We start from the raw sequence: 72089 nt of genomic DNA, 5'->3' as shown, positions 1-72089 counted from the left end.
CGGTAAACGATGCGTCTGTCCGGTAATGTAACTTTTGAGCATTGCGGCGGGGTATAGGTATGATGATTGACTTCAGGGTGCTTTGGCCTTTCTCGATCCACAATGATCATAAACTCTGAGTCACCAAGATCATGGATTTTGGGCCAGTCAGGTAAGTGTGTCCCGAAAGCTTTGGATGGATTGCTTCCGGCGCCTGTGCATTCATTATAGAATTCTGCTTCGGAGTAATGGGCCTCATTTTGACTGAAAGGTGACTGATTTCCTAGTATGCGGATTGGTCTTAAACCTACTCTTCCTTTTACACACTGGTGATATGTGGAGGCCATAAGCTTATGCTTGTTAAGCCAGGGTCTTATGAGCAAAACATGATATGCTACTTCTATATCCAGCACATGAAGCTTAGTCAAAGATCGGATAGGCCTGTTAAGCTCATAATTTCATACATATACATGCCCAATTTACTTACTTCTTTTGCTTAGTTTCTTAGATTTCTAAGTTATTTGCCTCCCTTTGTGTGTTTTGTAGGCCAATAGAGCAAGAGAGCATAATTCATGCAATTCAAGCATGTTAAGGCCTAATTTGGATGAATGGAAGAAGAACTTAAAAGACAAACTCATTTTGGCTACAGCCCCCTGCCAGTCCAGTTCCGTAGGTCATATTGCAAGCTTTGTTTCAGCAACCTACACAGCTCGGATGAGGCAGCATTCTTCATGAAAGTTGTTCCAATGGGTGTGTACTATAACATATCCAAAATTCAGCCCCATTGGATAAATATGGAGTCTGTTACCTAGCAAACACAGAGCCATGCTCAGGATGGATTTTATCAGCGCGCAAAATGAGTTAGCAATTTGTTTTGGCCTTAACTTCCTCCTCCGACCTTGGATTGGCCCAAATGATATATGGCTGGAAAGAAGACATTCTGAACTTCAATTTCGAGTGCTTAAAGTCCTAATTTGATTAAGAGAAGCCCAAGTTGTAAGCCCTTGAAGTTTCTGGTTATGCTGACCTCAGCATGTGCTGGTTGGATGCTTGGTCATGGTGAGCTAGGTATGAGCTATCATTTCTGGTTGGAAGCTTGGTCATGGTGACATGAAGATGAGCTAGGGCTGCTGGTGGCATCTATTGGTGAAGTGCATCAACCAATTCAGATTTTATAATGCAAGTGTTGTATGCATTAGTGAAGTGCATCAACCAATTCATCTTTTATAATGCAAGTGTTGTATGCATTAGCCATATTGAATTCAGATTTGTCACTCCCCTCTCCCTATAAATACCACATCCATTCCACATTCAAGACACAACAAATCCTGAGATTCACAACCCCCACAATTCACTCCAACCATCCTCAAACACTCTCAAAATCCCAAACACCCCAAGGGGGGGAGCTCTCAAACACTTCTCTAGAGCTCCCTTCCCTTCTCTCCCTCAAATTCTCTTAGTTTCTCTTTCTAGTTTTCAATTGTTATAATGAGATCTTTGTGCTGAAATTCTCCTTAAGTTTTTCCAAGTTCTACTTAATTTTCATTGTTATGTAAATTCTTTTCTTTAGTTTCAAGTTTGATTAGTTTCCAAGTTTCAACTATGATTTTTGTTCTTATTCATTATGCTTATAAGTTAATATGCTAGTTTGAATGATTGATCACCATTTAGGCTTGCATGTTAGCTATCTTGGTTTGAATTAAGAGTAGACACCATGCTTTAATTCGAATTGAACTATGAATAGGAAGAGTATGTATGGACATTCGACAACAGGGATTAGATACATGCTTGGTTGTTTAAATTGTTCTTCTATGCTTAATGGGTTCCTAATGCTTAATTTTAGGTTAGACAACAAATGATCAAATTAGGGAATTAGGAACACAAGGTTATGACCAAACACCATGGCTTAATCATACTTTAGCTAGAATCAATCCGTTAATCTAATTGAACTTGGGAACTTATCTGCTTGAGTTAGTTATTTCTTTCTTCCTTGTTTTATTTATTTCCTTTCTTTTTCATTTCTGTTTTGTGTAGGGAAACTAAATTGGATCATTCAATCACCAATCCTCGTGGGATCGACCTCGCACTTCCATACGCTAAACTACCAACGGCTCGTGCACTTGCGAGTATCACAAGTTGAGGATGCAGTTGAACCCATTTTGGTGCAGCTGTATCTACGCAACAAGGCCCCACTTTTAAATCTATCTGTACATATCCAAGTGACACCTCGCTTTGGTTTCCAAAGCCGCAAATGTTTATCTGGTTTTTGACTATCCTTGACAGAGGAATGTCAGCCGCCGTGAGCACGGATAAAGGCATGATATTGATGGAAGAATCGGTGTCCACCAAGGCTCCCCTAATGAACACATTATTGATTTGCCCTTCAAGATAAAGCGGCCTTTTGTGGTCGGGATACGGGACCTCCATATCTTCATCAGTGAAGATAATAGCATTGTCATTCTCCAAGAATCCTCTCTGTGGTTGAGTGGTAAGGCAATGAGATCCATATTCTTCAGAGACACGCATCAGAGCCTCAGCAGCTGCTTCCCTAGCCTGCGGCCCGTAACCGAGCTGATCAAAGAGTGACTTGAATTTTGGGTTCCTTTGAAGGGCTTGTGCTGCCGTTGGCCCCTACTTTAGACTTTGGTAGCGTTCCATTACGGTTATCTCAGCCTCCGTAAGGTTATGAAGTGTTACAGCAGTGGTTTCTTGATTTGTTTGTTGGCCAACCAAAGTTCGGTGGTGCTTCTCCAGTATGTCTAGCGTGAGTTCCTCATTACTAGGTCTGGCTTCCCATTCGTCAGAGAATGGCCATGGAGCATCATGACTTGGGGGCTTTGAGTACTTAGGCTTCCTCCATGTTCCCATGTGATTCCCATCATCATTCATCAAATCATCAGAACACATGATTACATCGGCTATCTCTTTCCCTCTTCGTTTGGGTAAGGGATCATCATCAATGGCTTGCTTCTTAGAAGGTAACTCAAGAGTTCCATCATGTACCTTGGCATGCAAGATCTTTCGTAGAGCCTGACAGGCAGTGGTTGGGTGTCCCACATATTGATGGTAGCGGCAGTATCTCGAATCGTTCTTTTCTTCTCTGGTAGGGACCTTTTGTGGTCTTGGCGGTTTGATGACTCCCTCTGCAAACATTGTATCCAAGATAGCATGGAGTTCCTCATCTCTGCACGGTAGCGGCGGGTACCTCTCCCTTTCTCTTCGTTTGCATGGGTTGAAATCGCATGAGGATTTTTCATCTACAAACAAAGTTTGTTAGGGTTCCTTCCTTTCATTCCTCCATGTTCTTTGCCCGGCGGCTGGTCTGACAGACATGCTTGTTTTCCTCACTGCTTCCAGAAGTCTAGAGAACTAGTTGATTCCAATGTTCTCAAGATATACCATGTATTCTGGTACAATGTTACTTATGCAAATCTCAACAAGCGCCATTTCATCTTGTTCATCATAACAATCAAGAGCTAAATCACAAAATCGACGAACAAAGTCCACAGGGTTTTCTCTAGGCTTTTGGCGAGTGTTATTGAGTTGGGTCGTAGTTACTCATTCCTCATGCTGTAAATATTTTCTACAGAAACTGCTTGCCAAGTCTTCCCATGAGCGAATAGAGCCCGATGCCAAAGTAGTATACCAAGTATAGGCGCGGTCTATGAGACTCTTCGAAAATTCTCGAACACGTAAGTTATAATCACCAGCATGAGATCCCAAAGCATCAACGAAGCGACTGATGTGCTTCTTTGGACTTCCTTTCCTCCCATCAAAGAGGATAAAGTTTGGAGTTTCATAGCCCTTAGGATAGGGCTGCTCGAGTAGGCTGGCTGGATATGGCGGTTGAGGGACGTATTTCCAATCTTCATGGCTTCGATTCAACTCTTTTTCCAGCATGGCAATCACATCTTCACGGGTGACAAAAGATGCTTCCTTTTGCTCAGATCCTCTTCCGGCATCAGCTGAGTTTTCTAACGGCGTCTTTTCGCGTTGCTCTTCATTTTTGTCATTCTGATTGGAAACAGATTTTTTCAACTCTTTGATCGTTTCAATGATTTCTCTCTGCGATTTACCCATAGCATGGATGGCTGCGATGAGCTCTGGGAGCGTGTACTCTTCTCCATTTGTTGGTCTCTCCTCTTCACAGGAGCTGTTCCCTCTTGACGTCGAGTCACCGTGGTTTAACTCTTCTTGGGAGGCCACAGTGTTGCTTCTGGTATTCTTTCTTGGAGGCATTGGTGAGAATGGCGGCCTGAGTCCCCAATGAAGTCACCAATTTATGTAGGGGTCTTTTTGGTTACGACAACTCAATGCGGACTTGGGCCGTCGTAAAGAGCTAATTGTGATGCCCCTTTGCCTGAGTTCAGAACCAGGCCCAAAACACTCCGAGAAAATGTAGATTTTCAGGGAATGCTCTATTTCTTCCCACCAAGAAGGTTATGACTGTGGTAAAAGAATTAGAAAGTTACGCTTGGCTTGAGAGGCTTGTGATGCGGGAGCTAAGTTTCCACAAGTTTAGCGAGAGAGAGAGAGAGAGATTGACAGATTGCAGCTTGGGTTGGTATCAAAGACCTTGCAGGAATATTGGGTGATGGGGTGATATCTGAGGCTTTGAAGGATATGATCGTAGGAGAAGGTTAAGTTTGGTATAGATTTCTGGGTTTCTTGGTGTTTTTCGTCGTGTTCCCCCCCGGGTTGTCTTTTCCTTTGCTTCCTTGCCCTTTTATACACCTTGCGAGCTCACTTCCCCATAGGCGTGCACTCTGGTATCAAGGCGGTCCGGCCTGCTCTCCGGCTTCGAGGTGGTCGTTTCCTTTTGCTGCCGGACCTTTGTTTTGCCGCTGGGCCTTTGTTTTGCTGCTGGACCTTTGTTTTGCTGCCGTATGGGTATTTAGGTGGGATATGGGTAGGTCGGAGGAAGCGACCGGTCGCAAGGGTGAGCGACCGGTCGTTTTGAAGCAGATTCGAAGAAGCTGGAAATCGCGGCCAGCGACCGGTCGCTAGTGACGGGCGACCGGTCGCTCCAGCTGTGCTGTTTTGGATTTTTGACTCTGTGCAAAAGCGACCGGTCGCCCAGAACGTGCTGGTGCTGGGCTTTTCTTTCTCTCTGCTTACCCATTTAATGACTCAAGAAAATGGGCTTGGCTTTGGTGCCCAGCCGAAAGCCTCCAGTTTTGAGCCACTAATAGGCCTTGTGTAACTTGTAACCATCCACACCACAAACCAATCAGCAAGCCCGATGCGTGTAATTAAGTGGCTTGGGCCCACTTAGGCTTGTTGCGAGATTTGACACAACAGGGAGTTGCTTGGCATTGCACGTTATCGTGTGCTTATGCTTGGGCTATGTCGTATTGCAGTGGCTCGGGCTTTGTGTTGGATAATGCTTGACAGTGCAGTGGGCTAAGTGGGCTTGGGCCTACAAAACCTTGTAATTCTTACAAGTTTGCATGTGAAAGTGGTAAACTCACACCACTACCTCCCCACGTGCCAAATTGTAGCTTTGCTTGGCATGGCATGTATGCATCGGCTAGGCTGTTTTTATAGCATGATAGCGACTGGGCTTTAAAATATGCATGGGCCTTTCCTATGATTTTTGGGGCCTTAACACCTGCTTATCACCATGGAATTCATGCTTCAAGATATCCCAAGCTCCTTTAGACCATTCTTCATGAGAAATCCTAGGGAAGATCTCATCAGAAAACTGCTCCCTGAATCAGACCCAGAGTTTTAGCATCCTTCATGCGTACCTCTGTGTGGGTCATCTTCCCAGCACCACTTGATTCGTCTTTTTCTTTCTTCTTTGTATCAGATTCATCAGCTCCCTTCGAATCTGAGCACTCTATTCCTTTCTCAACAAATTCCCATAATCCATGAGATTTGAAGATGGTTCTCATCCTTATACTCCAAAACTCATAGTTATCGCCATTGAAGATCAGCGCTCTCAGCTCACCACCTACAGATCCTGCCATGTTAGACACAGATCTCGCCAAAGAATTCCTTCAAATCTCAACTCATTTCCTTCACAGATTCAACGCCCATATTTAAACAATCAAACCAGGCTCTGATACCATGTTAGAATACTCAGACTATGATCTGATTAATTTGGATTTTTGGTAGATGGAGCTCAAGATCTTAAGGAAAATTAAAATACAGAGAAGAGGAAGTTTTAGAATTATCCAATAAGAACTTGGAGAGAAAGCTGGAGACACTACTACAAAAATTGAAATAGACGACGGGAAAAAACGGTCGTCTTTTTGTTTTGAAAACCATCGTTAAATCGATCGCCATCTTTTGAGTGTTAAACTACGACGGTTATTCACCGTTGTCTATTAATAGTAATGACGACGGTTTTACGCTAAATCGTCATCTATGTACAATAAAGACGACGGTTTTTTTAAAATAACCGTCATCTATTAACATTAAAGACGACGGTTCGAAAAACCGTCGTCTATTAACTCTAAAAACGACCGTTTGTAAAAAAAAAAATCATCGTCTATTAATGCTAAAGACGACGGTATTGTTTAAAAAATTGCCGTCTATCAATTGTAAAATTGGGCGTAGTGAATTAACATTTTGGCTTCTTTTTATTTATTTTTATTTGTTTCCAATGGTTCTCTACAAGGATTTTAACTGAAAAAAACCATAATGCTTTGTGAACAATAAATTCAGGTCCAAATATGATATTACCCACACCATACATATATATACTCAAAAATTGTTTCTTTCATAAAACTTAAAGATTCAATAGTAATTACATAATTTATCAATCTTGATTCCTACCATATCCATAAAAAATAACATATCCATAGCAATAAACTATAATTAGAAATAGAAGAGCTGCATGTGATTGCTCATAAATGCTGCCCATTCGATCCAAATTTCATCAATTTGTTCTTGTGTGTATGAGTTAGCGCTGTCTTCTTGCACTGTAAAACCAAGATTTTTTTTTTAAAAAAAAAAGTTTTAGTAAGAGATATATTTCTAATCTTTTATGCCCTTTCCATTTGCAAGAGGAAACAAGAAACAAAAGGACAGAAACTGCAAATGTTCAAACAACAAGAAACTGCAAATAGTTTTCTTACACAGTGCTTTCTTTTCTTCTTGAAAGCCACATCATTTGTTATATGAATTGAATACACACCACAACAAGAAACACACACAAATACATTTATTTGCACAAGTGTCAAATGCAGTCACATAGGCATATGATGAAGGATTCCATTGAAAAAAAAAACTTGTAATCCACATTATTGGCTCTCAATGTGATGGGCACATGAATCAATTTGACAAAGTAGAGGCAAAAGATTAACCGTTGAAGTACAATAGGAACAACAATAAAAGACAAAGAAGCTTTTTAACAAGCATGCATACCTTTGCTATTTTGACTAGCCGATCATAGTTATCATGTCCATAGAAAAATGGCTCCTTACAAAATATCTGTACAGCACAAGGCTAAGCATCACAAGAGAGCATCACATACTTTGACATGGTATCAAATTTTGACTCTCGCCATCTGCAACCCATGGATAAATAGGCAAGCAGATCAAGATCTATTGTTCATGCATCACTAAGAGAAGTTTTATCCATCACATTTGAAGTACTCATTTCGGGATAGAAAAACTATTGCATATATTCAAGCATCCCCTACTAAATGCATAAATTTAATTATATCAGGGGTTGATTTTGGGCTAGATGGGGAAGTGGATACACAATACTTGATATATTTAGGCCAAATACCAGCATAACCATAATGAGCTCAAGAGTATGTGATATATAAGGTGCCTTAATAGAACAAAATAGGTTGGGAAATGCTCACCATTCTAGCAAACATGCAACCAAGACTCCACAAGTCTAAAGAATAATCATAATCTTGTGAATCAACAAGAAGCTCAGGACCTTTGAATACCTGAAATCAAATGGGGGCCGGGGGAAGAGCATAAGACAAATCTGAACACAAAAAATTTATGTTACTAATAACCATCATTTCATAGTATAAACTAAAAGTCCTCAAAATAAAGAAAAAGAGGGTGGGCGTGGAGGGAGAAGGGGACTTGTTTCCTAAAACAATGTAGCTTTAATAAGGGCAGTTCTGTCCAGCAAGTGTCTTCCCACATTCCTACATTCAAATATAGAATTGTAATTTAAACTTTCCACACAATCAATTCTCTATATACAAGAAGGTTTTAGGCAAGAGCAACAGTTTCTACAACAGAAAATTTTAAAAAAGTTATCACAGTTTCAGATAAGAATGTATGAGATGTGAATAAATATTATTGTCTTTTGTGAAGTAAAAGATATGAAAACAACCTTGAAGCAACACGAACATTATACTCCTTCTCAGGGTGATAGAACTCGGCAAGGCCCCAAACAGAGCAAACCCAATATCTCATTCAATATCATAGTCACTTAATCAGAAACCAAGTTAAAGTTTTACCTGTCTTGCAAGGCCTCCCTTACTGCAGCTAGCTTCACCTCTATAGCCTACAGAACACAGCAGCCATATCCTTACAATTTAAGTAAAAAAAAACAACGCAAAAAGAATATTAGGCTGAAAGAATGACACTGCTACCTCACTAACCCAATCGAATCTGAAATCAAATATAAAAAATCCAACACCACATATAAATATAGAAATTAAAACAGCAAATCAAATCACAATAGCATAAACAAAATTGAAACAAAAAGGAAAAGAGGGAGATGATACCTTGATAAAATCTTGATCTCCAATCAAACGAATTTTAGGATAAAATTTTGAACATAGAAGAGTGATAGAGAGAGAGAGGGTTACCTTGAGAGTGTAGACATGAGAAGCTTTGGGGACGAGCTAGAGAGACAGATAACAAGACAGAGAGCGCTGACCAGAGAGAACCATCGAGAGATAGACGACGAGAGAGATCCGTTGAGAGGAAGATGGCGGCAGGTGATGACTGATGCGAAGAAGACGATGGCATCCACAGCGTCGCCGAGTCGATGGCGTCGCGGCATCGATGGAGATCGCAAAGGAGATCGTGGAGGCGAAGAAACCTGTGGGCTCGAGAGAGACCTCATGAAGGAGATCTCGATGATTGTGGAGGTGTCCTCGTGAAGATCGTGGGGGCGATGGAGTGTTTCAGCGATGTGAAAGGGGAGTTGAGAGAGATAGGGTTTCTAAAGGTCGCGAGAGAGTGCGGTGAAAGTTGCCTTTCAGCGAAAACTTAAGTGAATTTTTTGTCGAGCGCCTTTTAAAGCACGACGGTTTTTATAAGTAACCATCGTAATTTTTGCCAGCTTATTTTAAAACACGACAGTTTTAGATGGAACTGTCGTAGTTTTTCATAGTTTTTAAAAACACGACGCTTTTTAATTTTACCATCGTTAAAAAGGCGTCGTAGTTTTCCATTTTTGTAGTAGTGAGAAAAATTGAGTCTGTTTTCTCATGCTTACACACGCAGAAACTGTGCAGCCAAAATATATCCGTTGGGAATAGAATATTCCCACTTACATCATCCAAATCTAGCCCTTCAATTTAACTATCCTATGAAATAGCAACACATGGCAGAATTCGTTACTTAAACTAAGAATACATCTTAGTTGTTCATTGGACTATGATCCAATGGTTCACAATTAATTCAATACAATTAAAACCAAATAACACTAATACTCAGCTAACACACTTATACTTCAACAATCTACACATCCATCCATCCATCCATCCACATCATCATCAATTGCATGGTAGACCGTGCGATGCCCACGCACACCTCATCCAACACGAAGTAGGATCACCTGTGTTGACGCATATCCCCTTGGCTCGAAATGTCAGGCCGTAAGATTTGCACAATCAACAAAAACAAAGGGTGGATTCATTGGCCACCGAGGTTTGGGAAAAAAGGAGTTGTAAACATCCCCAAATTTTCTTGGAGGAGTCGAAGCCAACAGTGAGGGAAAGCACCGATTCAAAAAGAGTGCTGGTGAGGTAACTAATGACGAGTTGATCTTGTTGAAACCAGGTTTCTTGGTCAGGGTTGGGCTGAGGAGGAGTGACAACTTGGTCAAGAGATGGGGCAGTAGGAGGCAGAAAGGGTGAGGGTTGTGAGGAAGAGCCATCAACAAATTTCCAAAAGTTGTGGCCAATAAGGAAGGGTTTGAGTTCCCGGAGCCAGAGAAGATAGTTTCGGTAAGTTTGATGAAGTGGGAAGAGTTTGGGCCAGGAAGAGAGGAGAAGGAGGGTTGAGAAGCCATGAGAAAATAGGACGACAAGGGTTTGTGGTGGTAGGGAAGGAGGAGTTGTCACTACCATAGTATGAAATATCGATAATATCGATAATATTATAATTACCATAACATTTCCTTCTAATTTTTTTGTGATAAACTAATAGATAATTAACTAAATAAACATTCTCCAAAGTTTCAATAAAAATTTACAAGTTTTTCTTATAATTTCCGTGGTTTTTATTCAATTTTTATCGATATCGATAATATCCCGATATTTCCATCGAAATTTCCGTATTTTTAGACTACCGATATTTCCGATGTCATCGATATTTTAGACCTTGGTCACTACACAGAGAGAGAGAGAGAGAGAGAGAGAGAGAGAGAGAGAGAGAGAGAGAGAGAGATTGGGATCGATAAGGCTGATACCTTGTAGAAGTTTAACATGTTGTGTATTGATCTGTGTAAGAATTACAATATTTATATTTGTACAATTGAGATATAAACGATAATAGCCTTAAATGATAGTAATTACAAATATTTGGAGAGCAAGTCAACTATTGTGATTGAGAAGAATTTGATCCCCTTAAGAGTGCGTGTGGTTTAACAAAAGCAACATTCAACAAAACCCAAATAGCTATCAGTTTTCTCAGCACACCCAAGAATGCCCCCAAGAACACAGAAGGATACAACCGTCACATCATGAGCAACTATCCAACGGTAGTATTCCAGCTGGAGCCCTATGTATAGACAAAGGATAGTCACAAAGAATATGCCATGCATATGCTTTTGTGTTCTTTAGGGTTTTGCTAGGGTTTCTAGGTCTTGCCTTTACCAAAAGCAAGGTAAGCTGGACCATTTTTGTATCTCAATACTACAAAAAACGAAATAGACGACGGTAATCCACCGTCGTGTATCATGGTTTACAACCGACGAGAAATCGACCGCCGTCTTTTCACACATGAAATAACGACGGCAAATAACCGACGTGGTTAATTAGTACACGTCAGTAAAAAAACTAAAACCGACGTCGATTTGATACATAAAAGCATAAAAAGAGACCTTTCGACTATAATAGACGACGATTTTAGTAAAAAACAGACGTTTAAATAATGTTAAATGTCAAAAACAACTACAAAACCGACGTAAATATGTTATCAACGTCTCTAAATCAAACAAAACCGACGTGTAAAACTTAGAAACCGTCGTGGTTAATAAATACTACGTTCACTAAATAAAACAACTGAAGTCTAAAACATATAACATGGCATATATTTACTTGAACTAACGTAAAAACAATAATAACCATGACCCTTTAGGTCACCACAGACGTTGAAAATTATTTTGACGGCTTGAACACAAAAAAAACGACGTGGTTAATATATTACAGGTCATAAAAAAACTAAAACCGACGTCGATTTGATACATAAAAGCATAAAAAGAGACCTTTCGACTATAATAGATGACGGTTTTAGTAAAAAAACAGACGTTTAAATAATGTTAAATGTCAAAAACAACTACAAAACCGACGTAAATATGTTTATCAACGTCTCTAAATCAAACAAAACCGACATGTAAAACTTAGAAACCGTCGTGGTTAATAAATACTACGGTCACTGAACAAAAAAACGGACGTCTAAAACATATAACATGGCATATATTTACTTGAACTGACGTAAAAACAATAATAACCACGACCCTTTAGGTCACCACAGACGTTGAAAATTATTTTGACGGCTTGAACACAAAAAAAACGACGTGGTTAATATATTACACATCATAAAAAAACTAAAACCGACGTCGATTTGATACATAAAAGCATAAAAAGAGACCTTTCGACTATAATAGACGACGGTTTTAGTAAAAAACAGACGTTTAAATAATGTTAAATGTCAAAAACAACTACAAAACCGACGTAAATATGTTTATCAACGTCTCTAAATCAAACAAAACCGACGTGTAAAACTTAGAAACCGTCGTGGTTAATAAATACTACGGTCACTGAACAAAAAAACGGACGTCTAAAACATATAACATGACATATATTTACTTGAACTGACGTAAAAACAATAATAACCCCGACCCTTTAGGTCACCACAGACGTTGAAAATTATTTTGACGGCTTGAACACAAAAAAAACGACGTGGTTAATATATTACACGTCATAAAAAAAACTAAAACCGACGTCGATTTGATACATAAATGCATAAAAAGAGACCTTTCGACTATAATAGACGACGGTTTTAGTAAAACACAGACGTTTAAATAATTTTAAATGTCAAAAACAACTACAAAACCGACGTAAATAGTTTTATCAACGTCTCTAAATCAAACAAAACCGACGTGTCAAACTTAGAAACCGCCGTGGTTAATAAATACTACGTTCACTAAATAAAAAAACTGACGTCTAAAACATATAACATGGCCTATATTTACTTGAACTGACGTAAAAACAACAATATTAACCGTTTTGAAATGAATTATAATTAACCGACGTGTTTTCTTTTTCAAATGGCGGTTTTTATTTCATTTTTGCGTTGTCATTCCACGTCGGTTGTGAAAACCCGACGTTGGTTGTTTTTTAGACGTCTCTTTTTGCGATTTTTGCAACTTGACCGTCGTATTTTCAGCTTTAACCGATTATTTTTAATTTTTGATTTGTCGTGCCCAAAGCTTGCAGAATGAAAATGTGATCGGAATTAAAATGATATACAGAGCTATGAATTAATGTCATACAATTAACTGCATAACTAATGTCATACATTACAACAATCAATCAATCCATATATCTTCACACCCATCTCTAATATTCTCACTCCCAAACTCACCCACTAGGTCATCAAATGTGTCAACATTTGGTATCCCTCTAGAAAATGGCTCACACTCAATTCTAATATCACCTAGCACATCATCACCAATAACATCATTATATTCTTTATTAGGCATTGATAACACTACCGACCAACCACGATGCATTGGGTCGTCAACGTAAAATACTTGTTTGACTTGAGAAGCCATAACAAATTGGTCATTCCTATGTCCAATTTTACTCAGATCTACAAGGGTAAATCCAAGTTCGTCGACTACAAGGCCCGAAGTGTTATCTATCCAATCACACCTCAAGACTGGGATTCTAAACTTTTGGTAGTCTTGATCCCAAATTTCTTGAATAACCCCATAAAAACCCATATTGGAGACAATAGGGTTTTTATCCTTGGCACTAGCAACTTGCATAGTATGTGCAAGTAAATAAACTCCACTATTTTGGACAGTTCGCACATCATCTTGTGCCTTGGTGCTAAATTTGACACCACTCCTATATGATGGCACTACCATGCTTGGACCAGCTGCTAACCACCTCAAATTTTCTGATATGCCATTATAATCTTCCCCATTAAATTCACTTTGAACCTGCAAATTAAACATATATCTTAATTCAATCTAACATATATATAGAAAGAAAGAAAATTAAAATAAGTTCAATATGTCATTCAATAACATATATACCTTAAAACGTAGCCATTGAATGAAAGTGCTATTGTGCTTATCTTGTAGCCACTTTGTTCTGTTTCTAAATTTCGGATAAGTGGTCTTGATGTGGATCATATGTTCCCTACAATTGACACGAAAAAAACACGCATTACGATCCCTTATATATAAGATAAACATAAAGAGTAATAATATTTAAAATGGCTACATATATATGAAAAATTAAACTCATACGTACTCGATATAAGGTAGGACTTCCTCCGTATTCTCCAAGACATATAGATGTGCCTGGTTCAACAAGTCCATATCAACTAAGCTCACTGTGCAACCTGATAATGGCTTTGAAACTCCCATATTCTGGCTTGAAGGCACTCCAACTGTACTAACATCAGATAAATGCTCGGTACAAAACTCTACAGCTTCTTCAGCTATATACCGCTCAACAATGCAACCTTCGGGACGAGTACGATTCTGAACATACCCCTTTAGCACTTTCATATATCTTTCAAACGGATACATCCATCTAAAATATACTGGCCCACATAGACGAACTTCTCTGACAAGATGTACTACTAGATGAACCATGATATCAAAGAATGAAGGGGGAAAGTACTTCTCAAGCAAACACAAAGTAACTACTACATCTTCTTCCAACTTATCTAGCTTGGAAACATCTACCGTCTTTGCACATATAGCATTGAAGAAGAAGCACAATCGAGTTATTGCATACCTTGCAGGCTTCTCCAAAACAGAACGAATTGCCACAGGGAGTAATTGTTGCATCAAGGTATGACAATCATGAGATTTAAGGCCAAGAAGTCTTGAATCTTTTAAAGATACAAGATTTTTTATATTTGAAGAATAACCTTCAAGAACCTTCATACCATAAAAAGAATTGCAAACCGCTCTCTTCTCTGCTCTTGACAAATTCCAAGGCTCTGGAGGCAAGCGAGTACGTCTAACCGAGCAGCAATCCCATCTCTAGCAATGTACCAATGATACTATCGCAAACATTCTTCTCAATGTGCATAACATCTAGGGCATGCCTCACAGGGAGGTATTTCCAATACTCGAGATCAAAGAATTTTGATTTCTTCTTCCAACAAACTCTGTCACCATCATTCTCACCAACACTTCCCCCATTTTTCGAGCCCCATATGTAATTAATATCTTCAACCATATGCAACACTTCTTCTCCTGTTAATGGCTCGGGAGGCATGTCATATTCAGGTTTCCCATTAAAAGCTGCATGTTGCCTCCTATATGGATGATTGATTGGTAACCACTTTCTATGCCCAATGTAACAAATTTTGTGGCCATTTTTCAACCTGTGACTAGGTGTATCATCGCCGCATATTGGACAAGCTTTATATCCTTTAACAACACAACCAGATAAGTTTCCATAAGCGGGAAAATCATTAATTGTCCACAGTAATGCAGCTCTGAGTGTAAAGTATTCTCCTATGTGGGCATCATACACTCCTCTAATCCCATCCCACAGAGATTTCAAATCATCAATCAAAGGCTCTAAGTAGACATCTATATCATTTCCGGGCTGTTTAGGACCGGAAATCAGTAAGGTCAACATCATGAACTTCCGCTTCATGCATAGCCATGGTGGGAGATTATATGTAACTAACATAACTGGCCAACAACTATATCTGCTACTTAAAGAACTGTGGGGGTTGAATCCATCAGATGAGAGAGCCAATCTCAAGTTTCTTGGCTCATTACCAAAGTCGGGCCATTTTTCATCAACAAGTTTCCAAGACGGGGAATCAGCTGGATGAGACATATAACCGTCAACTGATTTTCTTGCAGCATGCCAAGTCAAACTCTTAGCTGTCTTATGTGATTGAAACATCCTTTTAAACCTTGGAATTGGAGGAAAATACCACACCACCTTCGCTGCCACACCCTCTTTCAAGAACCCATCCTTGGTTTCCTTCCACCTTGAGATACCACAAATAGGACAATTAGTTGCATTCTCATACTCCTTCCGATACAAAATGCATTCATTGGAACATGCGTGGATTTTCTCATAACTCATCCCTAAAGCAGACAAAGTCTTTTTTGCCTCGTACATAGAGGAAGGTAGTGTATTTCCTTCTGGAAGAAATTCTCCTTTAAGTATCAATAATTCTGTAAAGCAAACATCACTCATCCCATGTTTTGCTTTCAAATTATATAACTTCACCAAAGCCGACAACTTCGTGTACTTACTGCAACCAGGGTACAAGGGTTCATCGCCATCCCCAATCACATTGGCAAACTCATAAGGATCAGATCCAATATTGGCAAAATCATTATCATCCATCCCTAATTCTTCAGAAACATAACTGAACCTACTTTGCTCATCTTCTTCCACATTTCTACTAGCATTGGTAGTCCATTCCCAAGGTTCTCCGTGCCATCTCCAAATCTTATTGCTTTGGTCAATTCCATTAAAGTATAAGTGTTCCCTTATAATTCCAACCCCAAACAATCGAATATTCCCACATTTAACACATGGACAACGAATCTCAGTTGTATTTCCAAGATTTTCTAACGCAAAATTCAAAAATCCTTCCACCCCTAGCTCATATGCCTTCGATCTTTTATCTGCATGCATCCATGACTTATCCATCTCACACTCTATCAAATTCATATAAATATATATATATATATTAAAGTGAAAAGACCAGCAATGAAACACTACCTCATTCAAATAGCAGAGAACAAAATGAAAATTAAATATAAAACATGGACAAGACGACGGTTTAAAAAAATAATCGTCGTTTAATATACATTCAGACGACGGCATCTATAGTCACCGTCGTCATTAAGATACCCAAACCCAGAAATTTGAACGGTGTTCTGGTAGCCTAAAGACGACGTTTAATGGAGAAACAGTCGTCTTTAGGCTACCAGTTGCGGCTTAAAACTCAGACGACGGGAGTAAATGAACAACCGACGTATAATAAACATTTGGACGACGATTTGATCCTTCAACCGTCGTCGTAGTTAAAAAAAACAGCTTAAATCTCCCATCCCCATTCCTTTTCCAAGAACCCATGGCCAAACAAACATAAAAGAACCCAAACAGAGAGCAATTATTACAAGATTGCAAACACCAAAACCCTAATATAGCTACCAACGAAAACATTTATGGATTTAAGAAGAGATTAGGGTTGTACTTACATGGATATTGAGAGAGAGCTGCGAGAATATAACAACTGCTTGAGAGAGAGCTTGGAGAATCTACGTACCCAATTAGAGATCTTGGAGAATCTACGTACCCAATGCTTTGGGAGAGAGCTGAGAGAATATAACAAAAACTTGAGAGAGAGCTGAGAGAATTAAGATTAAAGGGACTAGAGTTGTACTTACATGGATATTGAGAGAGAGCTGGGAGAACGAAAACTTTCAGACAAATTTATGTTGAAGAGAGAGAATGAACTATTTGAGGGTTAAAGGGAAATTCTAAAAATTTTAGGTCGCGGTCAAAATTTTTAAAGTACCGCGTTTTTCAACCACGACGGTCAACACTTACACGGACGTCTAATTATTACTTACAACGGCGGTTTTTATAACCGACGTCGTTATTTAATAACCGACGTCGTTATTTATTACTTACAACGACGTTGTAAACATAAAGGACGTCGCTATTTAATAACCGACGTCGTAAACTGAATTCAATTAGTCTTTGTTAATGTAGTTGACCAAAAACAGCGGGAGAAAACTGGCGTCGTTTCAAAAAACCCTAAACCCTAAACCCTAAATTTTAAAATAATTTTAAAAAAATACACAAGTACGAGAAAAATGAACCGAAAATTGCTATGGATTCCTTACAACATTGCCTTCTACAATAGTAGGCTAAAATATGGATTTCATAATTTTGAATTTATGGGCACCAATGGATCACATAAACCTTAGGGTTATGTTATGTAAAGTATAAGGAGTACCATGCTTTGTCTCTAAATTTGTTTGAATTTTGTTATCATTCGAACTTTGAAAACTAAAATTACATTTTTCAGGCCTTAACGGGCAAGATATTGTCTCAATCAGTGCATAGAATTTGCCGGTATATTTTTCGGATTTTGTTTTGAATATATTATTAATATTAGTAATTAAATACAATAAAAAAATATTTCCAAAATTATATTTTTTAAAGCTTTAAGATAGAGACAATATTCCAATGCTTGGTAGTTTTCAGTTTAATTTTTGGATTTAGTTTTGAATTTAATATGGAATTAAATAAAATATAAAAGTCAATAAAAATTAAATTAAAAATGACCTATCTGACGTTGTATCCCTTTACAACGACGTCTGTTTATAACCGACGTTGTTTAAATATACAAAGGCGGATATTTAAGAATATCCGCCTTTGTATAGTATTAAAACGTCGATAAGGTTATACGAACCGACGTAGTATATGAGTACAAATTCATTTATACAGGATGAATTAATTATAAACCGTCGTTGTTATGACTATTACACGTCATTTTAGTTTATATAACCGACGTTGTTTAAATATACAAAGGCGGATATTTAAGAGTATCCGCCTTTGTATAGTATTAAGACGTCGATAAGGTTATACGAACCGACGTAGTATATAAGTACAAAATTCATTTATACAGGATGAATTAATTACAAACCATCGTTGTTATGACTATTACACGTCATTTTAGTGTATATAACCGACGTTGTTTAAATATACAAAGGCGGATATTTAAGAGTATCCGCCTTTGTATATTATTAAGACGTCGATAATGTTATACGAACCGACGTAGTATATAAGTACAAAATTCATTTTTTAGGATGAATTAATTATAAACCGTCGTTGTTATTGATATTACATGTCGTTTTTAAGAATTGCCGTCGATGTTATATTTCCAGTTACTGCAAGACGACCATTGTGTACACGTATGAGACGTGTAAATTAGAATCAGACGTCGGTGTGTGGGAACTAAACAAGTTTTAAAACAAAATTTAATTTTTTTGATTTTTGTTCGCTTGATTACAACAAAATATTTATGTACATTTTAAATAAACTAAATTAAACCTAAACATTGTTCATAAATATTTATCTACATCAATTATCCTTCGGTAATTGCTTGTTCACGAATTCTGCCCATTCATGCCTAACTTCGTCAATATCCTCTTATTTATACTGAAGTTTATCTTTTTTCTTCTCAAACTGCAAAATAAACCAAAAAACCGACGTGTTATAAAGATACAAACGACGGTTTTAAACAAAAATATGACGTAGTAAATTAAAGAAAGTATAACTAAAATGTTGCGTTTTACCTTCTTCTCGAAATTTAGGTCTAGATCATGAATTATATCTCTCATGAATCGCATCACGTAATAGCCACACTCTACACTTGTTGGTTGTTCAGGAGTGCCGTGTAGATTTTTCCAAATGGCCTGCTGTTTACGTGAATTTTTATTTATATGAATGTTAAACATTTTAATTGACCTGTTACAAGAAAACAAAGGGTGTTATTGACAAAACAAAATATTTAAATACAAATAGTAACCGTCGTGGTAAATCAGTCAAAACGACGGAGTTTTTTAAACCAAGACGTGATATTTTGTTTAAAACGGCGGTAAAAACTAACCGTCGTTGTGTAACGTTATAATGTCGGTAAGAGTAAAACGTCGTATGACAAAAAATTGAGCAGAAAAAATTAAAACGTTCTTAAATAAAACCCAAACGACGTGGTAGTTAAATTAAAACGACGTTTTAAAGAAAATACTGACGTGGTAGTTAAATTAACACGTCGGTAATAACTTACCGTCGTTATATTTTAATTATAACGTCGGTATTATTAAAAATAGTCGTTTATTTAAATAATTTATAGGAAAAATCTTAAATCAGAAGAAATCAACTTACGTATTCACTATATTTCTCATGTCGTCGTCAACCATGCGTTTTGGTAGTGAATTCATGTAATAGGCAGTCTCCGTTGCTGGTCTCACAATTACCATCACCCAATGACCCCTGCACATAATGATTCATATAGGTTAAATAGTACTACAAAGAAAAATATTAGAAGCTCAGGAAAATACTTTAAATGGTACTAACCCTGGATTATAAGGGACCAAGAAAAATTGATTCCCATCTGCTGTATTCAGGCGGTTTGACAGGTTTTTTATTCGGTCTGATATTGATCCAGCTCCAGAGCTCACTAGCCCAGGGTCCACGAGGCCAACAAGGTTTACCATATTTGCCATTTTTAAATAGTCAAATAGGAACCTAAATATATGAAAGTCAATTAAATGATATTTTAATTTAAAAGAAAGGAAAATGTAAAACAAAATGGGATTAGGGAGAATTACCTCATGTATACTGATATCACTGTGGTTCCAATCTCAACCATGGAACCAAATTGCAAAATATCTTCAGGTAAGAGGAATCATGCTCAACGCCAAACACCTCCTTGGGCATGTGAACTGCCACAGTCTCCTTAGCAGGCAACACCTTGGTCTGGACGTGTTGGCATAAGGCTAACAAAGGAGGTGGCATGTCTAGCTTTGAGAGATCCTGTTACAAGAAATAAATAAAGAAATATAAGTTAGTTTGTGTGTGAACTAAAATAAACGACTCTAACTAAACTCAAAAAACAGATGTGGTATATAATATAAACGACGGTTTCTAGTAAATACTGACGGAGGAAAGGTTATACACGTCGGTAAATAGATAACCGTCGTTGTATTGAATTTATAACGTCGCTATACTATAGAAAGGTCATCTAATATAAATACAGTTAATGATATCATGAAATAGACGACGGTTTATAAAAGAGTTAGACGACGGCAGAAAACACTGTCGTTATTTTTAATGTCTAATAATTTGCAAAACAAGTAAAAGCGTCGTGGTATTTAACGAAACACGACGTGTCTTGTAAGAAACAGACGTATATACTGTCGTTATTTTAAATTTTAACGTCGGCTATTAAAAGGAGCGACGTCTATTTAAAATTTAAAAAGCAGAAATAGAAAATAGCAGAGATTTTACCCTGTCCTCTTTCTCTTTTCCAGCAGTATCAGCTTCAGGCTTCGAATCTTCTAATTCCAAAGCTAGGGGTCTGATATTAGTGGCCCCAGAGCAGCTTGCCTTATCAGACATTGGATTTTTTGGGCTTTGATCTTGAGGGGGTAAAATAATTGGAGGAATTGGAGGAATTGGAGAAATTGGGGTTTGGAGCATCTGGCTGGGATCAAAATTAGGAACTAGTTGACGGATATATGCCAACATAGCCTCCCTCTCTGCTCTGACTGCTTCCATTATAGTTTCCCTTGACTTCGCCTCAATCCTCAAGGTCTCTTCTCTGACTGCCTCCCTCACACTTTCCTTCAATTTGTCACCAAATTTCACTCTCTGCTGTTTCGGCAAATTGAAGAACTGAGTTGGGGTAACGCCAGCACCAGCTCCTCTGACTCTCCCACCATGCTCGGGGGTTCCCAAAGCCAGAGTCAAGATATCATTGGTCCCGGAGACAGTCAGAGTGCCTTCGGAGACTTGCTTTTGCAAATCATCCTAAAAGAGAGAAAGAGAGATTGTTAGAAACTGAGAAGGGTGTAAAACAGATAAATATACCGACGTTGTAAATAATAAACAACGACGGTTTTTCTTAAATGACTGACGTGGTATTAATTTAAAACGTCTATACTTAAATACCGTCGTTGTTTATAATTTACAATGTCGGTATATAAAAATACGTCGTATATTCAAAATAAAACAGATTAAAACATAAATCAAAGACCGTCGTAGTATTCAAAGTAAGACGACGGATTATTAAACAAACAGACGTAGATGTCCAATTCCATACGGCTGCATAAAATTACCGTCGTTGTATAAGCATTCTAATGTCTAGATAAGATAAAATCGTCGTAAGTTTTAATGAAGAAGTGAAAAAACTCGATTGAAATATGAATTCTTTTCCAGAAATTGTGCACCACAAATTTCAGTGAAATAGACAGAGAGAGGGAGAGTGTGTGCGTGAGTAAACTTAAAACAAAAATGCAGTTCATAGAATAATTTAATCTGTCGTATTAATTCTATCTAGACGTCTACTTTATTCAAAAAACGACGTCCTATTCATTTTTAAACGTCCGTAAATTAAGCCCGTCGTGGTGTTCATTTTATAACGTCGCTTATTTAAAGATAAACGACGTCTATACCAAAATAAAACACTCTGTTTTTCAAATTTAGAACAGAGTTAGTGAGACTTATGATTATTTTTGCCTTCTCTGCAGCCTTTGGATCAGGGATGTTTCCTGTTTTATCTTCTCTTGCTTTCTTCTATAGAACAGCTCGATCGATTTCTTCAACTTCGGGCATGGTTTCTACCAATTGGTCCATCAAACCAACATACCCTTTTCTAGACAACCTATGGTTGTACTCCAATTTCTCCCTCCTCTCTTTCTGCTCAGCATGCTTAGCCTCAAAATCTGGGGTTAACCTTGAAGCTACGAAGGCATCCCATTGCGATTTCTCTATGAACTTATAAAGAAATGGGGTTTCTTTTAATTTCTCCTTGTCATGTGCGAATGGAAGGATATATTGCTTAGTTACGTTATAATTGAAATCCTTCCATTTTTTTGCGGCAGACGACAAGACCAAGTTCTTGTAACTATCCCCAATAACATAGGACATTTGAACAACTTCCCAAATCTGCTCCTTCACGTCCTTGGGTAATTGTTTCCATTTCTTGTCCACAAGAGGGACTCTGGTGCGTGCCAAAACACCAATGAAAGACTGCATCTCAACAGCAGCCTAGCCATGGGGTTTTCCATCTTTATTGAACTCAACCACATGCTTAACCTTCTCAATTTTCCTCTTCACAACACGGCTCATTGTGCTGATACCGCGGCCAGATTTTGGCTCCTCAACAAATGTGGCTGTGCTCGAGTCTTTCTCTGAGGTTGAGGAAAATCTCATCCTCTTCGAGGGTTTGCTTTGAGTTGATTTTTCAACTTCCACTTGAGCCTTTGAAACTGTTTTGGGTTCATCCCCTTGTGCCATTGAACCTGATTTGGCCTTTGACGCTTCAGCTTCCTTGTTTTAAGATTTCGAAACCATTTTTGATTAATCTGCAAGGAAAACAACGTCGGTTATTAAAAATAAACGACGTAATAATACAAAACAACAACGGTAACACTAAAAAAGTGACGTCCTATTAAACAGTCTCTTAGACCATGAATGGAAATAAGACGACGGTTTTATATATTGCATGACGTAAATGTGTATAAACTACGTCGGTTATTAATAATAACCGACGTGGTTTAAAATTTACAAAACGATTGTTCTTCTCTCACTAGACGACGGTTTTATCTTGTTTCCGACGTATTAATTGTCACACCATGACGGTTTTTAGCCACCGTCGTGCAGTTTGCATTACGGCCGTCGTGGTGTGTCTTTTGGCGTCGTGAGAGTATCTACTTATGTATTTAATCAAAACCAGTGAAAGATTTCTTCAATTTGACAGAATCTTGTTTCCAGACAACTACGGCATTCAAATGAAATGTAAAAAAAGGGAAGAGAGTGAGAAAAAACCTTTGGCATGCAAGGAAAAGTTTCCTTCCGACGAAGACGAAGACGAAAATGGTGATTTGGAGATGAAGACGAAGATTCAGACGATGATGCTGCTTTTGGGAAATGAGAGGGAAACTACGATACTTTATCGGGAAGAGAAAACCGTAGAATATTAGGTCAGGTGACGAAAAGTTTATATATTTTCCCAGAGTTCAATACAACGACGTTGTTATTAGAAAACCGCCATATTATTTAGTTATAACGACGGTATATAATTCATAACTGACGTAGTTACCACAACTGCCGAAAGACTTTTGGAATTCCGATGTGGTTATGACGGCGTTTTTTTCCTCTAAACTGACGTTGTACTTATAAATTCAACGACTGTGTATTTTAATAAACCGACGTGGTTACTTTGGGGTTCTGAAAACGACGTCGTTCAATTTTTAATACGTGCCAAATGACTTTTGGAATTCCGATGTGGTTATGACAGCGCTTTTTTCCTCTAAGCTGACGTTGTACTTATAAATTCAACGACTGTGTATTTTAATAAACCGACGTGGTTACTTTGGGGTTCTAAAAACGACGTCGTTCAATTTTTAATACGCGTCAAATGACTTTTGGATTTCCGATGTGGTTATGACGGCGCTATTTTTCTCTAAACTGACGTTGTACTTATAAATTCAACGACTGTGTATTTTAATAAACCGACGTGGTTACTTTGGGGTTCTGAAAACGACGTCGTTCTCTTTTTAATACACGCCAAATGACTTTTGGATTTCCGATGTAGTTATGACAGCGCTTGTTTATCTAAGTTGACGTTGATTATTCAAATATGACGTCGCTATGTATATTAGAACCGACGTGGATATTTACGATTATTTGTTTAAATAGTTTTTTTTTACGCATTTTTTAACTCTCAGTTTTCAATTAGGGTTGCAGAATGATTCCTCACAAGAAATTGTCTTTCTGAAAGCAAATGGGTTTGCAGAATGATTCCTCACAAGGCCAAGCATGGGTTTGCTACATCCTCCTGTGTAGCAAGGGTGGAACCAGCCTTAGAACCTGCATGGATTTGCAGCCGCACTTGCCCGTTTGAAGGCATACGAGGGCACAACCCACAACAGGTTCTAAGTCTGGTTCCACCCTTGCTACACAGGAGTTTTGAAGAAACAGTTGATTTTGATGAAAATGGGAATCAAGGAGTGAGCTTTTCATACTTTGTTGATTTTGATTTTCTGAAATTATTAGATATTCATCTGTGGCTGTGCAGGAGCTTGAGAACAAGAGGAAGGAGAGGGCCCAGCTTGCATATGAGAGGAAGAAACAGTTGAACAAGCTGAGGGTGAAGGCAGAAAAGAAACCACGATGTATTTGCCAAATTTGTGTACATATATTGTGTAAATATTGATCAATATTTAACACGAAGAGATTTGCCTTTTAAGATGAAAATGTTGTTGAGGATTGAGAATTAAATTTTGTTTTGTGTTAAGAAAGATATTACCAAAATAAAAGAAAAATTAATTAATTTAAAAAGCTATAAAAATAAGACGGCGGTTTAGAGAAGGCAGACGTATAAATTGAAAAAATACGACGGTAATTTGAACTTAGGACGTGGTAAATAAAAACGACAGTAGTGTTGTAGGTACCGTCGTAGTATACTCCAAAATAATAAGTCGGCGGTTTACAGAGAATTCACCGTTGTAGTATACAGACGTGGATTCCATTATATTATACGATGCGGATTAAGAACAGTTGGTCGTGTTTAGTTAGGAGTTAACATGGCAGGTTTTTTGGTGAACTGTCGTCTTTATTTTCTACGTCGGTGGATTCATACCTGCTGTCGTTGTTTTTTGGTCAGATTTTAACTCTGAAGAAATCCTTTTTTAAAAACGACGCTTTTTTATTTGTATGCGTCGTCTTTTAAAAATATTCAACAGTAAGGAACTTATCCACGACGGTTTTTTTTTTTATACCGTCGTCGATTTAAATACAATGACGGTTTTATGTTATGCCGTCGTCTTTTTCTGGTCGTCTTTTTCCATTTTTGTAGTAGTGTCTGCCGATTATTCAATACGAAGAGTAGAGTTCACTTAATTTCATTCCTCTTTTGCACTCCTCTTTTGCAAACTTTCAAAACCCTTTCAAAAATAAAGTAAAAAATTTGAATGCAAAACTTGGTGTGCCCGTTGGTGTGGTGGTGGACAATTTGATTGAGCTGGTTACATATAATATATGTTAGGCTCAAAACTAATATTATTGTAATGTCTTTAGTTTTTTTTTTTTTTGCCAAAAGTTAGGAATGGGAAGGGAGAAACTTACACACAAGGTACCATGCGGACTTGAACTCAGGATTACTTGGAAGCACACCAAAAACTTGGACCGATCCAACAAACACCCCATTGATTATGTCCTTAGTTGAAAGCCCAAAAACATTAACCTACAAATGAATGAGTTAATACATTAAAAAATTTAGGTGTTCACAAGTCCCTATGCAATCCGTCATTTTAACAGATGTTTCTAAAATTTTAAAAATAGATGATCACTTGGTGTTATTTGATTCTAACTAACAAACTCTCATTTTCCGGTTATTAATTAAGATTGGAATTGGAGTGATTTGGAACCAGCTAATTAAGGCGGGGATCAGGATGACAGAGAGCAATATAGTTGATGACTCGGTGACAGGAAATGATTTCAACAAGCAAACTTCGGGTTTGAGTGAGAATAGAAACGAAGACGAGTTATTAGCATCCTCGATTCGACTCAGCAGTCTTCTTCACCAATGTTTTCAAAGGCGAGGTGTATAGGTGAGGCGTTTTTAGTAGCGCTATGCAAGGCGTAAGCCTTTTGAACATTAATTTATTTTAATAAGAAAAATTTATGAATAATACAATACGATTAAATTGTACAACTAATTCTTATTCAACCATAACAATCTTTTAAATATAATCAAATATAAGTACTAATTGTCATTCAAAGCATAATAATCAATCCCAAAACATAAAATATTTATTCAACATCAAAACAAAAACATAATTCACTCATCCCACTCCTCAACACTAATATCATTCAAACTAGCATCACTGTCATATTGATCAACTGTATCAATATGAAAATGATATTTCCCACTATCAAATATGAATAAGATAACTAGTATAAAAAAAATTGAAAAAAAATGATACAGAACTTCAAATTATAGTTTATTACAGTCAAATTATACAAAAATGATGCATGTACGTAAAAAAAAAAAAAAAAAAAACTTACTTGCAGTCGAAAGATGAAGAAAATTCTTGAAATTGATGGAGTTATCTGGTAAGGGTCTAAATTAGGGTTTTACATGTACTATACAATATATATATATATATATATATATATATATATATATATATATAGTCCATGTGCAAATATATTAATTTAGAGAAAGGAAGAAAAAAAAAAAAAAAAAAGGTAAGTAGAAAAGCTACAGCGGGTTGCAGTAAGAAAAAAAGAAAGAAAGAAAGTTATTAATTCTTGCAATAAGTTTATTACAATAAAGGTAAGGAAAAAAAACTGAAGCAGCGTTTTTTTTTTGGGAAATAGCGGTATATGCCCCCCATTTTATAATCTTAACTAAAAATACCACCCCCTCCCAATTTTTTTACAACTAACATCTATAAATATAAAATTATTGTACACTTATTGCTCACCTAACACTTTTTCTGTAAATCACCTCTCGCGATCAGCTCTCTCTTTGGCTCCGTCTCTCACAGTCTCTCTCTTTGGCTCCGTCTCTCGCGCTCTCAGTCTCTGGTCGCTGAGGTCTCACTCTCTCTGTTATCTTTGTTTTTCATATTCTGTTGTGATTATTTGGAATTTCAGTTTGGGGATGAATATTGAATGTGTAAACAAAGGGCAAAGAACCATATGCGGGGATGTATATTAGTTTTTGGTGCACAATGGGCTAGTTTAGAAGTTACAGTACCTGCAGATGTAACATCAAGCTGAAGTTACAGTACCTGTATATTAGTTTAGGTGTGGGTTTCGTTTTACTGCTGGCCTTATGGCCGTTTAATTTTTTCTTTTGGTCGGGATCATGATCTTCATGCTAGGCCTATGCTTGGGTTTTAGTTAGATCTGGTCCTGCTTGTGTTCTGTTGCCTGTGTTCCTTGCCCCTTTGTGGGTTTGCAATGAATTGCCTTTCTGACCAAAAAAAAAAAAAAAAAAAAAACAAAACAAAACAGTACCTGCAGATGTGTTGCTTGTTCTATCTTTTAAATGGATTTGAAGAGCCTATACTGAAATAGCTTCTCCTTCCCATTTCCCTTCTCATTCGGGAAGCATTTTCGTGTTAGGCCTTTGGTTTATCAGTCACTTATTTGTTCAAACAATATTGGATGTAACTAGTGTTTCGTATCTAATTGTAGAAACTAATTTGCAGGTTTCTAGTGAGCAGAAGTCACCATAACTTTATCTTTTGGAGAATATTGTAAAGAATAGCGGACGGGACTACATAAAATATTTTGTTGTCAGACTCCCTGAGGTTAGATTTCTGTTTTTTGTGATGCCTCTCATTTCTCAGCATGCTTTTTGTGGTTACGTAACGCAGCTTCTTGATGTATTGACATGTAACAATGTCTGAATCAACCTGGAATACACAACATATTTAGTTTGAGGTTTAAATAATGGCAATTGGGATTAAATTATCTTTGATATCCAAGCTGTTCACTGCTTACGAATTACATTGTTTCTTTCAAATAAAATGATGTTTTTCTGCACAATGTGTCATTATTACCCCCTTGTGTCAAATCCGACGATAGGCTTCACTTCACTTCACTCCGTAGTTACTTTGTAGTCAAACGTTTTTCCCATTTTTTGCACTTGTAGGTGTATGAAATGGGAAAAACTTTTGTAGGAAGCCTTTTGAAGATAAAATATAAGAGAAGGATGTGGGAAAATATAAGAGCACGGCTTGTGGACAGAAAATGTAACATAAGGAAATTGGAAAATATAAGAGAAGGAAATGGGAAAATATAAGAGCAAGACTTGTGGAGAGAAAAGATAAGGGTTGATTCCACAATGAATGTGTATTTTTTCTGTCATGGGCCATTGGTGAACAAACATGAAATGCAGATAAAGTTCTATTGGGGCTGTATTCTAGGTTTATCACTGATATATCTAGTGCATATTGCCATGAGATGCATCTGTATTGTGTGTTTATTAATTGTAATTGTGTATATTTAAAAGGCTTGAAATTATTTGTATAATGGTGGTGTGTAGGGAAATATGGTCTCGAAAGCAAAGTTGCTGATTGCTGCGGATGAAAAAATGCAGGGAAAGGCGTTGACCCTTTCCCATACAAAAACAGCGATCTGTACAATTAAGGACAAATTTAGTGGGCAACAGTTACAAAGGTTCAAGGACAGTTGTTTTTGGCATTTGTTAGTAATTGAGGACCTGAAGTGGACAACACAAATTATCCATGGCTTGTTGTTGAGAAAGGCAGACCCGAGGACAGTTTCTCAAGTCAACGGGATCAAATTCATCGTTGGCAACAAGGTCATACAGTTCACAGCGCAGCAGTTTTGCGTCATCACAGGGCTGCAGTTTGGAAACCTTCCCTTCATTCCGACTGCAACTAATGACAACTGCTCATTGAAGAAGAAGTATTTCTGCAACAATAAAACGGTCAGCCTTTCTGAACTCGAACAAGCCTTCATCGACTGCAGTGATGAGGAGGACGTCTTCAAGTTTGGGCTGTTATATTTCGCTGTTTTTGTGCTGTTGGGCAGTGAAAAGCATGTCAACATTGACATGCGCTACTTGAAATTGGCCGAAGATGTTGAAAACTTCCAGAAGTATCCGTGGGGTGCTGTGTCATATGCCAAGACAAATTCGTCATTGTTGAGGGCACTGTGCGCAGAGTACCAGCGAGTCAAAGTGCCCCAGAAAGCCTTAAAAACCCAAAAATCAGCAAAGCAATCCAAGACAATGGCAAGTGGTAGACCAAGGGAGTACCACATAAAAGGATTTGGCTTTGCACTTCAGGTGAGGAAATATTCGTTTATGTATAAGTTCCATTTACTTTGTTTACAGTGATTGATATATTTTTCTTGAAAACAGATATGGGCTTTTGAGGTGTTTCCAGCATTCGCTGCATTGCATATCGTTGTGCGCGAACAGAATGCCCAAGTCCCTCGTATAGTACAATGGAGAATCAATAGTTTGCCTCGTTTTCACGAAGTCATGAGTCAAGTCTTTGAAAATGCAGAGGTTAGTTCTGTTTATAATACTAATGTTATGCTTCTGATTCAAATTATAGGTTTAATAATATGTTTTTTGTCTCTCTAAATTGCAGGTTGATGTGCAACCTCTCCGCCCATCTGTAATTGAGAAGCAGCAGCCGTATTGGAGTTGGGGTGACGATGTTGACGACACTAAAGAAGTTGTTGAGTTGTTTGGCGATGACGAAGAACCGAAAACCAGCACTTCTGCCTCTGTGCAAGAAAAAGACGAGGACATTGCTGAAACTGCTAGCCGTCCATCGTCTTCTAAGGCAAGCATTACATTTTTTCCAATATATACGTCATAATACAATAGGAAATAAACTGCTGTTGATTGGAAATATTTTCGAAATATTGTAACATTTGCGTTATAACTTAATGCAGGGTAAAGTCGCGTCCACTGATTTACGCTTTTTGAAGCGTGAGTTTGAAAGGACAAAGGATGAATTGGCCAAAGTAGCCGATTCGAATCGAGGACTTCGCAAGAGAGTGCATCAGTTGGAAGAAATTGTACGGACGGAGTCCTTGAAACGTGAAACAGAGTCTGCAAAATATAAAAAGTCAGTGGAGGATTTTGGCAAGACCCTAGCTTCCATGGAACAGTATTTCAAGGGGGAGATAGAGCAGCTGAAAAAAATAAATAGTGGGTTGAATGAGGGTGGGGAAGGACATGAGGACCTCCATAGTCCTCATATGAATGAAGGACCATTACATGACTATGGTAGTCCGCATATAGAACCGGCAGCAATGGAAACAAAAATCCCTGGTGATGGAGCCGAACCATCCGCAGCCTTGGTAGTCGAAGAGGCACAAATGGTCACGTCCGTTCCTCACTTAGAAGTGCATGAAGCAGCTGAGCATGCACTTCTCGAGAAGCTGCCTACCCCGGAAGATGTGGCCGGGTGTGACGAAATCTGCAAAAGATTGATGTTTTTATTAGAAGATTGGAAAATAAGTGATAGTATGGCATCGGGAGGTCCGATCAATCCTCCAAGTATACCCAAAGTGAGTAAGCCTGGTGATGGAGAAGGGTCTAAAAGTGTTGAAACAAAAGAAGAGAAAGGTAAAGGCTGTAGACAGAAGCGTCCGTCCCACACTTTGTGTAGTCCATTTACTGATCCGTTGAGGAAGAAGAGGACGATGAGTGTGTCGGATGCGACTGAAACCCCGCCAAGTTTTGATCCATCAAAACCCCTTCCCATTGAAGATGTGAAGGCAGTGATGGAGTTTTGCATTGGCTGGAAAAACGAGATTAGGTTAGGATTCTTTACCTTCAAAATCCAATGTTCATGTTATGCTAGTATGTGCTGATATAGAAATGAGAGAATTACCAAGTTCGCTTTAATATACATGTGTATATTTGTGATGAACAAAATTCAGACTTTGTTAAAGCAAAAAAACATATTGACTGCTGCTGTTAAATGTATTTTGTTCAATATAGGTACTAAGAAATTTTAAATTGTAGTTTATTATTATAACATTTAGACTCAAAAGAAGACAATAAAACAGATTTAGAAGGGGTTGTAATAGCGGCTCCTTCCGCCCATGGCATCTGGTCTTCTCCTCCATGTTATGTTCCTCATGTTCCTCGACTCTGCTAGTGTCTTTCCTCAGTGATATTAATGCAGTTGAGGATCTGGAACATTTGGATGGAGGGCAATCGAAGATTTTTTCATGGTCAGTTAGGAGTAAGGGCTGAGGAGTTATGGGATAGAGTTAAATTCCGGGCTTCTCTTTGGGCATCGGGTTCTAGGCAGTTTAAGGATTATCATTACTCTATAAACTTGAGAGACATGGCTGCTGTCTTAAGATGATGTTACCTAAAGTCTTGTTTTCTTCCTATAGTTTTATCTTCAGTCATAGCTGCCTACATTTTCTTTAGTTGTTCTGGAGTTTTCCTTTTCATTGTTTAATCGAGGTTTTTTCCTCTTGATTATCAATAAAACGTTTCTATTCATTAAAAAAAATATTAATGCAGTCGAGGATGTTTTTAAAGTGTATATGGCAGTTACCTCTTGGATTATGGTTATGTGTTCAAAGAGTTTCTTAATCTAAAACAAATTATTACTTGAACAAAGAATTCAACTTATGGTCACATTTGAAGTGAAGAAAAACACTGTTGAAATAGAAGACAAATAGAATTGCTTGGTTGTCGTTACAATTTGAAGGCCGAGAAACAAATAGAGATAAGTAGTTTACCTAAGAATACTCAATTGGTGCTCAAGGGGACAAAAATGGAGACAAATAAAGTCAAGATGATTGGGCACTAAAACATGGAGATAAAATGCAACAATTTTTTTGTTTCCTGTTTTATCATGTTTCTTCATATTTATATTTACAATTTGAAAGTTTTGTTACAATTGAGGCAAAATTATTCAACTCCCCAGTGAAGTAGATTCCTACTTACCAAGAATTCTATATTTGTCTCACCTAATTGCTACATATAAGTCAATTCTATATTTGTCTCACGTAAGGCCCATATATAACTCCCTCATTGTAGCCGGACTTCAACTTCTGCCCGTAGGGCCTCTGCATGACGGCCATGTTATTGATTGCTCACGGCCCAATGTGCTTATAGTATAATTTGACAGCATGTATACGACTAATATTTTACAATATAAACGATTTGAAATGGGAATTTATGTTTCTGCCTAAGTTCTGAAAACTTTTCTTTTAAATGGGACAATATTATTTTATATATGTTGTGAAAACTGTTACCAGCTAAGTTCTGATCGGGAATTTACGTTTTTGCCTCTTGTAGTGCGGAGGTGCAGCTGGAATCATGTTCGGTGGGCGCTGATTTTTGCTACAAATTGATCGATGATACGGAATGGATTAGCTCAAGGGTAAGAATACACAAATCTCTACTTTATTACGATACTTCAAATGTTTTCTAACCTTTATTAAGTGTATAGTTGTATGAAATAGTGCTCACATTATATACGTGAACTTTCAGCACTTGGACATGGCAACCTTTCTCATCCGAAAAAGGCAACTTGCGCATCCGTTGGTATTTGGAACTCACTGGACAACGGCTGATTGTTGCTTGCAGGTCAACATGTTACCATTTGACATTCACTGCTTCATTTGCTTTTGGTTGTCATTATGTAATATGCCTTCATTTCAATGTGTGCAGCAATTTCTAGAGCCGGTGAAAGCGACTGGCAAGACACGTGGAGCGAAGAAGGCAACTGCTGCAAACATCAGTGAGCTTACACCCAGCAAGCTGAACAATATACATCAGTATGTGCGCGGTACGTGGCAACACGGGTATGGCCAAGCTTGGACAAAAGTTAGGAAGGTGTATTTTCCATATAATCTGAAAGGGGCCCACTGGGTTGCAATCGAACTTGATTTCGTCAATCATACTGCAACTGTGTATGACTCGTACTCTGATTTTACCGCCACAAAGAAGCTGGTTGGACTGCTTCGCCCTATTTCCGAGACGCTGGCACGAGTGCTGTTTGAAATGCACTTTTATGAAGCTTCTGAGCTTGAAGACGTTAAGCAAAGGGGGCTGCAGATGTCACGCTTTACGGCATTCTCAGTTTGCACCATTGGAGATGTGCCACAACAACGAGATGGGTAAGGTTTGTGAATTTAGTCGAGTTTAGAAAATATTTTACATAAATGCATTTCTAATTTCCCAACTTATTGGCTTGACAGTGCGTCTTGCGGAATCATGACCGTAAAATTCTTGGAGCATCTCAGTGCTGGGATTTCGTTAACAACAATTGACCCTTTGAAGAGCAAATATTACAGACTGAAGCTTGCAATAGAGGGTTTAAGGGGGGAGGCATATGTATGAGGTATATGTCTTCATGTCTGTGAATTTAGTTGACTGTGGACTTAGGACTTGGGAATTGACTGTGCTGATTAATTATGCAAAGGAACTCCTTTATATGAAGATGCAGACGTGGATGCTTTGCTGGAAATTCCTGCGTTTTTGCTAGAGCTACTAGGTTTAGTTATTATGTGTAGCAACCCGGGTCTTTGGCCCTGCTGTATATTGTGAGGTGTAATATTGTACAGTCTAGAAGCAGTGGGTAATTGCCTTACATGGCACACACACTGTGTCGATTTTGAAGGTTACCTATTTTGTACACCTCCATATATAAATATTGTTGCTCTTTATGGATGCTTTCGTAGGCATTGTTCACATTTTCTGTCTGTGGTTTTGTTTGCAATTTATGTGATATAGGTAAAATTCCATTTCCTACACTGGGAATCTGTTAGTGGACTTACTGAAGCATGCAGCTTTCTTAAGATTTTTGAATTTAGTTTTGACTTAGTTCGTTTGAAATAATGTCGGCCGCAATTCTAGTTTTCTGCGTAGCATTATGTTGTTATTGGCTTGGCACTATGAACTGACTCGGTGGTAGTTACAAATTAACATACGTCTTAATTCTGGAACTGACATTCATAAACTCTATATATGTACTTAACCCAGTTGTTTTTGCAGGTCGGTCTCAACCAAGTGTTGATTGCAATATTGTAAAGAAGATGACCATACACTGTTATTTTCTGTGGGCATACGTATGAGATGCCTTAGCTTTAATTGGTTAGGTTGTTCAAAGTTTTATGTACACAACCTCACAGTCACGGCCGAATTGTTTTTCATTTCATGTACTTCTCCGTGCTTTTTTATCCCCCATTATTCTGATTATGGAGATGAAGTAAATACTACTGTGGAGCTTATAGCATGTTGACTTTATTTTGTGGGCTTAATTGTGTGAGAGATGCCCTTATAATGTCAAACAAACAGTTTTGACATCAATCGTTTGAAACAATTGAAATCACACCGTGTATTATTATGAATATTTTTGTTTCTTCCTCCGAGAACAAGCAAAGTGGTTAGAAATATCAAATTCCGCATGGACCTAGAGTTCTACGGTACCATCCTAGGATACTTCACACTGGTCTTGGAAGGACATGTAAAACGGTTAGTGTAATGGAATTTCTTTTGTCTTCTATTTGGACCAAGCATGCCAAAAATCATTCTCGTTTTCAACCTTACTACACCAAATGACATGGACATACGATATAATAGCAATATCAGGCCAATATACATGCACTATAGAGGCAATATTAGAGCAATAGAAGGATAATACGATAGCAATAATATAACAATATGCATCCAATAGGGTGGCAATATTAATACACTATATGTACAATACAAAGGCAATATGAAGCAATAAACATGCAATATACATACAATATAACTGCAATATTAAGTGAATCTACATACGATACACACACATCCATTACAGACTACATTTTACACATGCAAAACAAATCGCCGCCGAAGCTTAACAATACTATCCCGCGAAGGGAAAACGAAGAAGCAGTAGAGCATTACATTAACAACAATAAATTTGGCTTACAAACGAAAAAAGCAAACCTTAATGGGAAATTGGAAATTGTGGATTTAAACCCTACTAGGGTTTGTAACCTGTATTATAAATACCTCCTTTCGAAGAATGAAATATATATGAAAATATTCTACCCATATTGTTTGACTATAAAAGGACACTTGGAAAATTGGAAAATTGGGTAATTGGAAAATAAAGCAACTTCCAAAATTGGAAATTGAACAAAAGGAAACTTGGAAAATAGGAAACAGGAAAAAAAAGAAACTCTCAAAACATGAAAATTGGAATAAAGGAAAATTGGAAAAATGGAAATAGGAAATAGGAAAAAAGGACAGTTGGAAAATAGGCAAATTCGCAAATTGGAAAGTTGAAAATTGGATAATTGGATAATTGGATAATTGGACTATTGGATACCGGGATAATTGAAAAATAGCAAATAAGGCAACTTGGAAAATAGCAAAATTGGAAATAGACCAAAAGGAAAGTTAGCAAATTCGAAAATTTGAAAATTTGAAATAGGAAAAAAGGAAAGTCGGAAATAGGATAAAAGGACACTTGGAAAATTGGAAAATTGGGTAATTGGAAAATAAAGCAACTTCCAAAATTGGAAATTGAACAAAAGGAAACTTGGAAAATAGGAAACAGGAAAAAAAACAAACTCTGAAAACATGAAAATTGGAAAATTGGAAATAGGAAATAGGAAAAAAGGACAGTTGGAAAATAGGCAAATTCGCAAAGTGAAAATTTGAAAATTGGAAAATTGGATAATTGGATAATTGGATAATTGGAAAATTGGACTATTGGACTATTGGATACCTGGATAATTGAAAAATAGCAAATAAGGCAACTTGGAAAATAGCAAAATTGGAAATAGAGCAAAAGGAAAGTTAGTAAATTGAAAAATTGGAAAATTGGAAAAAGGAAAAAAAGGAAACTTAGAAAATAGGCCAATTGGAAAAAAGAAAATTGGTTAATAGAACAATTGGATAATTGGACAAAAACAGAAAATTGGATAAATGGAAATAGGAAACAAGGACACATGGAAAATAGGAACATTGGAAACGAATTGAAATTGTGGAAATGGGAAATAAGACAATTACCATATTGGACAATATTAGTTACTTTCTCAATTAGCCAAAGCAGGCAACTTTTTTTAATTACATAATGGGAAAATAGGAACATTGACAAATTGGAAAACTGGAAATAGAACAAAAGGAAACTTGGGAAATATAAGGATGGATAACAATTGTCATGTCCGTGATATTTGAAATCAGGATAACTTTGAACGAAGTGGACTGTTATTAGACCAAATGCCATTGACATACGATATAATAGCAATATAAGTACAATATACAGTCACTATAGAGCCAATACTGATACAATATATGGATGATACGATAGCAATAGTTTTACAATATACATACAATAGGGTAGCAATATTCAAGCACTATATATACAATACAAAGGCAATATTAAGCAATATACATGCAATATTAGAGCAATAGTAAGTTTATCTACATACAATACACACACATCCATTAGAGAATACATTTCACAGATGCAAAACAAATCGCCCCCGAACCTTAACAATAGTATCCCGCGAAGGGAAAACCAAGGCAACAAAAGATCCATGTACTCGGGTCAGATGAACTCAAGCAGCACTCACCCTTACTACAGGTCCATCAAAAGATCCATGTCTTTGTCCTTTGTCCTCGCTGCATGCATGAGAGTATGATGAGCCATTCCCTCAGCACCCATATTCAGCACCTCCCACACACCAGCTACATCAATTTCACTCCAATTGTAGTTTGGTGAGATGACCGAAGCATAATCTCGGAACATTTCAAAGCCGTTGTTGAAACATTCAACCATTTCATGGTTATATTCTTCAGATTTTGTGAATTTTTCGACGGCATCTTTCTTTCGCTGTTCCAATTTCAACTTCAACGACTCTAACTTTTTGCTCCGAGTTTTTGCTTTTAGAGTTTGCTTAACTTCTCCAGCAAATGCTTTGTTCAACTTGTTGGCCAAGTTTCCCATAACTTGGCCATCCAGATCGCATTTGGTCTCCCACCAATCTGTTGCCTTTGACAAATATTGGAGCTCGTGCTTGACGGCAGAGATTTGGTCAAGCGGATCAGTGCTCTCGGCCTCACTTCCAGATGAAGTGGGATCATGATTCGGAGTCAGCGGTGGAGATGGGAATGGCACATGCCACGGCAGGTCCCCCGGGTAACTGACTTGGTCGTTTGGAGGCCGTACATCCGACATGTTGAAGTATTGAAGTATTGAAGTATTGAAGTATTGAAGTACTACAATTCACAGCTGCCGACTGCAACAAAACAAATAAACGTAGATTCTGTGTCAAGTTGTAAACGACAATATGGTTAGCTTTAGTGGACAATGTTTGGCTTTGAGTAAGACTGATATGAAGTACTGATATGAATGTGGAGAATGTTTGGCTTTGAGTAAGATTGATATGAAGTACTGATATGAATGTGGAGAATGTTTGCCTTTGAGTAAGACTGATATGAAGTACTGATATGAATGTTTGCCTTTGCCTTTCAGTCAGACTGATATGAATGTTTACCTTTCCCGTTAATTAAGCTGCCTATGTTGCAGTTATATATAGGAAGGTTCATATATTGGGTATGTAGTTGGTGCATTAAATTGATGGGATTGCAAACTACACCATTAACTCCTTGGCTATAATTTACAGCAGTACAGCATTACATTAACAACAATAAAATTGGCTTACAAACGAAAAAATGCAAACCTTAATGGGAAATTGGAAAATAGCAAAATAGCAAATTAGCAAAAGTGCAAACTTGGAAATTGGGAAATAAGGAAACTTGGATAATTGGAAAATTGGAAATAGAACAAAAGGAAAATTGCAAAATTGGAAAATTGGAAAATCGGAAATACGAAAAAATGGAAACTTGGAAAATTGGAAAATTGGAAATAGGAAAAAACGAAAATTGGAAAGAGGAAACTAGGAAACTAGGAAATAGGAGAAAAGGACACTTGGAAACATGGAAAAAGGAAAAAACGACACTTGGAAAATAGGCAAATAGGAAATAGGGAAAAAGGACACTTGGAAAATAGGCAAATTCGCAAATTGGAAAATTGAAATTTGGATAATTGGATAATTGGATAATTGGATAATTGGATAATTGGATAATTGGACTATTGGACTATTGGACTATTGGATACCTGGATAATTGAAAAATAGCAAATAAGGCAACTTGGAAAATAGCAAAATTGGAAATAGAACAAAAGGAAAGTTAGCAAAATGGAAAATTGGAAAATTGGAAAAAGGAAAAAAAGGAAACTTAGAAAATAGGCCAATTGGAAAAAAGAAAATTGGTTAATAGAACAATTGGATAATTGGACAAAAACAGAAAATTGGATAAATGGAAATAGGAAACAGGGACACATGGAAAATAGGAAAATTGGAAACGAATTGAAATTGTGGAAATGGGAAATAAGACAATTACCATATTGGACACTTTGAATTACTTTCTCAATTACGCAAAGTAGGCAACTTTTTTTAATTACATAATGGGAAAATAGGAACATTGAAAAATTGGAAAACTGGAAATAGAACAAAAGGAAACTTGGGAAATTGCAAAATAGGAAAACATAGGCACAAAAAATGAAAAATTGGATAATTGGATAATTGCCTAATTGGATGACAGATGGAAAATAGGAAAATATGAAAAATGGAAACGAATTGAGATTGCTGAAATGAGAAATAAGACAATAACCATATTGGTCAATTTGAATGAGTTGATCAATTAGGCAAATAGGCAAATCCCTTTTTTGAATTACATAATGGGAAAATGACCAAGTTCGGAACATCCAAAATAGAAATATATGACAAAAAGGCATACAGTGAACTGGGTAATAACTCCCGCCCAATACTATCCCGCCTAACACTCCCGCCCAATACTATCCCGCCTAACACTCCCGCGAAGCCCTCCCGCCAATGACTCCCCCTAATCCCTCCCGCCACTAACTCTCTCTGTTACTCCAGGTCATTAAAACCTGCCTATATTAATCAACCCAGCTGTTTGAAATGAAAGCTTCCATCACATTAACTCCTGCTTGCAGCCATTACCTTCCCCACTGATTTCACTCACATCGCATTTAGTCCCCCTTTTTTCCAATGAAGTCATACACCAGCCTACATTAAATATCAAAGACGATGGACCATAACCTCACACCAAACCCAACGCTTTCAATTACTGAAGGAGGGGAGACTGAAACAGAAGCCAACTCACCCAATTCACTCACTGCAGACTTGGTCCATGGCATGCAGCAATGTCGAGGCAATACCATGTTTTGGAAAAATCGTCATGCAGACATAGTATCAAAAATTGTGGAGGGCCAAGCTAGATGGGATGTCATAAGAAAGCGCACAATTCGCTCTCGTTATCATGCCCGCATGCATCTCGTACATATAAAGGCAATCAAACGAAAAATTGAAATTGGCCATACCACTGCAATTATGGTATTCAAGGAATCAGAAGAAATGGCCAAGTTGAAGCAACAACAAGTGGAAAGGGGATTTGAACTATTTCGTAAGTTTGCAAAAATAGTGGATCCAGCAGGAAACTGGGCCAACATCACTGTGGCCGAGGTCATGAATTTCGTGGGTCGTGGTCGCCGCACTTGAAGAGTATGCAAACTTCGAATTTGTCAATAGCAGGGAAATGGAACTATGAGGTGGCCTCTTTTTGTATTATGTAACCATGGGGTGGCGTGTTGTTGTATTATGTAAGTTTGGAAATACGATTTTATGGAATGATCATGCCTCTTTTTGTATTTGTGCGTATACAGTTTATCGGTGTCCAGTTCAGTGGCGATATAGCAGCAATAACTATACAATAAACATGCGTATAATGGCAATATTATGTCAATAAGAGTACAATACAGAGGTGATAGAGTTACAATATGATCGTATTACAGTATGTACTGCATCAGAATGTTTTTCAAATTATTTGGTCCTCAAAAAGTCAAGAACAAAATTATTAAGTAATTACAACCTGGAAAAAGGATGAAGTATACATCCCTTAAAAGACATATGGCCTACATTACAGACCTTCAAAATGAACTCTATATATATAATGCATGCCTTGTAGCACCATCACATCCCTCCCTAAATTACAGAAACATGACACCCCAAAACCTCATGCTCCTTCCTCTTTCAACCCCTAAATTATCCATTGGATGCCCACTACTAGATCACTGCTTGGGGGGTGGGATACCCTGCAACTCCATAACAGAATTGGTAGGGGAGAGTGGTTCCGGGAAGACGCAGCTTTGTCTCCAACTTACGGTACGAGCTCAGCTCCCACCCTCACATGGCGGACTAGGGGGCTCCTCCGTCTACATATTCACAGAATTTAGCTTCTCATTTCATCGATTGCAACAACTAGGCAACCTTTATCATGCATCATACCCCAACTTAATAAGGTTGGAGCCATTGGAAGACATATATGTTCGTGGTGTTCATGATGCTCAAGAACTCATCCATGTCCTTGGAGACATAGAAGCATTTATTGCCATTGATCACACCCGCCTACCTGTCAAACTCATTGTCGTTGATTCCATTGCTGCATTGTTCCGATCACAGTATCAGACAACACCGGCAGATTTGAAACGGCGGTCTGAAATGTTCTTCAATATATCTGGGACATTGAAGGGTTTAGCAAATAAGTTTGGGTTGGCGGTGGTTGTCACCAACCAAGTGGTGGATTTTATTGGGCCACATGATGGAGTGAATGGGGTGAGGTTGGGAAACTTGGAGTCCCTGGACACATCAGGCAGACGGGTGAGTCCAGCTTTGGGACTGGCTTGGGCACATTGCATAAATTCAAGAGTGTTCTTGGCAAGCCATGAGCAATCTATTGGGGTTAACATTCGTAATGCTCCTTCAACAACTATATGTAGTCAAACACATAGGACATTTCACCTTGTATTTGCCCCACATCTGGCCTTTGCATCCGCCGAATTTGTAATCAGAAAAGAAGGTTTAGTCGGAGTATCAGGGTAACTGTGTAATAAAGGAATTCTAAGAACTTTAATGTTTTGGATCCTTTTGGAATTACATTCCAAGCCCTTTAATTACGCACTCAAATTATAATAGTAATCTGGAAGCAATACCAGTGCAATAAAAGTACAATAAAATAGCAATCTGGAAGCAATACAGCATGCTGTAGCAATGCAACCCAAATTATGCAAATTTAAAACAATTCCCATTCAACATAACACGAAACCCACCACAAATAAAAGTAAAGTTGACATGACCTACCAAAGCAACACAAATCATATTGTCTAAGATACATTGCGCAATGGAATATTGTTTTTACAGGTGCTTTTATTGTGGCCTCCGGAACCACACCTTGAGCACTTTCTTCTAATGGTGCCCTCTCCTTGTGAGGGAATTCTTAACTTCTTTCGTCTGCCTGGCATGACCCTTGCAATGGGAGGCAGCATAACTTGACTTCGAACATCTTCAGGAATATCCCACCTTCCGTGAGGCTGTACCGGGTAGATGCTACCCTAATAAGCATCCATCCAAGTTTTCCGAGTGTAATACCGAGAAGCCTTTGAGTATACATTTACTTTCAAGAAGCGGCAAACTGCAACTACATGCTTGCAAGGTAGCTGCTCAAGCTGAAACTTTCTACAACTACAACTGTTGTTCGTCAAATCTACGAGGCCGTCCATATAACCGTCCAAAACATTATACTGCGCATTATTTAGTTTAACCACATTCATCCTTGCAGCATCCTCCAACCTGTTCCTCAACTTCTTCTCTCCAAAATTGGGGCACAATGTTGTTGTGCAATTCAAAGCCAAGTCACGACGTTCGGTGAACCATTTCACAAGGAGATTCATAATTTCCCCTATCAAATGAACCACTGGCATCATCCTTGCAAACCTAAGGACTGAGTTGATTGACTCCGCAATATTTGTTGTCATTACATTGTAGCGGCGTCCATCCATGTGAGCTCTAGACCACTTATGTAAACCTGCCTCTTCAAGATATTGAGCAACATGTTCCTTTCGCTTGATCTTGCGAAAATGACAATCAAATTCAGCAATGGAATAAGATTTCGCAGCCTTCTCAAAGTGCATAAGTATGTGATCATGCTTTTTCAACTTGCAAGTGCGTTTCATGTTCCCCTTCATATGATAAAAGCATATGCCATGTTGCGCCGTTGGAAAAACTTTGTTCCACACATTCTCTATGCTAACATTGCGATCAGAAATAATAACAAGATTGGGACACTCACCAATGGCTTCATGAAGTTTAGTGAAAAACCAATGCCATGATGCATCCGTCTCCAAATCCCCGATCCCAAAAGCAAGAGGATATATATTTCGATTACCATCAAATGCATTTGCTACAAACATAACACCCTTGTACTTGGATTTTAAATGAGTGGCATCCACGGCTATCACTGGGCGCATGGAAGAACGAAACCCTCTAATACATGCGCCAACCGCCATAAAGAAATACACAAAGTGATTGTTCTCATCAGTTTGGATGTGTGTTTTTGTGCTGGGATTCATACGCTCCAATTCATAGCAATAAGCTGGAAGGATATAATATGCCTCCTCCGCTGATCCTCTAATGGACAATAGAGCTAACTCCCTTGCTTTCCAAGCTTTCGAATAATGGATGTTGAAACCAAAGTTGTGTTTCACATCTCTCATAATGTCACTTGGTGTGTATATTGTCCGAGAATCCTTAAACTTCCTTTTAAATGAAGTGGCTACAAGTGTTGCAGTTGCTTGACGATGGTTGTCACTTACAACCCTCAAATCACATTCATGGACAGTTGTACACCTCACAATCATGAAGTTGTTATCTCCAAATCTCGATGCTCGGACTCGCCATGGGCATGGACGTTGACAACAAACCACAACCAACCTCTTAGTGCAAGACGATTGCACCTTAAATTCAAAGTGGCCTCTTAATGCCATCAACTGTAACTCCGTCAACAATGCTTTCTTAGTAGAGAAAATTTGCCCAACTGTAATTTTCGGATTCCAATCACTTCGCGAAAACCCCCCATCCAAATATGCTTCTCCATCATTTACACCGGCTTCATTGTACCGGTTCTGTTCACTTATTTCATTCGAATAATGTTCACGAATGGGTTCAGATTCTCCTCCTAAACGCATTATTGGCAGTTGGGCAGATGTGTTCAAGCAGCCCAAAATAGGAGGGGCAGAGTACACTGACACTTCATTTCTTTCAGTAGCATTATCACCACCATGCATCTGATCCACCTCGCTAAAATCAATCATATCCATAAAATCTGTCCCTACTTCACCTCCCACATCAGTGCCATTTGTATTATTCCAAGTTACTTCATTGCTTTCAACAATGGCAACTGAAGAACGACCCATCCGACTACTATCTGTCGTGATATGCATACTATCAACTACATCATTTCTCAGTCCTTTATCTTCTATACTCACGAGTAAGGGAGCTAGTTTTGAAGGTGTTACCTCAGAATTGTACTTCATAAAAAATTTTACATCATCATCGTCCTCAATCTTTATGTGCTTCCACTCATTCGAGGCCACCAAAACTGAGAATTTTAACCTAACCTTGTCTTCGCTGCTGTTTGTATTACCAATCTGATGCACACGGTCCAACAGTTCAGCAAATTTGATGGTCCGTGGAACTATTAAGCCTTTTGACTCACCCCCTTCGTATTTGCACATCTTCTTCGAGGTGACCCATTTTCCATTGTAGCACACGAGAATAACAATTGTCTCCATTTCTGACCATGACAAAACAACATTTCATTAACACAATATAACCACAATAAACATACAATACAATAGCAATATAACCACAATATAAAAGCAAAATAATAGCAATATAACGTCAACATAACAGCAATGCGACAGTGAAATAAGAGGAGCGCAACAGCAGTACACTAGTAACACATCAGCAATCACACTATACAGATATACTACATCAAATGGAAAATCCCAAGTTTCAAGATTCACATATCCAGACCAATCTAAGTGCAATTGGTACAAACCCAGATGACTGAGCATGAATATTCAACAAAACCTAACCCAAAGCAATTAAAGCCAAAACGAATTTAACACAAACCCAAACAATCAAATTATAACCCATTTCACATAATCCCACTAATTTTAAGAAAATAACCATCAACACTACCTTTTCGAGGTTGGCAATCCACTAAAGCTTCAAGGTTGCAAGCAGCTATTCAGAAGACATACCTAAAGGGAGGGGTTCCGATTCCAAACAGAGAGCAAGAGACCGAATACAGGGAGAAAGAGAGAGAGAAAGAGCTGCGCTATGGGAAAGAGAGCAAAGAGAGAGACACAGAGTTGCGCTAGAGAGAGAGAGAGCCAAGAGAGAGAGAGCCAAGAGAGACACAGAGAGCTGCGTTAGACAGAAACTAAAGAGAAAGAGAGATGTGCCAGAGAGAGAGAGAGAGCTGAGTGACCTAAGAGAGAACAAACTTTCTGAACTTGTGAAAATTCAGCAATAAGTGGACAATAATTTTATATTTATAGGTGATAGTTGTACAAAAATTGGGGAGCAGTGGTATTTTTAATTGAGATTATAAAATCAGTGGCATATACCGCTATTTCCCTTTTTTTTTTCAACACCAAGTGAAACGACATCGTTTCACTTTAAGATTTTTTTAAAACCACTGCAATCAAAACGACGTCGTTTCATTTTCAATAAACCTAAAAAAAAAGCAGGTCGTCTTCCTCGCGACGCCGTCTTCCTCGCAGACGATTTGCAGAGTCGAAAATTTCTTCCGATTCAGAAGTTTCCAGATATGGTGCGCCTTGCAACGCCTCGCCTCGCCTAGCCACGCCTTGCAGCGCCTTCTCACGCCTTCCCAGCGCTAAACGTGCAACTCGCGAAATAGCCGACCGCCTCGGGCGTTTTCCTCCCGCCTCACTCCGAAGCGCACTCCGACGCGCGCGAAGGCATGCCTTTGAAAACACTGTTCTTCACTCGCATGTAACTGCATATTTAGAATCCCTCATATATTTCGCAAGCAGAATGAAAACGTTTTTGTGCCAAACTTAGTTTCCATTGGCCCATTTCATCATGGAGAAGAAGGTCTGAAAGCCATGGAATAAATTAAACAATGGTATTTGCATTGTCTCCTCGAGCGCAGAGGCAATCAGGAGGCCAGTTTGAAGTCCTTTGTGGAAGGCATTAGAAGCATGGAAAAATACTGTCGTGATTGCTACGGAGAAAAGGTTAATTTAAGTAGTGATGAATTCGTGAAAATTATGGTAGTTGATGGTTGCTTTATAATTGAACTCTTCCGCAAGTATTTTACTGCTGTTACCCCTGGAAAGTTTGCGAGAGAAGTTTTCATAGAAAGGGATGATCCTGTGTTCAACATGTCATGGATGATCACGGCGCTCCTGTACGACCTGCTTCTACATGAAAATCAGATTCCTTGGAGAGTTCTCGACTGTTTATTCAAGCTCACAAGGGAAAACGATGAAACAGATGAACCTTCTCTATCTGAGCTTACTCTCAACTACTTTGAGTATTACACCATAGGGGAATATCCAAAGAGAATTGAAGAAGCGGCGGGAAGCAAGCATTTACTTGACTTTATGAGAAAATGTTTAGTAGGAGGAACACAAAAGGATAGTAATATTCATACTAACCCAGTTCTGAATCAAATCCCTTGTGTTACGGAGCTTCTACAAGCTGGAGTCAAATTTCAACTTACCAACGATAGCATGCTCAACATAACCTTTGAAAATGGAGTTATGAAAATTCCACCGATCGTGGTTCACGAGAATGGCGAGTCCCTCTTAAGAAATCTCATTGTTTACGAGCAGTGCGAAGCCAGCTCGGACGAAATGGAAATTACATCTTATGCTATGGTGTTGGATAACCTGATCAACACCAGCTCGGATGTGGACATTCTGATGCAGAAAATAATTTTAGATACCGCTTTAAGCAAGGAGGATATAGCTAGCTTTATCAATAAGCTTTATAATAACACCATCCCTGGCCATTTCTCTTATAAAAAGCTCACTGACAAAGTGAATGAGCATTATCACCGTCGCTTCAATAGATGGAAAACAATTCTCGCACGTGATTATTTCAACAATCCATGGTCAACTTTGGCATTTGCTGGTGCCCTCTTGGGTTTGGGTTTGACCTTCATTCAAACCTTATATGCCATCCTGGCTTACAAGGCTCCTAAAAGTGATGAAGGTTATCATTATCCTTGATTATGTATGTTCTCGCGTCCTGTGTGCCAACTGTATTAGCTACTGTTAATTGTTTCACCTCCTGCAGTAATTATGTTTTTTATGTCCCAATTAAAGCTATGACTACGTATTAAGTACTGTTTGCGGGTATGTATTGTTCCCAAGTTTAGCAATAAACAATGTAAATCTAATTCCTATAAAACAATATAAATTTGTTGAGTGGCCATCTAAGCTGTGGAAGCAAACATGTAATCTTGATGTATCAAATATTAGTGTGACAGGTGAGTTGCCTTTTTGTTTGAGAACTGAATCAGAAAAGGGAGTTGTTAAGTTTGGTGGGAATTGCTTGTCCGTTGGTCTGGCATATCATATTGCTTATCCATTGGAGGAAAACAACGTAGTGCTTCTGGAATAGTTGTGCTTGCAGTGCTTCTGGTTTTAAGCTTATCATTTTATGTTGCGGGGGATATCATATTGAATTGTAATAACTTTGTAGCCACTCCAAATCATTGCCAATATTTCAGTGCGATATATTTTCAAATTGTAGCATACTTTCTTAACGTAATTACCACACACATTCCTCCATCCATTTACTCGAAAGTAAAATTTCTTTATCAATAAGGAAAGCTCAACAAATTATATCTTTATTGAACTTGAACATCATAGGGCATTCCCAAAGACACTACAAGAAACTATAGCAGCCTAAGTGAACATTCAGGGCACTCCTTTTTTTATACTTCTCTCCCACTCAACCTATATATCTAGAGCTTTATACTACAAGAAAAAAGTCCTTTCACAACGCGCAATGTGCGTTGTGAAAACATATTGACAACATGCGGCGCACGTTGTTGAAGCCGATGTCGTTAAAAGGTGTAGGGCTTTCGACAACACGCGTTGAACGTCGTCGTTTATTTTGGCGCTCGTTGTGAACAACATTAACCACAACACGCGCACGTTGTAGGAGCGATTGACAACAACGTGCCGAGCGTGTCGTCTTATAATATTATGACAACATGTCTGTGCTCGTTGTTGTTTATGTTTTGACAACAAGCAATGCGCGTTGTTATATCAAATATATATGTTTTTTTTAAAAATAATTATCAAAATTACCTGATAAAAGTATAATTTATCTATAAATAGAAGCTCTATGATAAACATAAATATTTCCTTACTTCACATTCATAAGGCATCCCAGAATACAAAGCTTTCATTCAAAAGATAAATAAGGAGTTCCATACATATTACAAAGTTATATTCATCCCAATTATTCTAATTGTGCAAAATGATTGTTCTATGCATATAATTACAGTTCAAAATCCTTGTCAAAATAATCTAAAAACATGATTGATTGCACTCAGATCTTGCTGAAACATGCTTTAGAAACTTGGTTAGTTGCACCTCAAAATCCTTATCAAAATGGTGAGTATTGCAATTTGGAAGCATTGTCAAACATAGTCTAAGCACCTGAAAAAATAACATATGTAGCAAAAAAGGGATTATTATGTTATATAGAAACTTTGAATGTTCAATGTCAAAGTAAATTGAAAAATACCTTAGTGAAGCAATTTTATACAGCTTTTTGGCCATGCAACAGTACTGCCTAAAGCTTCACCAAGTCTTCGTGCTTCATCTGTGGGCCTATACAAGTTAAGTTGTTCATCAAGCACTTCATCAACCCAAACCTTCCAACAATCGCGTCCAAGAGGCATATGATGAACTTTAACACTTGGGTCTGTTGAGGCAATATGTCCCTCAGCTACAACTTGCTCCAGCTCAAAATTGTACCAGTGTAAGAGTTGGCATCTTCCATACTCAAGATTGCTACTTTGACCACATCTTGAATTCACATTGTAACTTTTATCTTGTACATGACGGCTTCCTTGTTGTGACTATATGAAATACAATGGAAGAGGACAATAATTTAGAAATTATAAGCTATCTCATAGTTTACTAAATCATGCTATAATTATCATGAAAAATATATACTTACTTGAGTACATGCATGTGCACTTATCATATCCTCCACATTCTTATTGTGAGGCTGTAAACAATTAAAGAGAAGCTTGAATTTTTTTTTTTTGTGATTTAATAAATAACTATATGAATAAATGCTTCGTAAATTATTTTAAGAGTTGTATACCTCTTGAGACATTTTAATAAATGCTTCAAGTTTGGCTTCAATTAGCTCCATCCTTTGAGATTGAGATTTCACTACGGACTCAAGTTCCTTCACTCGTCCGCTGCCTTGAATTACTGCATCTACTCTAGAGGGTGTTGCACCAAACCCAAGCCCTCGAACTCGGCCACGACTTTCAGGTCCTATAACTCTTGCTATAGCATCATCTCGTATAGAATTTCTCGATGGTGGATTCTCTTTCGACTCATTGCACGTCTTTATATCTTTCTATAACATATAAAACAAACAGATATAAGTCACGGGTTTTGATTCAAGACCTTTTACTTCATGTGATTCTATGTGTGTATGCCTAAGCATTTATATATAACTGGTGGCTTCTTCTTTACTCTTCCAGAATTTCCTTTTAATTCTTCCAATTTTCTATATGATTTTGGAAGTTTTTGAAATTAATGGATGGATTTGTTGTTTTATGCAGATACTAACCCTTTTCTTTTGGCCAGTTATATCTATATCGCCAGTTATATCTATATCTCCCTTTTACACTTCTTACTCTTTTTTATGAATATCACAAGTTCACTACAGGACTAGATTAGCAAGATGGTCCATTGATGTTGATTTTGGTAGACAGTTGCTTGATGGAGAATGACCATTAATTATCATAGATTCACATAAGCTTAATAAACTAATATCACTAACGCAGAAATAAATATTCTTATAAAAATTAATGCATCATAACCAAACCTCATCAACTTCAACAAAATAAACCTCATCTCCTGTGGGTTCCAGAGTTTTGGGGGTCTCAGCCAACAACATGATGGGGTGGCTAAAATCCACTTTTGAGCTTCTGCCTACCCATAGCTCTTCTCTGGTGTTAATGACTCTCTGGGCCTTATGGAAAGACCGCAACTCCCGACTTTGGGAGGGCACTGGTACGAGTCCTGCTTGCCTGGTGGCTCTGGCTCAGTCTTGGTTGAGCGATTTTCATCATATCAATAATGTTAGTCGTATACCCCAGGCCAACCATGTCCTCCCTCCTCGTTGGACTGCTCCGTTGGAAGGCTTTTCCAAGATTAACGTCGACGGCTTTTGGCGTGCCGATGACCGTATTGGGGGTTTTGGGGTGGTGATCAGGAACGAGTTTGGTGCTGTTCTGGCTACTGGTGCCTGGAAGCGCGACAACCTTGGGTGCTCTGATCAGACCCATGTCGTGGCTCTGCTGGCGGGCATGAAACTTGCTGCTGACCTGGGTATTACCCATGCAAACTTCGAAAGTGGCTCAAAGAAGACTGTGCTTGCAGTCAGGAAAGCCAGCTCCTTTGACTCTCCTTTAGGTGTCCTCTTTGCTGATTGCGGGGCCCTCTTATCTCATTTCCATTCGGCCACTGTGGCCCACGTTCCAAAAACTTGTAATAGAGTAGCTAGTAGGCTCTCTCACTTTGCTGTAAGCGTGAGCCAGGATTGTCTCTGGCTCTTGGAGCCTCCTGACTTACTTCAAGATCTCCTTTTTGAGGAGTGTATCCCTGGTTTTTAACTTTGTTTATTGAAACTTTCTTAAAAAAAAAAAGACGTAAAGTATAAATGAAACAAATTCAAATGATTCTCCTCTGTCACCTACTTGCATCAATTATGCAGTAATTCTAAACCAAAAGGACAAACAAATGAGTACAACATATCGAACACATTCTGCACATGTCACAGTGACATTTAAGGATACAGTCACACATATGAAATTTGCAACTAATATTTTAAATTTTCTGATATGTCTCAGCGGTTTATAATTTTTGTTTGAATCAAAACAATGACCGAGCAGAAAATTGCAGACTCTAAATGGAGAAAATTGGCCCCTTTGGTTAAGCAGGTAAGCTCAAGCTCAAGCCGTCTCTCTCTGTCTCACAGAAGCATACAGATTAGAGATGCCTAAGAATTTCCAAAATAGTGAGAGGAAAATATCAACTTTAGAGTCTGAGGGAAAGGAATAATAAGAAAAAGAAAAAAGAAAAGGGGAAAGAGAACGTTGAGAAAGCAAAGCTGAAACAATAAGTAGTAGGAAAGGGTGTGTGGGCTGTGGCCTCTCTGGTTTTTGGCCATGCAACAGTACTGCCTAAAGTACTCACCAAGTCTTCGTGCTTCATCTGTGGGCCTTTCAGATAGTTTCTTTTAGGAGCATTTTACTGTAGTAAAGTAATATAGTTTTGACAACATGAGCTGAGCGTTGTTGAACTCCAGATACAACAACACGCCAGGATGCGTTGTTAAAATATCCTCGAAATTCCATTTCAACAACGCGCATTTATAGTCTGTTGTTAAAAGCGATATAACACAACACACATACTCTGTACGTTGTTAAAAGCCTAATTTCACAACGCAAACTTACGCACGTTGTTAATAATGTGTTGTGGTAGAGTATTTTTCTTGTAGTTATTATGTCTAAGCTTGAGTACATCAGGCCTCACCGTTTAGGAATTTAGGCAGCCACTTAACTGACTCTTTAGGAATTCGCTGGTGATTGTCTTTGTAGTCAACATAGTAAAGCTCGATAGCCTTCCCCCCATTCAAAGTCGTCAAATAGAGCCCAGTAGAAATATCATTTGACATTCACACCACTCCTGCAAAAACAGAAATGACAAGTAAATGGATACTTGTGGGAGCAAATATTTTCGTCTCTAATCACAAGACGCCACGTGAATAAGAAGAATATTCCTTAGGTTAATTAATGGAACCTTTGGCCAATTAATTAATACTAAAAATCAGGATAATATCTTAAATAGGAGATATTATCTTTATTTAATAAGATAATACCACCAATTTAGATATTATCCTAATTAAGAGATATTATCATCATCAAATTAGGAGATTTGATCCCAATCAAATTCCTAGTAGACTCAATCTCTACAATTTGGAGAAAGAATAAACTCCTTCCAAGTATAGTTTATTCTTTACAAAACCCTAGATGCCAAGAGCCTTATAAATGGCTTCATTCTACACTCAAGGTAATTATAAAACCTGAGAAAACACCCGAAACTCTCCTCTCTCTCTCCCTAGCCGCCGGCCACACCTCTCTCATCTCTCCATATTTTTACATTCACGGCTCCGTGTTGCGTAGATACAGCTGCACCAAAATGGATTCAGTTGCATCCTCAACTTGTGATACTCGCAAGTGCACGAGCCGTTCAGTAGTATAGCGTATGTAAGTGCGAGGTCGATCCCACGAGGATTGGTGATTGAATGATTCAATTCATTTTCCCTACACAAAACAGAAATGAAAAAGAAAGGAAATAAATAAAACAAGGAAGAAAGAAAATAACTAACTCAAGTAGATAAGTTCCCAAGTTCAATTAGATTAACGGATTGATTCTAGCTAATGTATGATTAAGCCATGGTGTTTGGTCATAACCTTGTGTTCCTAATTCCCTAATTTGATCATTTGTTGTCTAACCTAAAATTAAGCATTAGGAACCCATTAAGCATAGAAGAACAATTTAAACAACCAAACATGTATCTAATCCCTGTTGTCGAATGTCCATACATACTCTTCCTATTCATAGTTCAATTCGAATTAAAGCATGGTGTATACTCTTAATTCAAACCAAGATAGCTAACATGCAAGCCTAAATGGTGATCAATCATTCAAACTAGCATATTAACTTATAAGCATAATGAATAAGAACAAAAATCATAATTGAAACTTGGAAACTAATCAAACTTGAAACTAAAGAAAAGAATTTACATAACAATGAAAATTAAGTAGAACTTGGAAAAACTTAAGGAGAATTTCAGCACAAAGATCTCATTATAACAATTGAAAACTAGAAAGAGAAACTAAGAGAATTTGAGGGAGAGAAGGGAAGGGAGCTCTAGAGAAGTGTTTGAGAGCTCCCCCCCTTGGGGTGTGTTTACAAGCTTAGAGAACATCCATATTTATAGGCCTAGGGGAAGTGAAAATCTGAATTTGATATGGCTAATGCATACAACACTTGTATTAGAAAATATGAATTGGTTGATGCACTTGTATTAGAAAATCTGAATTGGTTGATGCACTTCACCAATAAATCCCACCAGCAGCCCTAGCTCATCTTCATGTCACCATGACCAAGCTTCCAACCAGCTACAATAGCTCATGCCTAGCTCACCATGACCAAGCTTCCAACCAGAAACAATAGCTCATCATGAGGTCAGCATGACCAGCAACTTCAAGGGCTTACGAATTGGGCTTCCCTTAAGCAAATTAAGACTTTAAGCACTCAAACTTGAAGTTCAGAATGTCTTCTTTCCAGCCATATATCATTTGGGCCAATCCAAGGTCGGAGGAGGAAGTTAAGGCCAACACAAATTGCTAACTCATTTTGCGCGCTGATAAAATCCATCCTGAGCATGGCTCTGTGTTTGCTAGGTAACAGACTCCACAATTATCCAATGGGGCTGAATTTCGGATATGTTATAGTATACACCCATTGGAACAACTGTCATGAAGAATGTGGCCTCATCCGAGCTATGTAGGTTGCTGAAACAAAGCTTGCAATATGACCTACGAAACTGGGCTGGCAGGGGACTGTAGCCAAAATTGAGTTTGTCTTTAAGCTCTTCATCCCTTCATCCAAATTAGGCCCTAACATGCATGGATTGCATCATTTACTATCCAAAGCCATCATTATTACCTAAAGCTCAATGAACTGAAAGATAAACACAAAAAGGATTAAAAGCACAAGTTTAACTAAAAAACATAACCAAATCATAAGCTAGAAGGGTACAAAATGATATACAATTATGAACCGATCACTCCGCCCACCACACACCATTCCAGCTGCCCGGTTCACACCATAAATACAACTTCATACCCCTTTTTAGTTATTATTTCTCCTAGATTCAATTGACCTAATTTAGGCATCGAAGGGCCTTTGGCCAACAACCCCCGGGTGTGGTCTATTTACTCCGGTCTTTTTTCAGGAATTGAGGTACGCGCAAAATTGAGGATCTCAAGATTCTCCAATTTCCCAATACTAGATATGTCTCCCAATGTACAGTCATCTAGAGACATGGTCCGAAGGTATCTTAACTGTAACATCCCGACCCAAAATAAAAGGAATAGTGAATTAATTAATTTCAGGCATTATGAATTTACAATTTTGCCCTCGGAGTAAGGGTAGTATGGTCATTTTTAATCTGGAAAGATTTTGGGGCAGCGATTAATATTTTTACGAAGATCATACTGAGACGAGTTCGTAGACATGCAGTGGGTTCGAATCAAGGTTGTAACGAGAGAGATACGATCTAAAAACCCTCAGTGGCACAACCGTAATTATTTCAAAATTTAATTTTGAATAAAAATCAGAAACTCACCCATTTCTCTCTCTCTCTCCCCGGTTCCTCCCTCTGCGCGCGACCCCCCCTCCCCTGTTACTGTTCATCTGAACAGTTTTTGGGCCGCCATGTTCTCCTCCGGCCACCCCAAGCGACGGCATGGGTACCAAAATGACTGGCTAGTCGTCCTCTTCCTATCCCGACCAATCTCAGCCGTTGGAACCACCGGAACTGGCCGGAAAATGAGAAAATCCGACTGGTTTTTGACCCAGTTTTAACAGATTTTTCGCCGACGGTTTCTCCTTCCTCCGGCCACCAAACCGGTCGATTAAGGTATGCTTTTCCACCTATTTTTTATGCTCTAGCTGATGGTTGGGTAGGAATTGAGAAATTTCTGCGTTTTGGTAGTCAAATAAGTGATTAAAAATCTGCCAGTTTTTGACCTCCGATCTGGCCACTTCCAGCCATTTTTCGGGGTATGTCCAAGAACAAAAGTGGGTCCAAATTAGGTGTATTACCTAGGGTAGGAAGCTTGATCGGCGGTTTGGAGTTTTTCCGGCCGCCAGAAATTTATCAAGCCACCCACGCCCTGCCAGCGCGTGGTGGAGCCCCCCTCTGTCATAAAAGGATCTCCTAGTTATCACGATCGCATAGGAATTTGCGGATCTCAATTCGGATAACGTTTGAACCCCGAATGGATTTTACATATTGTGTGATTTCCGGGTTCAATATGTTAGAACCGTCGGATTGCTTCCCATTTAATATATGTTGATTTAGGTATTCCTAGGATCGTGTAGGATTTGACGGATCGTGAATCGGAGCCCCGGATGTTCCGATTCAATAACTTAAAGTTTGTGTTTTTTAATAACCGTCCGATCGTGCGATCGCGAGCGATCCGACCGTTTGATCTGAACCAAACTTGCAGGACATGTATCCTAGACCTTGTGGAACCCACAGGAACTTTCGGATCGGAAAACGGAGGTCGTGGGCCCCGTGGGCCCGGTTGACCAAATGTGTAAAGTTAATGTATATTGTTTTAATGGTTTATTGAAATATATTATCTATTTGATTAATGGATTTAATATGTTATGAAGTATTTTTGATGTATATTCGGGTTTTGACATATTTGAGTATCTTGAGTTTAGATATATATATTTGAGAAATTGCTACCTATGTTGATTATGTGTGGGGTACTTGGGATGTGGTTGTGAGATGAGGAGAGATGTGAGATTGGAAATGTTAATTTGAGTGCTATTAGCACTAGCTTAGGTACCTCCCCGGGTATGGGTTATATGCTTGATAGGTTTTTGGTCTATACTATGAATATGTAAAATGGGAAAAATTAAATTAAGGGAGGGAATATTATCTATATAATATTTATATAAGGGTTATGAACTCCACCATCATATGTACCTTCCCTTGAATGATGACACTTGAAAATAGTGGATATGGACACTGGGATACATGGAAACGGATATATGGATATGGTTTGGATATGACGGAACCCGGGGCATACCTTAATGGGGTGTCGTTGTAGACCCTTAATTGGGTAGTCTGAGCGCGTAGGACTGTTCCAGGCGTACGGTGTTAAGCTCATAATTTCATACATATACATGCCCAAATTTACTTACTTCTTTTGCTTAGTTTCCTAGATTTCTAAGTTATTGGCCTCCCTTTGTGTGTTTTGTAGGCCAAAAGAGCAAGAGAGCATAATTCATGCAATTCAAGCATGTTAATGCCAAATTTGGATGAAGGGAAGAAGAGCTTAAAGACAAACCCATTTTTGCTACAGCCCCCTGCCAGTCCAGTTCCGTAGGTCATATTGCAAGCTTTGTTTCAGCAACCTACACAGCTCGGATGAGGCAGAATTCTTCATGCAAGTTGTTCCAATGGGTGTGTAATATAACATATCCAAAATTCAGCCCCATTGGATAAATCTGGAGTCCGTCACCTAGCAAACACTGAACCATGCTCATGATGGATTTTTGTCAACGAGCAAAACGAGTTAGCAATTTGTTTCGGCCTTAACTTCGTCCTCCGAGCTTGGATTGGGCCAATACTTGTGTGGTTGGATCATACACATTCTGAAATTCACAATGGACATCTTAAAGTCTTCATTTGATTCAGCCTAGCCCAATTCGTAAGCCCTTGAAGTTGCTAGTCATGCTGACCTCAGGATGAGCTGGTTGGAAGCTTGGTCATGGTGAGCTAGGCATGAGCTATTGAGCTGGTTGGAAGCTTGGTCATGATGAGCTAGGCATGAGCTATTGAGCTGGTTGGAAGCTTGGTCATGGTGACATGAAGATGAGCTAGGGCTGCTGGTGGGATTTATTGGTGAAGTGCATCAACCAATTCAGATTTTCTAATTCAAGTGCATCAACCAATTCAGATTTTATAATACAAGTGTTGTATGCATTAGCCATATTGAATTCAGATTTTCACTTCCCCTAGGCCTATAAATAGGGATGTTCTCTAAGCTTGTAAACACACCCCAAGGGGGGGGAGCTCTCAGACACTTCTCTAGAGCTCCCTTCCCTTCTCTCCCTCAAATTCTCTTAGTTTCATTTTCTAGTTTTCAATTGTTGTAATGAAATATTTGTGCTGAAATTCTCCTTAAGTTTTTCTTAGTTCCACTTTACTTTTCATTATGTAAATTCTTTTCTTTAGTTTTTCAAGTTTGATTAGTTTCCAAGTTTCAATTATGGTTTTTGTTCTTATTCATTATGCTTATAAGTTAATATGCTAGTTTGAATGATTGATCACCATTTAGGCTTGCATGTTAGCTATCTTGGTTTGAATTAAGAGTATACACCATGCTTTAATTCGAATTGAACTATGAATAGGAAGAGTATGTATGGAAATTCGACAACAGGGATTAGATACATGCTTGGTTGTTTAAATTGTTCTTCTATGCTTAATGGGTTCCTAATGCTTAATTTTAGGTTAGACAACAAATGATCAAATTAGGGAATTAGGAACACAAGGTTATGACCAAACACCATGGCTTAATCATACATTAGCTTGAATCAATCCGTTAATCTAATTGAACTTGGGAACTTATCTACTTGAGTTAGTTATTTTCTTTCTTCCCTGTTTTATTTATTCCCTTTCTTTTTCATTTCTGTTTTGTGTAGGGAAAATGAATTGGATCATTCAATCACCAATCCTCGTGGGATCGACTTCGCACTTATATACGCTAAACTACCAACGGTTCGTGCACTTGCGAGTATCACAAGTTGAGGATGCAGCTTAATCCATTTTGGTGGAGCTAAATCTACACAACATACGGGTCTTGATTCTTCGTTCGTACGTGCTGGGTGAGTGTCAGTCCCCCAGTTGCACGGCTCATCCCTAGCCACATGGTCTTTGAGGGCAGTTTACATGTGGATAGTCAAACGATCCCCGGTTGGATTGTTTTCCCCAGTACATGATGTGTATCATCACATGTACGTCCCCTTGGATATTGGTACTTGGAAACAGTGGATATGGTTTGGATATGACGGAACTCGAGGCATACCTTAACGGGGTGTCGCTGTAGACCCCTAATTGGGTAGTCTGCGCGCGTAGGAATTTTCCAGGCGTACGGGTCTTGATTCTTCGTTCGTACGTGCTGGGTGAGTGTCAGTCCCCCAGTTGGACGGCTCATCCCTAGCCACATGGTCTTTGAGGGCGATTTACATGTGGATAGTCAAACGATCCCCGGTTGGATTATTTTCCCCAGTACATGATGTGTATCATCACATGTACGTCCCCTTGGATATTGGTACTTGGAAACAATGGATATGGTTTGGATATGACGAAACCTGGGGCATACCTTAACGGGGTGTCGCTGTAGACCCTTAATTGGGTAGTCTGCGTGCGTAGGAATTTTCCAGGCGTACGGGTCTTGATTCTTCGTCCGTACGTGCTGGGTTAGAATGTCAGTCCCCCAGTTGGACGGCTCATCCCTAGCCACATGGTCTTTGAGGGCGGTTTACATGTGGTTAGTCAACAATCCCCGGTTGGATTGTTTTCCCCAGTACATGATGTGCATCATCATATGTACCTCCCCTTGGATACTAATACATGGACACGGTGGATATGGTTTGGATATGACGGAACCCGGGACATACCTTAACGGGGTGTCGCTGTAGACCCTTAATTGGGTAGTCTGCGCGCGTAGGACTTTTTCAGGCGTACGGGTCTTGATTCTTCGTCCGTATGTGTTGGGTTAGAGTGTCAGTCCCCCAGTTGGACGACTCATCCCTCCACATGGTCTTTGAGGGTGGTTTACATGTGGTTAGTCAACAATCCCCGGTTGGATTGTTTTCCCCTGGTACATGATGATGGTGAGAGGTGAGTGTATATATATATATATATATACAGAAATTCTCTTATGCGGACATCCGGACGTTATTATCGTGCGGACGCCGTGTATTTTGTACTACTCCTCTCTGTTTTCCTGCTTGTTTACAATAGGATCCGCACGATAATAACGTGCGGACATCCGGATAAGAGAATAACTGTATATATATATATATATATATATATATATATATATATATATATATATATATATATTTATTCTTTTCTAGTTATACATGTTTCGTATATGTGTATGTGGTTTTGATTTTGGGTGGAGATACGTGAGTTGGTACTTTGTGAGTACCCTGTACATGTATGAATGTTTAAGCCCTGGATTGGGAAGTGTTGTACAGCAACATACGCCTTGGATAGGGTATGATTGCGGGATTGAACGGATATAAGGGAAGAGATTGAGAGTGTGTTCATTGTGTTTTTGTCGGAGTTGTGATAAATCTAAAATTTATTCGTTGGTTTTACTTTAAATAATTGTATATGTCGGAGTTGTGACCGTTGATGATAAGAACTACGTGTGGCTTGATCCCTTACCCAAGGGTACGTAGGTAGCCTGGGGTCTCACCTAGGTGCAGCTGCAAAATATACTATGTTTAAAAAGGGTTTGTTCAATTCTGAGTATGTGAATGGATTTTGATATGACAATGTTTTGAATCCGGTTTAATGTTTCCGGTGGTATTCGTAAAGTTGTTTGAGATCTTTAAATTACATTGTTTATGTAGTATTCGACTTAAGAACTTTGCTGGTTGGGTTTCGAACCATTTGAAGGCCGGAGGCCTATTATGAAATTGCATGTTGTTAACTTGTGTATGCTGCCAGTTGGTGTTTTAAAATGTGCTTCTAACAGGTTAAAAATTTGGGGAAAAGTCCAATTTTCAGGGGAGACTGTCGAAATTTCGGCAGAAAGTCTCGGTTCTTAGCAAGTGGGCCCGACATCAGTGTGATGTCGGAATTTCCACAGGATTCGTCTCGGGTTCCGAGGAATTCGGGTTAGGTCCTGTCATTAACACTCTAATTGATGTTGGTAGTTCCGAAAATTTCGTATGTATGAAAGATAAAACCTTGAGCTTCATACCTTTCAACATGCTTTCCAGGGCAAATTCTGAAATTTCGCTATTCTTCAAGTTTTTGATACTCTAAACCATCTTTCAAAATGCGGTCGTCAATATTAATGGCATTCAGTGAAATTGTAGTGTACTGTTTGCATGTAGGTCTTATTTGCCAACTTATATATTCAGCTTGACCTTGTACCATTAAAATATCCATATCTTGTGCAGCAATTGATATGGCACAATAACGCCACGAACTAGGCCATGCATTTTGGAACAGCCTTCCTTGCTGCTATCTAGCAGCAAAACCCTCCTTTTTAGTTTGACAACCAAAAAACGTACTCGCATTCATGCTACCTACACTGAATCAAACTTGTAAGAAATTATTCCTTGCCCCCACGCATATCTAACCAAATAATAGATTGGAATATCGTAATATTGTGGAAATAAACAGCATAGTAAAAAGCATGACTTGAGTTCATCATTCTCCAATATTTCATAACAGAGTTTTATACTAGAAAAATACGATTGGGATGAATTTCATGAAGGAAACTATTTAGAAAACTTGAAGTTGCATTTGAACATCAACATAGAAAATAAAATCATAGCAATGGAAGCTTAATCATAAATCTATGGAGTTCAAAAACCAAAACTTTACCCAAGTATCTTTTAAGTCAAGTGATTTATGTGCAAGAAATTCCTAGAACATATTTGTTGTGAATTTAAGACAACATGAAAAATGGAGATTATAAAGATTAGTCCACTACTACAAAAATGAAAAAAGACAACCATAAAACTGAAGGAAGTTGAGGTTCCACCCCAAAACCAATTGGCAATGGGGGGAGTAGCCCAACTCCTTATAAACCCAGGCTTGGTCCCTTAACATTTCAATGTAGGACAAATACTCTCAACACGCCCCCGCACATGTGGCGAACTTTCAAGCCTAACACGTGGACAACACATATTGGGTGACGTGGGAGCACATGTGGCCGTTGGGCCCAACACGTGAAGCCTTGCTCTAATACCATGAAGGAAGTTGAGGTTCCACCCCAAAACCAATTGGCAATGGGGGGAGTAGCCCAACTCCTTATAAACCCAGGCTTGGTCCCTTAACATTTCAATGTAGGACAAATACTCTCAACAAAAACAACTACGGAATAAATATACCGTCGTTGTCTTTAGAAAGACGACGGTAATAGAAAACCGCCATGGATAAGTAACTTATGTTGGAAAAATGGCTCACCTAAGGATACATGTGTGTTTTGGCGCTGAAAGGATGATTTTGAATCTGTCTAAAAGCGACCGGTCGCTGGACATTTGCGACCGGTCGTTTTGAAGCAGATTCGAAGTCTGGAGCGAAACTGAAGAGCGACCGGTCGCTAGTTCTTTGCGACCGGTCGCAGGAAGCCCAAGCGACCGGTCGCGTAGCATTTGCGACCGGTCGTTTAGAAGCAGATTCAAGGTCTGGAGGAAAAACCAAAAGCGACCGGTCGTCCCAGTCGAGCTGTGACGATTTCTTACGTGTTTTCAACTGTGTTTTCGATGGCTATCGCTTTCCACAAGTTTTCAGAGGCTTAGTGGGTCACTTCTGAGTTAAATGAACGTTGACTACCTGATGGATAGTTGGGAGAGCACTCATGGCTAATTGGTTATCTTATTTCAAAGAGATCACTCTCCATTTTCTGGTGTAAGTGGGAGGTGGCTGAGTTGGATTCTATTTACCTACTTGATCTGACATTTAGTCTAAGTGGTGACTAAAGGGAAGAACGTGGAGGACAAGCTGATATCTTATCTCTTGTCTATTGGCTTGTGTAGGAAATGGGGTGAAGTAAGATAACACAAGAGGAGAAAACAAGTTGAATAATTGTAAGTGGAAGAAGCTGTAATTCTGAGTTGAGAGAGTTAGAGTTTTTTCAGTTTTGTCAAGATAGCCAAGGGGAGAGCAAGAGAGTTCTCTAAGTGTATCAAGGTGTTGAGCAAGGGTGTGAGAGAAACAGATTGTGAGGGTAGTGTTCTAAGGGGGTTTCCTTTGTAAACCAAAATTGTAACCTATCTTCATTAGTGAAATTTCTCAAGGTGATCACCAAAGAGGATGTAGGAAATTTGCTGAACCTCTATAAACACTTGTGTCATTTGTGCTTGGTTAATTTCTGTGTGTGTGTGTAAGACTCATCCATCATTGAGTTCTTTGTCTAAAGTCCATCAACAACAAGATCTTAAAAGGGCAGTGAGTTAGTCATTAATTCACAACAACTTAAACACCTCAAAAATCGAGATCCACTTGGGTATTTTTAAAACACGGCGTCTCAAGACAACGACAGTAGGAAAGCCCCCTTAGAAAGTAAAGACGTAGAAAGTAAAGACGTTGTTTTACCTAAACTGCCGCAGTGTTAACTGGTAGTTAACCACGACAAACTCTTCTTCATTAGCGTCATGTAATTTTAAGGGAATCCACTTTGGTAGGAAGAGAAGTGCCCAAAAGGAGTACTAGGAAACTTGGAGATTTTGGTCTCGCAAAGCTAATAGACGGAAACTGCAGCATGCCGACAAGGATGAACTTGGTAGAGCATGCAAAGTCGCTTGTTGGTGCATTCAAGATGATGAGAAGGATAGGCCAACCATGGGGTGTCACGACCCGACTTCCCTAGCAAGATATATGCTATCTTGCCCAAAAGGCCTCTTGCTAGGAAGAGAAGTGCCCACACATCTAAAGCACTTCACATTTCCCTCCCCAAGCGATGTGGGATTGCTCACCGTTCTTGTTTCCCCAAGACACGGGTCTTACAATCCACCCCCCTTGGGGCTCAACGTCCTCGCTGGCACACTACCAGTCGGGGTCCAGCTCTGATACCATTTGTCACGACCTGACTCCCCTAGATATTGTCCGCTTTGGGCCTCGCCCCACCCTCACGGTTTTGTTCTTGGGCTCAAACTAATGTTATCTTGCCCAAAAGGCCTCTTGCTAGGAAGAGAAGTGCCCACACATATAAAGCACTTCACCTTTCCCTCCCCGAGCGATGTGGGATCGCTCACCCTTCTTGTTTCCCCAAGACACGGGTCTTACATGGGGTAGGTTGTTCAAGCTCTCTCTCTTTCTCCCCTGCGCGCACAGAAACACCCCCCCCCCCCCTTGCTGTTACTATTCATTCGGAGGATTTTTGGGCCACCACCGGCACATTCGGCCACCATTTTGGGTGATACCGGTACCAAAAGAACCAGTGCGACGTCGCCTACCCATCCCAACCCTTCTCAGCCGCCACCGCCACCTGTGCTCGCCGGAATATCGAGAAATGTCGCCGGTTTTACCCAAAACTTCACGGGGCTCGTTCGGGTGATTCCGGCAACCAAATCTTGCGATCCAGGTATGTTTTCTCAACCTCTCGTGGTGTTCTAGCTGCTGGTTGAGTTGGATAGGCGAAATTTCTGCGTTTTGGTAGTTAAATAAGCGATAGAAAAATATGCCGGTTTTGACCTCCATTTTCAGCCACTTCCGTCGACTTTTTGGGGTATGTCCAAGAACAAAAGTGGCTCCAAATTAGGGGTATTACCTAGGGTAGGAGTCTTGGCCCGAGATTATGAGATTTTCCAGCGATGCGATATCGCTTTGGACACCCACGCGCTGCCAGCGCGTGTGGCGCCGCGTGGGCACTGTATCAGAGGGGCATTTTGTCCCAATGCGATCTCCTAGTTGTCACGAGCGCGTAGGAATTCACGGATCTCAATTCGGATAACGTTTGAACCCTGATCGGTGCATATTTACATATCATTTTGTACCCTTCTAGCTTATGATTTGGTTATGTTTTTGAGTTAAACTTGTGCTTTTAATCCTTTTTGTGTTTATCTTTCAGTTCATTGAGCTTTAGGTAATAATGAGGGCTTTGGATAGTAAATGATGCAATTCATGCATGTTAGGGCCTAATTTGGATGAATGGATGAAGAGCTTAAAGACAAACTCAATTTTGGCTACAGTCCCCTGCCAGCCCAGTTTCGTAGGTCATATTGCAAGCTTTGTTTCAGCAACCTACATAGCTCGGATGAGGCCACATTCTTCATGAAAGTTGTTCCAATGGGTGTATACTATAACATATCCGAAATTCAGCCCCATTGGATAATTGTGGAGTCTGTTACCTAGCAAACACAGAGCCATGCTCAGGATGGATTTTATCAGCGCGCAAAATGAGTTAGCAATTTGTTTTGGCCTTAACTTCCTCCTCCGACCTTGGATTGGCCCAAATGATATATGGCTGGAAAGAAGACATTCTGAACTTCAAGTTTGAGTGCTTAAAGTCTTAATTTGCTTAAGGGAAGCCCAATTCGTAAGCCCTTGAAGTTGCTGGTCATGCTGACCTCAGGATGAGCTATTATTTCTGGTTGGAAGCTTGGTCATGGTGACATGAAAATGAGCTAGGGCTGCTGGTGAGATTTATTAGTGAAGTGCATCAACCATTTCAGATTTTATAATGGAAGTGTTGTATGCATTAGTGAAGTGCATCAACCATTTCAGATTTTATAATGGAAGTGTTGTATGCATTAGTGAAGTGCATCAACCATTTCAGATTTTATAAAACAAAGTGTTGTATGCATTAGCCATACTTAATTCAGATTTTCAGCTTCCTTAGGCCTATATATAGTGAGGTTTCCCAAGCTTGTAAACACACCCCAAGGGGGGGAGCTCTCAAACACTTCTCTAGAGCTCCCTTCCCTTCTCTCCCTCAAATTCTCTTAGTTTCTCTTTCTAGTTTTCAATTGTTATAATGAGATCTTTGTGCTGAAATTTTCCTTTAAGTCTTTCCAAGTTCTACTTTAATTTTCATTGTTATGTAAATTCTTTTCTTTAGTTTCAAGTTTGATTAGTTTCCAAGTTTCAATTATGATTTTTGTTCTTATTCATTATGCTTATAAGTTAATATGCTAGTTTGAATGATTGATCACCATTTAGGCTTGCATGTTAGCTATCTTGGTTTGAATTAAGAGTAGACACCATACTTTAATTCGAATTGAACTATGAATAGGAAGAGTATGTATGGACATTCGACAACAGGGATTAGATACATGCTTGGTTGTTTAAATTGTTCTTCTATGCTTAATGGGTTCCTAATGCTTAATTTTAGGTTAGACAACAAATGATCAAATTAGGGAATTAGGAACACAAGGTTATGACCACACACCATGGCTTAATCATACATTAGCTAGAATCAATCCGTTAATCTAATTGAACTTGGGAACTTATCTGCTTGAGTTAGTTATTTTCTTTCTTCCTTGTTTTATTTATTTCCCTTCTTTTTCATTTCTGTTTTGTGTAGGGAAAATGAATTGAATCATTCAATCACCAATCCTCGTGGGATCGACCTCGCACTTACATACGCTATACTACCGAACGGCTCGTGCACTTGCGAGTATCACAAGTTGAGGATGCAGCTGAATCCATTTTGGTGCAGCTGTATTTACACAACAAACCCCGAATGGATTTTACATATCGTGTGTTATCCGGGTTCGATATGTTAGAACCGTAGGATCACTTCCAAATTAATATATGTTGATCTAGGTATTCCTAGGATCATGTAGGATTCAACGGATTGTGAATTGGAGCCCCGGATGTTCCGATTCAATAACGTAAAGTTTGTGTTTTACGATAACCGTCCGATCGTGCGATCGTGAGCGATCCGACCGTCCGATCTGAAACAAACTTGTAGGATATGTTTCCTAAACCTTGAGGAGTCCATAGAAACGTTTGGATCGTAAAACGGAGGTCGTGGGCCCCGCGGGCCCAGTTGACCAAGTGTGGAAAGTTTATGTATATTGCTTTAATGATTCATTTGAAATATATTATATATTTGATTAATGGATTCGATATATTATGAAGTATTTGTGTTGTATATTTGGGTTTGGATACATTTGTATATCTTGAGTGTAGATTTACAATAATTGAGAAAGTGATATCTTTGTTGATTTTGTATGGGGTACTTAGAATGTTAATTTGAGTGTTATTAGCACTACCTTAGGTACCTCCCCGGTTGTGGGTTTTATGTTTGAGATTGATTTATTTTGCCCAGGCCCTTCGGAGATTGATTTATTTTGCCCAGGCCCGTCGGAGTTTGTCCAGGCCCTTCGGAGATTGATTTATTTTGCCCAGGCCCGTCGGAGTTTGCCCAGGCCCTTCGGAGATTTGTATTTCCCAGGCTCGTCGGAGTTTGAACAGGCCCTTCGGATGTCTTCTTAATACGATGCCTTGGGAAGGAAGTGATAATGTTTCAATGTGTTTTTATCGGATTTAGATTTGTGATAGATCTGAAATGTATAGTTGGTTATGTTGTAAATAATTGTTCATTATCGGAGTTGTGACTGTTGAGATGAGAACTACGTGTGGCTTGATCCCTTGTCCAAGGGTACGTAGGTAGCCTGAGGTCTCACCAGGTGCAGCCGCGGAATATTATTGCGTTTAAAAGGTTTGATTGATTCTGAATGTGTGATCGGATTTTGATGTGGTTAATGGATTTGAATCCGGTTTAATGATTTTTGGGAGTAATCGTATAATTGTTTGAGATCATGAATGGTTTGGTTTGAATTATCTGAAGGCCGGAGGCCTATTATGTGATTGCATGTTGTTACCTTGTGCATGCTGTCAGTTGGTGTTTTAAAATGTGTTTTATGCAGGTTGGAATTTTTGGGGAATGTTCAATTTACAGGAGAGACTCTGCCGAAATTTCGGCAGAAAGTCTTGTGCTCTTTTCCCTTAATTTGGAAAAGAGGCAAAATTTTTAGTAAGTGGGCCCAGCATTGGTGTGATGTCGAAAAAACTCCACAGGATTCGTCTCGAGTTTCGAGGAATTCGGGGCGGGTCCTGTCAGAGACCACTTCCGGTTCATATTCGTTTTCATGCAATGATGTCCCATGTGCATTTCAACCTCAAATTAGAAGCTGTTCAAAGGAAATGTAACAAGGATGCAGCTTTTGCAAGCTAAAATCAGGAACTTCCATTTCTATGTTTCCATTAAGATCACATTTCTGTTGCATTCTTGCTACCTACACAAGATTTGCATCGAAAGCAGAACCTAGGTTGATATACTTGTTAACAAATTTGAACTGAACCCCATAAGCATCCTACTTTCTTATTTAAACATCAGCAAAGCACATTCTTGCGCTGAACAAATTCAGTTGATTTAAAATCATTTTGTTCGTCAGTATTGCCTCTCATACCAGGGCAGGGGGTTTTGCAACTTTGCATAAATAACATCAAAAGCTTCAACAACCAAAGCACTTACAAATTTACACGGAGAGCATTAGCCTCACCAATATTACATGGAAAAATTATCCAAAGAAGAAAAACAATACTTAGAAAGTGATTTGTTGCCAGGTGAGAAAAATTGTTCCTTCCTCTGTCTGCATTAACCATCTTGTTGAAGGACTGAGGTGTTAACTAAATCAGCAACCTAGAATGAATGTGGGGTAGAGATAGCAACAACATAAACATTAATTGTCATTATCCAACGGGGGTCAAGTCCGGTGGAAAAGGGCATTGTCTTGCAAACCAGTGGTCTCAAGTTCGAACTCCCATGCCACCTTGACAATGTGTGTGAGAAAACCACCATCCACCTTCCTAACCTTGGGCAAAAAACAAGAAAAATTTTCATCACATAGAATATTTAAAATAAAAAATAGTCACGACTTTTTAAAGGGGAAGAAATCTTCCCTACACAGTACCTGTTCTCTTTGTTGGTAACCACCACTCTCATTATCTCTCACTGGTATCTTAATCTCCTCTCTGGTTAATACCTTTAAGGAGAAAATAGCCATAGAAAATAAGTATTAAATGCAAATTGGGCCTTGTTTCAGTAAGTGTCATACAAGGGTTTTTCGCAGCATTTTTAGCATGGATCATTTCTATATAGACTCCAAAATATTTTTAGTGAGAGTTGATGTTGACAGTACAACATACCTTTGCTTCAAGACAGATGCATTCTCTGCAGGAACTGTGCGTAGAACCCCGAGATCAAGTTTTATTTTCAGTTTTGGATTGCATTCAATGTAAACCAATTCTGCCAGGGATGGGCACTTTAAAGTATAAGCTTCAGTGCACACACGCTTGAAGTTTGGTAGATTACGAAGCATGATGGAATTCACTAGAGGAAGTTCAATTTCCTCTGCATGTTCTGCTTCTGTCTCTGCAACAATTTCTTCCATCATCCAACAGTCCATAACTTTTATCTGCTCTAGGCTGATAAGAAGTTTAACTATGGAAGGTGAAAACAAATATGTCATTTGCTCACAACCATGTACTTCTAGCCATCTCAAGTTCCGAAAGCCATCGATTTGTTGCGAACCCATTTCCCATATGTCAATTAACATTGGCAAAGCTTTTAATACCAATCGTTTGATCTTGGTAAATTTGTGTGCATAATTGCTTTCTTTAGGTTGGAATATCACTTGCAGTGACTCGCAGTCTTCCACTTCAAGACATTCTAGATTATCACTGTCATCTGACTCATTAATAGTTGTCGACGGTGTAACCTGAAAATTAAAATGGCCCACTAATCAACAACAAATCAAAATAATAGGAACTAAGTAAGAGAAAAAGAATAGGTGGATTCATGAATAAGCATTTCATCATCTAAAGTTCAGACATTTTATTCGGGAAACATTTTAGGCAGTTCATCTTCTAAAGTACCAATAGATGCCCATGCCCATTGACCTTTTTTTAGTACTTACCAGATCTTTGAGCATATTTACACCCGCAAGCCCGCGCAGATGTATTAATACATATTGATATGGAAAGTATATATTACCAACAATAGGTTAGTCATTTAAATGCTTGCCTCTTTTTTGGAAGTGTGTTCACTGGAAACTGATGGTTGCGAACGAGTACTAGGACCTGCATCCAACTTTTGGATTCGTGGAATATTCTTTTTTTGTTTTTGTTTTCGTGGAATCAATGAACCCAATGTCTCCAATTTGGGACATCTTCTCAGGTGTATTACTCTTGTGGATGGCCATACAAAAGTATTATCAGCATCTACACCTTCACTGAGGCTCACAAGGCTTGACAGGTCTTCTAGTCTAAGACTCAGTTTGGGAAACAAGATCCTTGTGGACTCTATCTCTTCTTTATACTGAAGTTCGACTATGGTTTTCATAGTCCTGCAATAAGAGATTTTTAATTCTTCAAGACCCACAAGTTGCTTGGCCACTGAGTAGGAGAACAGGTATTTCAAGCTGTCACAACTTAGGACTGTTAAAAACCTTAAATTTTCAAAGCACCGGATTCGACATGGAACGTTCTTCCACAAGTGTGCAAGCTGATTTAGATTTGTAAGGCACACTTTTCGTAGTTGAGTGAAGGAGACCGGAATTTCTTCAGTGTTCCCCTGAACCATCTGGCCCTCTAGATCAAATAGAACTTCTATTTTTGATGACAGCTTCACTTCTAGTTCTTCTAGATTTTTTAACCAGGAAATGCAATATGGTGGAAGTAGTATTTTTGATTTCTTAGAAGAGGACCCGCCAGCTTCATTTCCTTGATTTGACGACCAAGTCTCTGCCATCTTTGCCAAATGGGAGGAGTTGATCAGCATATTATTATTCGCAAGTCAACCAAATATGTAATAATGGATTAATTAACTCTCAGAGGAAAAAAGAAATTTGACACACATTTAATTATCAAAAAGAAAATGAACAATTACTCAATTATATTTATAGACACACACACATACCTCAGGTTTTGAGTTACATGGCTGGTTGGCTATGTAGAAACTAACCAGGTTTGATACACCAGACAGATTGAGCTCCGTTAAATTAGGAAAAGCAACCTTGGAAGGTGCATCAATCTCATCTTCCATCCCCTCATTTGAGACAATTTCTTGCATTTTTTCGCATAGATAAACAACTAAGGACTGGAGTTGTACCAAGTTTCTTGCTATAGACACTGGAAAGGCACATCTTAACTCAGAACAACAACTGATCTGAAGGGATCTTAGGTTGCCAAAAGATTGATGATTTTGAAGCTGCCCTTGCCATATTGCTATTAAATCCGGTATCTCGTTTAGCTCAAGTGACTTCAACTGAAGGAAGGCAGTCTCACCCGTTCGATCACTTATAAGAGATTCTGTGCCCTGCTTACTATTTTGAATCGATAAAGCTTCCAAGCCTTGAAAACTTACTTGGTCATTGAGGACACAGTTCAGATTTTTAGCTTCTCTAAAGTACAAAGCTCTAGAGTACTTCAACAGAAATCTAATATCTCCATTTTTAATGAACTCCTTTGCATCACCAACCAGCTTAACAGTATTTTTAAATCCGTAATCCAGGGGTTGTGGCATACGAAAAGTATTAGCCTTGCATATAGATATATGAAATCTTGTTGTTTCCTTTTTCAAGAGCACTTCATCTTCCGGAAACAACTTGAAATCTGGTATATCTATGGCTAAAACTGTCAAATTTTTAGACGTTAGAGACATCACCTCAGCTAAGCTTGCCATCCGGATCTCACCTTCTTTGCTTAGATCTACTTCCTCTGCAGGCTCCCATTTATTAAAGCTGCGTGTCATGTACAGCTCTTCTAGTTTACTTAAGGTGGATAGGATACCACGAGGAATTTCCTTTAGATAAGAACAATCTGTCGTATCTAACAACCTTAATTGTTGAAGATGTGCAACTTCTTTCGGTAACACTTTGATGTTGGAACGCGCAAAACTGAGGATCTCGAGATTCTCCAATTTCCAAACACTAGATATGTCTCCCAATGCACAATCATCTAGAGATAAGGTCCGAAGGTATCTTGGCAGCACTCTAATTGATGTTGACAGTCCCGAAAAACCTGTATGTAATAAATATAAAACCTGGAGCTTCATCATCCCTGCCAACATGCTTTCCAGGGAAGATTCTGAAATGTGGGTATTTTTCAGTTGTAGAAGTTCAAGTTTTTGATACCCCAAACCAGTCACAATGCGGTTGTCAATATTAACATCATTCAGTGAAACTGCAGTGTACTGTTTGCATGGAGGTTTTATTTGCCAACTTCTATATCCAGCTTGATCTTGTACCATAAAAAGATCCATATCTTGGGAAGCAATTGATATGGCAACGCCATGAACTACGCCATGCATTTTGGTACAGCCTTCCTTGCTGCTATCTAGCAGCAAAAACCTCCTTTTTAGTTTGACAACCAAAAAATGCACTCGCATTCTTGCTGCCTCCACTGAATCAAACCTGTCAGAAATTATTCCTTGCCCCCACGCATATCTAACCAAATAATCAATTGGAATATCGTAACCTTGTGGAAATAAACAACATAGTAAAAAGCATGACTTGAGTTCATCGTTCTCCAATCGTTCATAACAGAGTTTTATATTAGAATAATAAGCTTGGGGAGGAATTTCATGCGCTTTTAGTTGCTGAAGGGCATTAGCCCATTCATACTTACTCTTATTATTTTGTAGCTCTTTCGCAATAGTTACGACACTAAACGGTAAACCTCCACATTCATTTGTGAGCGCTTTTGCAATACCACATAAATCAGGATCAGCATCCAAGGGTTCACCTATTGTCTCCTGGAATAGCTCCCATGCTTCTTCTGTAGTTAACATCGGGAGTGTAAAGTTCTTTTGACTCCCCATCTCATAGCACACATCCAAATTCGATGATGTCAACAAAACTTTGCAACCTTTATGTGAAGGTCCAAGCGGAAGTCCTATTGCCTCAAAATCAAGAACTGACCATACATCATCTAATACAATGAGGATCCTTTCACATAGGATTCGTTCTCTTCCCTTATCTGCAATTTCAGCTTGTATTTTTGTAATGTTTGGGTTTGGGGACACAACTATCTTCACAACCGCATCAAACAGCTTTCCTTGTACTATTTGAATGATTTCTTCCGCCATTAGGGTTTTACCCACACCGTCCATCCCACAAATCCCAACCATTCTTATTTTTTCATTCTTCAAAGCCTCCAAGACATGATTCATGACTGTTATTCTGGATTTAGGGCCTCTAACGCCTGCTGTTAATGTTGGCCGTATCGTCTGTGGAGCTGCTGGACGGGCTACATTTTGGATCTGTGGAGCTGCTGGATGGGCTATATTTTGGAATTTTCCTTCTTTAAGGAGATGAAGAACATGTTGTTTAATCTTCTGCGCTGTCCTACTCAAACTCAGCCAATTCAAGCATCGTCTTCTCCTCTTGACTTCATCTTCAAAACGCGAGACTTCGCTGTTCATCTCTTCCACCATGCTTAGCCAATTCAAAACATGAGGGTTGATCACTTCCCCTTTCCTTTTGGCCTCATTGACCAACTCTTGCAACTCATCTTTCTTCACAATTAATTTTTTAAACTCATCTTTAAGATCTTCTATGTTAGGACCACAGTAGGTCAAACAACCAAACTCTGTCCCCATCAGCGCCACTAACTACCTTCCCAACTTTGTTTTGGGGTCAGATTTTTCTTTCTTTTTGTTGGGGAAAGGAAAAACTCAAAGGCAATGGGAATAAATGCTCCTCTTTATGTATTTGTACAGTAATTTGAAGGCTTCTCCCGGTATAAAAATCCACGGAGCTGTCAAACAAAAATAAATAAGTAAAATAAAAATGAAAGATTGTTACTAAGAAAAAAACCAGGTGCTATAAAGAAATTGGCTGATGTCTAAGGGGTGTATATTGTTGTCCCATCCCTGTGGTGGACGGAACTATAATCCTTCAAACCCCCACGCATAAATTTTCAAACAATCCCAAATGACTCACTTAGGTACACAATTAAAACAAATGTAGAAATAATTATTCGTCTCACAATATTTGTAGGAAGAGACTTAAATATATCGAGAGACTTAAATATATCGAGATACATGATCTTCACCTCGAATTCATATTATTGACTAGTCTCAAAGTCTAATAGAGCTAGTTGATCGTTGGCTAACGTGACATTATGGGTGAGAGGGTTGATATTGCCTGGACCTAGGGTATAATATTAATATTAATAAATTTGATTTTTCCACCTCAAACTAATTTTTTTCTTACCAGCATGTTGCGCAGCCCATCCCCTTATATTTCTATAAATAAAACTCAATTTGTTTTACACATAGCCCAATATGTATTAATCTATTACTAGTTCAGAAAAGTTCAATTTTGTCACATCCCAGGACCGGTTCCGGCATAGCACGATATTGTCCGCTTTGGACCCC

General features: G+C 38.7%; 4 protein-coding genes and 3 pseudogenes across 4 annotated transcripts in view; 3 read left to right on the top strand and 4 right to left on the bottom strand.

Annotated features, from left to right (window-relative positions):
- The first annotated feature begins 28448 nt into the window (after positions 1 to 28448).
- Positions 28449 to 33254, top strand: LOC148295796 (uncharacterized). Its single transcript, XM_088249772.1, has 8 exons — positions 28449 to 29210; positions 29286 to 29435; positions 29521 to 29718; positions 29831 to 30702; positions 32208 to 32292; positions 32403 to 32498; positions 32583 to 33031; positions 33113 to 33254. Exons 1-8 carry the CDS (start codon positions 28449 to 28451, stop codon positions 33252 to 33254), a joined length of 2754 nt encoding a protein of 917 aa, XP_088105898.1.
- Positions 33255 to 36489: 3235 nt separating this feature from the next.
- LOC148295795 (uncharacterized) lies at positions 36490 to 37089 on the bottom strand. The gene has a single exon (XM_088250154.1). The coding sequence runs from the start codon at positions 37087 to 37089 to the stop codon at positions 36490 to 36492; it is 600 nt and encodes a 199-aa protein (XP_088106280.1).
- A 2905-nt stretch (positions 37090 to 39994) lies between these two features.
- LOC148295794 (DNA repair protein XRCC3 homolog pseudogene) lies at positions 39995 to 40876 on the top strand (annotated as a pseudogene).
- Positions 40877 to 41133: 257 nt separating this feature from the next.
- LOC148295793 (uncharacterized) lies at positions 41134 to 43655 on the bottom strand (annotated as a pseudogene).
- Positions 43656 to 44859: 1204 nt separating this feature from the next.
- LOC110768448 (UPF0481 protein At3g47200-like) lies at positions 44860 to 46101 on the top strand (annotated as a pseudogene).
- A 1532-nt stretch (positions 46102 to 47633) lies between these two features.
- LOC148295792 (uncharacterized) lies at positions 47634 to 49030 on the bottom strand. The gene is made up of 4 exons (XM_088250591.1): positions 48959 to 49030; positions 48221 to 48484; positions 48071 to 48121; positions 47634 to 47969 (listed from the first exon to the last, which is right to left on the bottom strand). Exons 1-4 carry the CDS (start codon positions 49028 to 49030, stop codon positions 47634 to 47636), a joined length of 723 nt encoding a protein of 240 aa, XP_088106717.1.
- A 17061-nt stretch (positions 49031 to 66091) lies between these two features.
- Positions 66092 to 72089, bottom strand: part of LOC110768445 (putative disease resistance protein At4g27220) — a 12421-nt gene continuing 6423 nt past the window's right edge. Inside the window, exons 3-7 of the mRNA XM_088249947.1 lie at positions 68628 to 71467; positions 67734 to 68459; positions 66857 to 67428; positions 66622 to 66693; positions 66092 to 66522 (exon numbers count right to left, since the gene is read on the bottom strand). Of these exons, the coding sequence (XP_088106073.1) occupies positions 66687 to 66693; positions 66857 to 67428; positions 67734 to 68459; positions 68628 to 71309 (3987 nt within the window). The 5' untranslated portion in view covers positions 71310 to 71467 and the 3' untranslated portion in view covers positions 66092 to 66522; positions 66622 to 66686. The remainder of the gene's footprint in view (positions 66523 to 66621; positions 66694 to 66856; positions 67429 to 67733; positions 68460 to 68627; positions 71468 to 72089) is intronic.

The sequence above is a fragment of the Prunus avium genome, chromosome 3 (genome assembly GCF_965620075.1).
Source record: "Prunus avium chromosome 3, drPruAviu1.hap1.1, whole genome shotgun sequence".
NCBI classification, from domain to species: Eukaryota; Viridiplantae; Streptophyta; class Magnoliopsida; order Rosales; family Rosaceae; genus Prunus; species Prunus avium.
This window is presented reverse-complemented; position numbering and strand designations above follow the sequence as displayed.

Bases quoted from the DNA above. Each gene is read 5' to 3' on its own strand.
- LOC148295792 (XM_088250591.1), bottom strand. From the start codon at position 49,030: ATGTTGTTGGCTGAGACCCCCAAAACTCTGGAACCCACAGGAGATGAG. The intron at 48,485-48,958 runs GTTTGGTTATGA...TATATGTTATAG, and splicing joins ATTTTGTTGAAGTTGATGAG to AAAGATATAAAGACGTGCAA. The intron at 47,970-48,070 runs GTAAGTATATAT...TATTTCATATAG, and splicing joins GTGCACATGCATGTACTCAA to TCACAACAAGGAAGCCGTCA.
- LOC148295795 (XM_088250154.1), bottom strand. From the start codon at position 37,089: ATGTCGGATGTACGGCCTCCAAACGACCAAGTCAGTTACCCGGGGGAC.
- LOC148295796 (XM_088249772.1), top strand. From the start codon at position 28,449: ATGGTCTCGAAAGCAAAGTTGCTGATTGCTGCGGATGAAAAAATGCAG. The intron at 29,211-29,285 runs GTGAGGAAATAT...TCTTGAAAACAG, and splicing joins GATTTGGCTTTGCACTTCAG to ATATGGGCTTTTGAGGTGTT. The intron at 33,032-33,112 runs GTAAGGTTTGTG...TTGGCTTGACAG, and splicing joins GTGCCACAACAACGAGATGG to TGCGTCTTGCGGAATCATGA.